We start from the raw sequence: 72089 nt of genomic DNA, 5'->3' as shown, positions 1-72089 counted from the left end.
AAGAATGAACACATTGGCCAATATATCTTTGTCTGAGATGAGTTAACTTAGGGCATTCTAACAGCAAATGCCTAATGGTTTCCTTATCCTGTGATTGCTTACATTAGCTAGTAGCAAGGCATGGTAGCTGATTAAAGCGCAGTAATAGAAAACCCTTCTTATCTTGGGACACAGGAATTTTAACAAATAGGGCTGCAGCTGTCCGCAAAGATAAGAGTGACACGGATTGCGTGGATTTTTTTATTCAGCGCTAACTCAGGGTTGTGTATGTTGTCCCAGTAGCAGGCCGCCTTTTTCAGCTGAACAATCAGCTGGTCATGTGTCACAGACCAATCAATTATCCAATGAATCATGTTAAGGAATACCTGCACATGGTTTTGAGATAGTATTTGACCAATAAACGTTGCAAGTATCCTTAGCTAAAAGCAATAAAGGCCAAATAGGGTGGTCAGCACATTTAATATATAAAGTAACCTCTCTCATCATAGCTAGTGCATACAAATAGGGTATGCCCAGTTCTGTCCCTAATCACCGGTATAGGCACTGCATTCGCTAGGCCTAACACCTTCCTCCATATAACTCCCTCTAAGGAATCCAGGCTACGTCTGGGATGCTCCAGCAGTCTCGCTGCCAGGGACTTGAGGGCAGAAATGTGCCCACAAAGCCGAGGGGAGAAAGGTGCACAAGAGACAGGAGTGTAAGGAATCCTGCTGACAACAAAGGATAGGCAATAAGTACAGCCAGTCAACAAAGGCAGTGAACAGAAAGGGGCAGGGATTACAATTAAGACAAACATTTTAGGTTCCCATTTGTGGTGTGCACAGAATGCTGGAAGAGTTTCCCACAGGGTTAGGGGAAACTCTATCCTTTTGAGCTTTTTACTAATACAGGCCCCACTCTGAATGCTCATTGAAAGGAGCAGCAGAAATGGGTGTCTGTGTTCGGGCCATAAGGCATGAACAAGGAAACAGAACTCCCAAGACTAAGCCTGTACACGTCCAGCAGGAATTGAACAGTTACTGCCTCCTGAAACAGGAACCAGCACACTGTTAACAATATGACACAAGGTACAATACTGAAACACAACAATATAAAGGGCCAGAGATTGCCTGCTGGGAAACCTAGCAGTCGAACTCTGAAGGAAGGAATCACACAAGCACAAGTGAGGACAAAAACAGTAACAGAAATATCCAGGGAAAGAATAGGAAGTGAAAGTGAGCAACACAGGACAGAGAACAGGAGGAAAGAGGAAAAGCAAGAAGACAATAATCTAAGTGCAAGGGTACAGGAGACTAGAACTGCAGACTAGAAACTAAAGACTGGAATGAAGGAACATCAGACTGAACTATAGACCAAGAGCAAGACAACTCAGGACCGAAACTCTGGACTAGGATAACAAGGACTGAAATGCAGACTGGTAACAAGGAACTGTAACTATAGACTGGAATAACAAGGGCAGGACTGCAGACAGATCACAGATTATGGTGATGAATGAGTTTCAAATAGTCCACAATGAATACCAATTGGTGCTCCAGTCATGACACCCGCATTCATTGTGTATAATCTCATATGGACCAGGCTGGAGCAATAGACTTGTAAAGGTGCCCTTCTGGCAGAAGCCTCCAAACTGCCTCGTTGACAGCATGAGTGCTGCCAATTTCCTCACTACCTTGCCTGCGACATTCTCCCATGTGACGTTTTTGCAGTGCTTATTGTGGAAGAGCGCGCCCAGATATAAATAAGAGGTAACACGTTCCACATTGAATCTCCAAGCAGCCAGCAATTAGAGATACAAACTTTCCTCCTGCCAAAATACATGACCTTGGTGTTAATCAAAATGATAGTCAGATCATGTTCCACCGAGAATGTGCGTTAAGTATTGTGGGACTTCCTAAGTCCTACAGCTGTATGGTCCCGGAGGACTATGCCGTCTCCGTAGCCTAGCCCTCTTACAAGCTTCTCGATAATTCTGGGAGGGAAGTTATGTGTTTCCCTAAGTCTTTCTGGTAAGTCGGCGATATACAGATTAAATAGAAGCAGCACCAGAATACAGCCTTGCTTCAGTCCCCAGTTAGTGCTTATTTTCCTGGTACTCAGTCCCTGATTATTCAGCTTAATTGTAACTGTGGTGTTCATACAGAGCTGTATTATCACGTTGAGGAGCCCCTTGGGGCCCTGACTGCTCTAATTGGGTCCGCAGGAGTGATCTATTAACTGAGTTAAAAGCTTCTGAATAATCTATGAAGGCAACAGAAAGAGGGACATTCCCAGCGCAGGCTTCCAGAGTGAGAAGTCTGAGGAGAAAAATATTATGGGGAGTTCCATGTCACTTTCTAAAAAACGGCTTGAAAAGGATCAAATAGTTTTTCTCCTCAACTCAGGTGGTCAGTTCCCTCAATAGGATTTTAGCAAAGATCTTTCCAGACACATCTAAAAGTGCCAGGAGTCTGTAATTAGCAGGATCTGCACGGTCATTCTTTTTACAGACAGGGTTCATACATGATTCCTTACAAGATACAGGGATTTCATTGGTATTAACTATTTTATTAAAATACTTATGGAGAATATTAGCCCAAGTAAGATGGTTATTTTTTAAAGCTACCGTCACCAGCCCATCTGGTCCTAGCGCCCTGGAATTTTCTAGATCTTTAATGTAACCTGCAATAGCACCAACTGTGTACCAACTCAAATCTAAAAGAGTGTTCAAATAATTAAAGTTAGCCTGAAGCCCAGCTCTCCTGTATAAAGTGGTAGTGAGATATCTGCACCATGTCTCTGCATTCACGGCCGTGGCTAATGTAAGGAAGGCATGGTATCAAACAGTAAGACAGACACAAGGGATCACAGTTTAAGGGTGTTTATTGAATTTCAATTGGGTTTGAAAAACGCCTATCTAATCCTAAATCTAAAGATGGGAGCATGCTACGACCATCAAATAATAATAACGCAGTCCTAGTCGAGTCTGTCAAAATAAAAGGGCCTATACTAATAAACCTATTGGCAATCCTTACTTCTACATACAAATAGTGCGGGAAACAATGTTATGCAAAAGAAAAGTGTTCAAGAAATGATATGTTAGGATGTTCAAGCCATTGGCTTCCCTTCCCCACGTTTTCAGCAGGGGACAAGGTGGCACACTCAAGCTTAGCACACTCTCTTGCTTCTCTAGCCTGAGGATGCAGTTCAAAACTTCAACATCAGGGCCTTCTGTGACAAAGTCTGTTTGTCATTAAAAGTCTCTTATTTCAGAGGGCCTGATGCAACATTACAAAACATTAAAGTTCCTTTGTTCTCAGGATTTGCACTTATACAACTTATCAGGTGATTTACTGTTCACTCAGGGTCCCCCCTCTGCCGGGCTCAGACCCACTTTAACGCAAAACCTTCAATTGGTCTCCCTCTGCCTGGCTCCGATTTAGCTGCAGAATTGACCAGATTCCAACATTTCTTAGAATCACCACCAGCCAGTGTCTGAAGCATTACCTACCACTGAGCAGTGCGTTCAGTTTGTTTATATCTATGCAACCACTAAGCGTAATGATTTATCTTTGCCAATGTTGTGCCAGTTTCAGTTCCAGAGGCACCCCAAAGGTGTTCTTGCAGACCTCTCATCTCAATCTCTGCTTATTAGATGCTATTTGCACATCATACAGTGCACAACCTTTTGGATGTTCTAACTTGGTTGTACTATAATACCACCCAAACATGGATTTGAACCCATATATTCAAGCCAAGAATTCTTCAACAGTATATAGATCAAGCATATCTAAGGTAGCCATACCTAAGTTATTAATGTAGCCATTCATAGCTGAGATGTTTGCACCATTACATCCCAATCTATTACCCCTAGAGTTGACCTTCACATTGCCAATCTTACCCGTATTAGGGGATTTAAACTCAAGGTTAACATCAGTGTAACAAGACAAGTGCATGGTCACAAAACTGACTGTGGTCAACCTTATTCAGCGAAGCCATTTTAATATCCTGCCATGTAATAGTAAAGAAGTAGTCAAGAGTGTATTTATTTTCCCCCATTGCCCAAATGTGAGAACCCAGTATATAGCCAGTCAGATAGCACAGCGAGTAGAGCACTTGCTTTGACATTCGAATCCTGGCAGGGCCAAACTCAGCTTTTCATCCTTCCGAGGTCGATAAAAGAGCACCACACACCGTGGGTAATAATAAGCAGCGCTCAGATACCGGAGGGTTCGTAGCGCTATAGAAATGCTAAATTATTATTATTATATCCCCTGGTGTATGTCCATTTAACATACATAGGCTATTTTTGGTGAGCCATTCCATCCAAAGGTCTCCTTGTTTGCTCGACTTCACATTGTGGCTATCTGCAGCTGCTTGGATCCATATTTCTGGTGGACCTAATCCCTGTAGCTTGATATCACTGGCAATCAAAATCAAGGCTTTCTATTGGTTATAGTTATATTCTTCCATAATAACCTACAACGTTTTCAAAATGCCCATAGTCTGCACACCACCCGGAGGATCATAGATATTATTAATTACCATAATGCAATCATTCTTCAATTTTACTTTCACCAGTAGTATGTATGGAGATGTCATCGCCACATCGACTTCTCTAGCCTCCACATAACTTGGGATACCTATAAATAGGCCTCCCGTGGGTCTCCCTTTTAGGCCCTTCCAAGCTTTCCGATCACAACTTTTATACCCATCAACCAACATCTCAGTGAGAATCCAACTCTCCAGCACCAAGAACACATCATTAGCGAGAATGCGACACTTCACTACTATCAACCAGCTTCTTAAAACCATGTGTGTTCCAGGAGCCGATTGTCAGCGTCCTAGGAGTATTATTAGGGTCTCTGCATTAAACTAGGTTGGAGACATCTCTGATGGATGTACGTTGAAAGATTGTATTTCGAAAAGCTCGAGTTACAAAATAGCAGAGCCGACTTGCTTGCATTTTGTCACTCAAGCTTTTTCTCTATTTGTCCCCCGCTGTACAGCTATTGTATGCGGGTGATACCCTCGTAACCGCTGTACAGCTATTGTATGCGGGTGATACCCTCGTAACCGCTGTACAGCTATTGTATGCGGGTGATACCCTCGTAACCGCTGTACAGCTATTGTATGCGGGTGATACCCTCGTAACCGCTGTACAGCTATTGTATGCGGGTGATACCCTCGTAACCGCTGTATCCCATAACGCCAAAATAGGGGAGTGGGGGGAAACCCCTGCAACCTCTGCTTCCCCAGTTCGGCATTATGTGCTACGATTATTCCTACCAAGCCGAAAGTGGGATAAAACCATATACAGCTTTTTATTCATGAGCATTTCGCCCGAACCCTCTCAGTAACCAATCCCAGTCATTATCCAACCCTAGTCGATTATCGACCATTTTTTTGCCTGCTTCCCGATAAAACAGTCGGTCTGTCTGCTGAATGGTTACATTAAGCTGTTCCCTACCAGATACATTCACTGCCTTAACTTCATACCAAATTATATCATGGCCTGTTGTAAGAAAAGCCAGAGCATAATTCATGATAAAAGATGCAATATGTGTAGATGTAAGGTGTAAAATCGAACTTTTCACTGGGCTTCTGCACAATTGCTCCACCCATTCAATATCTGCTCAAGTAATCGCTCTTAATGTAGGTACTGAATACAATATCACAAAGGCGTTAGATCTGTTCAAAAGGCGTTCATCTTCAACGTCAGTTCTCTTATTAATAAACTGCCCGAGGAAGACCCACTTCCAAAGCCACCTCCTTAGGTGTTTCTCTAACTTCCTCTTCCATAGTTTCTCCTGGTTCCATTATGTTGGTAGGGTTCTGGGTTTTGCTAGATGTTTTAGTTAGCCATCCATCCATTGGTGAGCGTGCTCTGTTTCTTTTGCTTTTTACTTAGTTTCTGCATTTTGTTGTGGCCTCCCGCAGCTTCGGTAGCCAGGTCAAATCAATTATTCTTTTCTTTTAGGTTCTGTTGTTGTGCCGACAAGTTACTATGTATCTCCAACCTACGTTTTCTCTTTTGCATGTTTGATTCACCCCCCCCCCACTTCTTGAGTACATCGTTAGATGTAGTAAAGTTATTAATGGTAATCGGGTTGTTGTCCGCTGGCTGGCCAAACCACTATACCAGAAATTACCACCAGCACTCCGCTTAGTGCTCTAAACACACAGCACTATCTCACCCCCTTTGAGTTGTCAACCAGGGCAATTGGAGGGACTCCACCTACCAGGTTTGTGGCTCAACCCCTGCAGATATAATCAGTTAAGGCAGTAGGGAGTGTGATGATTCCCAGGGAATTGCCACATCTTATATGGAGGAGGTCCCTTTCCATGAGGATAGGGAGGTGAGGCCGCTACCCGATAGTCGCAGTGGGGGTGGCACTCAGCGGGTGGACCTCATCGAAGGGGAAATCCTTCATGGGATTGGTGACAATGGCCCTGGGAGAACTCAGTATTCATCCTACCCTTTGGTGTCTCCACCTTCCTTAACCCCCACTCAAGTCCCTCTGGTACTCCAATCAACTGTATGTTATGGTTTAGTAGATGGCATCCTTAAAAAGACTGGGACGAGGAAGAGCGAGTCTCACCCAAGATTGAGCCAAAATATCACTCTGACAAGGAAGATGATCAAGGAGGCGAAAAGCCCACCATGGAACCAACACACACGGTAGAGCTGCCCAACGTGCCCTTCACCAGTCAACTTCCAGAGCAATATCAAACAGGATCATACCAAAAAAGAGAATTAAATAATATCTTTTGGCGGATTAAGTTGATAAAAGTTTATTAAGTAAAGGGATTGGGGGTGGGGTGGACTCCCCACCATATCTAAGGGGTAAAAAGAGGTACAAATAAAGAAATTCTGTATTTTGGGATTTGCATCATTTTTTCTCAGAGTGATCACATAGATCTGTAGCAAAGCATAAATATGATGGAACAAAATAATGCTGATTCTGTACCAGGCACGACGCAACCCTCCTCCTCGAGGGGGAGAGGCCAGCATCATTGGCACCACTCACAACTGTTTTCCCGATACCACTTCCAGCTGCTGGATTTCTCTACCTTCAGCTATGAGTCCGCCTGCACTCCTCATGCCGCTTCTGTCACGAGAACACCGCCGTCGGCTCTTGCTCCTGTTTTCGCAATGATAGAAGGGCTTTGACACATAAAGCAGGTAGAACACATCAAGCTGTGCATCCTACAACAGCCAATGAGGCCGCTTCCGACATGCCATTCCACTATCACAATCCTAAAACAATCATTTTGAGTGTGTTCACTTGGACCTGAAGAGTTAGCATGTTGTACGGGGATGCTCTCTAAAGAGGAAGTTTTACATGTAATCCAGTCCATGTCCATGAGAATTTTTTGAAGAGCATACCCTCAGAATTAAATGATTCTTAATGATTCTTAAGGGCTGACAATTTTCAAAAGTTTACAGACTGGAAATTGAAGCAGGTTAGACAAAACGAGATTAGATGATTGGCCCAGGATCACACCTGTTGGTTAAGAAGCGATGCTGAGATTTGATCCCAATCTGGAATTTCCTCACTTGTCCACATTGGGCCCCAGTTCGTATCATGGAGCATGGTGAACATTTTTGTGAATGTTTCACTTTCATGAACTAAAATAATACCATATTGTTTTAAGAACTGACTTGGAAAAAACTCAAATCACATTATAACACAACAGTACAACTTTTTAAAACAAAACTTTTTAAAACAAAACTTTCAGGAGGCTAGCTCAGGGGCAACGTGCTTGTCCTTGGAAGCAAGACGACACGGAGCAACACAGGTTTGATCCCTGGGTCTGCGCTTAGAAACTTCTGGGTATTAAGCGCGTTATAAATAACCTATCGTATCATATGATAGAAGCATTTTATGCAAATGGCCAAATATTCTAGCTTCATTTACACTATTGCAAAGGTAAGTATACAAGCAATATTCTATTGTATTTTAAAGCTTTTACATACACCGTGCAGACAGATTGAGGACTGTCATTAATGATGTGCATATGTACCTCCAACATTGTTTAAGAAAGCAAACAGTTTTCTTGCCATATGAGCAGACCTGAAAATATGCTCACCAGAGCCCTGTGACATTTGGTTGGCTCTCTTCTGTCTAGAACCCCTTTCACTTAAATTACCTACATGAAAAGAAAGATCAAGCAATATGCTGAAAAAATGCCACCAGTAAGTGAGAAGGCAAACCTTTCCAAGGAAGACAGCAGAGAACTAGACCGTGAAATAAGCTGATTTGTCCAGGATCACTGTATCATCTGCTAGCAAAGCCAGGATAATGAGCCTCAACACTTTAGTTTCAGCGTCTTGAATTTTACTAACTAATCACCTTTCCCTACTAAGAATGTAGTACCCTAATTGGTGGGTGAGTGACAGTTATAATGACTCATTTGAACGAACAAAGCTCCCGACCGTCACCAGTCTAATGCTATGTTGCTTTTTATAGCTAGCTCTAACTGGTGCAGTGACGTATTGTAGCACACTGTGAGTGCCACAACCGCTAAAGCACATATACATGCAAGTTTATCCACCTCAGACGGGAAAGGCTGTGTTGGCCTTGCTTTAACTTGGTACTGTGATCTAGTATACAAACACATCTGTGTAACGAGTGCTTCACAAACAGAGCTACCTTCTGTGCAATCATGCCACTCCATTTATCAATATCCATTTCAACATTCAATATGGCACATGATCTATATGTTCCCCACAGAAGTGTGAACATACTACAGGATTTGTGCTTGTTTACTACAGCGAACACACAAAACATTACAGGATTCATTGATTGATCCTAGCAGAATACACCTTCAAACATCTTGGCATGTGTTATTTTAGTTATGTACATAAATGGGCACTGCCACTTTGAATCAGGCAGCCATGTGCCCCGACACTATCTCCAACACGTGGCTGGTGACTGTCTTGTTGTCAAATCATCATGCTGTGGCAGAGCTGCACCAATAATATGCATACTGACTGGAGCAGTGTGCAGGCATGGACAGCACCAGTGCCCAGCATTGGAATCTTTCAACTCACTGGTAATCATGCAAATTAATAAATTGGACTGGCCTGCCCGCCTGGGTCATCACGTTCATGAACAACAATGAGCCTGCCCAGGGGTGCAGAGAGCCTGGCTACACTGCTTTTGTGTGACTATGACTGATTGATAGTTAAAATAATAAAGTTGCCAAAACATCACATCATAATCAAACTGAGTCTGAGTCAATCCGTCCTGGGGTACAGAAATAAGTACCGGGCTCAGACCTGGCAAACACCCACACAAATTAAGCACTGATTAATTGTCAGTTTAGTTCTTGAATGGTTCATATATTTGATAGCAGGATGGCCACAGTGCTGTCCTTGTCTTTAGTTCATGCATTCTTTGTGTCACGCTAAGCATTGGAAGATCAGTGTTTACTCCTGCCTGCCCTTCTGACTTGCTTATGACATTGTCTGGGTTCTTCCTGGTGCGCTTTCTGATTGGCTTACAGCTTTCAAACAGCTGCTGCCATTCACAGTAGATGCTCGTTTTTAGGCTTTTAAGAAAGCTCCATCAAAGTGTACCTTTGGGCTAATAAAGCCGGCATGAAAACAACAGGCAACCGCTAACTCTTTTGTGTGAAATTTGCCAAAAACAAGTCCAATGTCATTGATGATAAACCAACTTGGCTACACAAAGGGCCTCATCACGAGTTGGGCAATAGCCCTTAAAGGGCTGGCCCGATCAAAAGTTGGGTACTAAATGGGGGGCTTGTTTACCTCCAGCAGGCTGTATTAGCGCACAGTATTTGTTCCAAAAAAAAAACCATTGGCCCAATGGGGAATGGGGATTTGACGTTAAAGCCCAACCCGGACCAGCTGGTGCTAACACAATTACAGTTGGTCAGTATTACCGCCAGGATACTGCCCAACTTGTGACGAGGCCCAAAGTATGTATATTTGCCGGCAGTAGCTAGTTACGGAAATCTGCACAGTAACACCCAGACACACTCAATGAGTTGCCCAGACCACCTGCACGTTCACTGAGGGATAATAGGGGCCAATGCAACTTCATTTAATTCTGCATCGCCCCAACTGCCCCCGGACACAGTGCATGGTTGCACCTTTTACCGTCGGCACGCAAGGCCTCAAGACAGGATGTGTAGTGTCACGTGGTCACCTTACCAAAGGGACGCAGTGACGCGTGGTAGATGGTCAGCTGACCAGAGTTAATGTGTGCGCGCCAAGCGCTCAAATAAATCAGTTTGTGCTGTACCCTGACACTGTGTGGCTGTGTGTCATTACGGCAGGCACCAGTAAACCCGCATGCGCCGAGGTGAAGACCTTACACTGTCGAAGAGGCGAGCCCACTCCCCTTTCTGACAGTAGCAGGCCGCTGCTCCTTAATGAAACTTCACTCCCTACAGATCTGATCGAGGGCTGCATAGCGCAGAAGGAAGCCTGCCCTGGTCTCGTGGGACCTACTTACTGCTGTGTTCACACTGTAAGTGTGAAATTGGAGGGACAGGACCAGCAGCCATACCACATGCAGGCGCTGTACCAAATTACATGGGGCACCTGGAGGAAGGAGGTTTCCAGGGCATCGTGACAAGCCCCAGCCCATCACAACCGTAAGCAACATACCTTGGATGGGTACCAGCGTGCGCCTACGTCTGGATTACGCAGGCGAGGTGGTGCACTCTAATAAGCCCCAACAACATGTCGGAGCCAGCGCAGGGTCACAACCACTCGGTCCCAACTTCCAGCCAAGCTCAAAAAGGGAGAGATGCGTTCCCATTACTGTCTGTGATGCCCTTTGTCACGATATGGCACCACCAGTATTGGCCTGAGGTGGACCGGTGGATGAAGGAATTCATTGCTTATCTAGATGCGGTTGGCCTGCAGGAGGACAAGCGCCTCATTGGGCTACTCAAAGTCATGGCTCCACAGAAGAAACGGGCAACATTTTTGAAAGACCTGAAGATGTAGAATACAAGTATGAGGACCTCAAGAAAATCCTGAAGGCACATTTTTCAACTGACAGAAACATTGTCTATGAATGGCACGTGTTCCACATGACGACACAACTCCCGGGTGAGAGCATGGACAAACCCAAAAGCTGCCAGAACCAGCTCCTATGAACTAAAATCGGACCGACACAGGTCCCTACCTCGACACCACAGAGAAGAAAGAAATAGAGTACCGGAAAGACGAGACGACAAGGAGAGACGCCACACACAGGTTAAGAATTCACCTGAGGGCTTCTGAAAAAGCAGGAGGAAAATTCACAACCTACATATGAACACGCCATACACAAACGAGTCAGACTCACAGACCAGCATGGAATGGAAGAGAAGAGGATACTTATACGCCCTGGGCAATCCCACAGCATCTGAACATAGCCCCACACTGCCACTATCAATCCAAGGACAAGAAATGTGAATTCCTTGTGGAATCAGGAGCCACCATAAACCCCATGCCAAAATCTGAGTACCTCAAACTCGCACAGGAGCCCAAATCAAAGAGAGCTTGGGTGGTAATTTACGCATACAGGGCCAAGGAACCTCTCCCATGCCTGGGCGCCTTTAAAACCTCCTGCAACACAAAGACAAACATGATCACATACTCGTCCCTGTTCTGGCAACCGAAGCTGCGAGTGGATCTGCACTGAGTTTCAAGTCGGCCGTTCAAAAACAGGACTTATATACATACTGTATCAAATCATCTTGCCTACTGCCAAGATTGCGACAAGCTTTCCCCAGCTCTTAAAGGGAATTGGAAAACTAAAAGGGCGAAAGATCCAGCTGTACATAGACTAGACAGTGAGACCCATAGACCAACAGTTCATGGATATCCCTTTCAACATTCAACTTTCAACACCATGTAGAGCTGCTTGCCGTAGTAGAGGTGGATATAATCTAACCAGCATCAGGACCAACACCATGGGTCTCACCAGTGGTACCAGTGCCAAAAAGGTGCCCTGAAGGCCAAATAAGACTATGGGCCACATTTTGAGTCCAGCGCCTGACTGCCCGGTGTCACTGGGAGATTCTAACTCCGCCGGCCCGTGAAGTCAGGCACCGGTAAAATGTAAGTCCCCATTCCCTAGAGCCCGATAGGACTCTATGGGAGTGGAGACACAGAGCCTACCATTGCCGCTGCCCCTGGCAGGGTCAGACCTGTCGGGACTGCGGCTCTGGCAAGCAGACTCCTAGTTTGACGGTCCGGAAATAAGGGTTCCAGTGAGTTTACCGGCACCCTTGTTTCCAGACCGGCAAACTTGTAATGAGGCGCTTTGTGTGCAAATGCGCGCAACAAGAGAATACCAGCAAACACTGTGCATCACTAACACGATACACCAACTAAATGGGGCCAAAGTGTTCTCCCGTCTAGAACTAAACAAAGGGTACCACCAGATTTAACTTTGTGACGAGTTGAGGTAGATCACGAGCTTCACCTCCCACCTAGGATTATTTTGCTATAAAAGTCTGAGTTTTGGAGTTTCTTCAGCAGCAGAAATATTCCAAGAAGAGATATGCAAGATCATCTGTCACATTCAACACTGTATCAATTACAGTAAAGATATCTTAATACTCCTAGGAAGCGAATGATGCCACCCTAACCAAAGTATGTGCAGCTCTCAACCATGCTAACCTAATGCTCAACAAAGACAAGTGTGCCTTCAACAAGAGCACGCTCCAGTTTTTCCGCCACATTTTCTCCAAAAACGGAATCCAGCCTGACCAGGACAAGATCCAAGCACTTACAGAATCCCCTCGCCCTACGAACATTGCACAAGTAATATCCTTTCTGAGTTTGGCGAGCTACTGTACCGGGTACCTGCCAGACTTTGCCACAACAAGCTCCCCTCTTCGCTCCCTCACGAAGCAGTACCGCCTGATCTAATGGGGCCTTTTCACAACAAGAGGCTTTTGACAGAATCCAGAGAGACATTGCTACTGCAGACTTATTTCGACCCGAACATGCACACCAAAGTAATGGTTGACGTAAGCCCAGTGGATATAGGGGCAATCCTGGCTCAGCACTCGGGGGGTAAACATGCGCAAAGGAGAATAGTATTGTACGCCAGCAAAAGCCTCACTGAAGCGGAACAGAGATACTAGCAAGCTGAAAAAGAGGCTATTGCAGTTGTCTGGGTGTGCAAACACTTCCACTTGTTCCTCTACGGGAAACCCTTCAAGATAATTACAGATCATCAAGCTCTCGTCACTATTTACAGCAAACCATTCGCCCAGATGCCACCCAGCATAGTGAGATCGGGACTGTGCTTGCAGGAATACAAATACACCATTGTCCACAAGCCAGGTAAAGATGAGAATCTCACAGATTTTCTATCGCGCCACCCGCTCGCTGGCACCTAGGCAGCAAGCAACCACGCAGATGGTTACATCAACTACATCATTCACCAATGCAGTACTCTCACGCCATTTCAATGGCTGAACTGATGAAGTGCACCGTGGGGAATGCAAAACTTTCCCTCACCACTTTGTGCATGAAAAACGGACGGTGGAGGTCCGCAGAAACAAGCATATGAATATACCAAGCTCTTGATGGACCCCTGTTCAGGACACTTGCTAAGTCAAAAGGCGAACTGTCCATGTCCCCATCATCTCTATTAATGAAAGGGGACTGAATAGTGCTGCCAGCATCCCTGCACCAGCGCTCGGTCGACATCGCGCATTATAATCACTGAGCATTGTGTCAACCAAACGCATGCTCTGGAGGAGAGTATGGTTCCCAGGCATGGACAAATTGACAGAGACGACATTGGAATCGTGCAATATATGCCCGAGCCTGCAACCACCAGCATTTTCAGAGCCCCTGCACATGAATCCACTCCCGCAAGGGGTGCGGGAAGAAGCTGGGTTAGATTTCTATTGTCCTCTCATATCAGGGGAATACGTATTGGTGGTTCTGGATGAGCATTCAAGATATCCTGAAGTCGAAATAGTGCCTTCCACAGACGCCATGGCTATAATACCCATGCTAGACCAAATATTCTCAGCATTCAGAGTTCCCAAGGTGGTCAAGTCAGACAACGGTCCCCCGTTCACCAGCAAGGACCTCTGCAACTTCGCCACCTACATGATTTTCCACCACCACAAAATTACGCCACTGTGGCCCCAAGCGAATCGGACTGTTGAGCGATTTATGGCAAACATCAAAAGGGCCATTCACATAGCTAACATCACCCACATGCCCGTTGAACAATCACTGTATCAACTACTGCAGGATTAGAGAAACATGTCACATGACTCCACAGGAACATCCCCGGCTAAACTAATGTTTGGTGCCTGCGTGAACTCGAGGCTGCCCCAAGAATGCAACAATACTGAGGAGAAAGAAGATGAATGTGAAGTAAGGAGGATAGACAGCCAAGTGAAGGACAAAATGAAGGCATATGCAGATTTAAAGGAACGGGTTACGGAATGCTGATATGGGCATAGGGGACCACGTCCTGGAACGATATCTCAGTGCCACAAGGACATCCTGCCCTTCGATCCTCGACCCCTGAATACCACTCACATGGATGGGTCAATGGTAACGGCAGAAAGAGATAGATGGGCAGTGACTAGGAACAGATCACTCTTCAGAAAGGCAGGTGATGACAGACCACAGACCAAGCAATAATAGAATGAGCAAGAGGACTATGCCAGGGGGACATCAGGATACTCTGGCAATGAACTGGAAGAGGGTGAGCAAAACTGAATGGGGGACACAAATGAGGAAAACAGTGCATTGCACCAGGTCAACAACAGACCATGCCGCTCCATTCGGAAACCACGACGTTGGATTGAGGAAATGGGGTTGGACAATGTTATTTTGGAGGAGATGTAGCGTCTCGTGGTCTTCACCCTCCAGGTGAAGACCTCACAGGATGCCAAGTCCCCATGCTACTTCCCCACCACTAAGGCAGTATCTAACAGCTCGGCTCAATTGAGCAACAGTACAATGGTACGGTGCCTGGAAACTCTCTTCTAGGGTTTTTGTGGATGCTTTCACCGAGACAAAATGCAGCCCAGTGGAAAAGAGCATCGACACCCACGCTTGTCAAGGGACACCACTGGCCAGTCCTACTGTAAAACCTGACACAATGGGGGTCATTACGTGTTTGGAGGTAACCATGGCGCTGCTAGCGCCATGGCTGCCTCCAAACCCATATCGCTAAACCCATCGGAGGTATTACCGCCCCATTCCAAGGTTGGCGGGGGCGGTAATTCCCCATTCACCAGGGCCCTTCCCCATTCCCATTTGAGCCCCCATAGGGCTCAATGGGAATGGGGAAGGTGCTAATAACGGTACCGCAAATTGCGGTACCGTTATTACCTCCAAAGTCCCTTTGCGGGTCCCGTCCTTAACGCCTGGTAAAACCAGGCATTAAGGGAGGACCCGCAAAGGGAACTCGGAATAGGGCGGTAAGGGATTACCGGTACTGGTGCCCTTACCGGTACCAGTAATCCCTTACCGCCCGGGTCGTAATGAGGCCCAATGATATTGCTCATTATTTTAAGTAATGCTTGAACAATCGTTTTCTTGGTGATCAAGATTGATCACTCCTGTGAATGCGCCAGCAATGCGAGAAATCATTTCCTGTGAATGAACTGAAATTAAAATGTCTTGTCCTCTCTGCTGTGACCCACTCAGGGGAGTCTCAATCACGTTTTAGGTCTTCTTGTTCTAACAGTGGCGATTACCTATTTGCATATCAATCTGATCCCACCCCTAAAATGACAGGCAGTTTTCTTTTTTACAAAAGTACCACCAGCCACCCCAGGCACATGCTTCTTCCTCATAGGGTATCATCAGCCAGGCGCACCACCTCCCCAAACACAGGGAGCATGGGGGCCAATGTCTGGATTCCCCAGCCATGGGGAGCAAGGGGGACCATGTCTGGATTCCCCAGCCATGGGGAGCAAGGGGGACCATGTCTGGATTCCCCAGACATGCGGAGCAAGGGGGCCCATGCCTGGATTCCCCAGACACGGGCAGCAACAGGGATCATGTCTGGATTCCACAGACATGGGGAGCTACGGGGAGCAACGGGGGCCATGCCTAGATTCCCCAGACATAGGGAGCAAGTGGGACCATGTCTGGATTCCACAGACACAGGAACAATGGGTAGCAACGGGGCCAACGTCTCGATTCCCCAGACTCAGGGAGCTGACTGACAATCTCCTGAGTGTGGTTCTACCCAAGGCCATGCTTTTAGCTTTTGTTCTCATATTTTTTGCTATTACTGCAAATGTATATTTTATAGTCAAAATGCTAAAAATGAACCTAGCGGCACGGCATCATCAAAATCAGTGCTTCAGTATCTGCAGCAACCATTTCTACTGGGACCCCGTTTGGGCAGCATCTAGTGTATCTGTGCCACCCGCTTGCATGGCTTCAGCCTATTTTACTGCTGAATCATTACATGAAAAACTCTTGCTGTGTCCCCTTTCCTCTCAGTACACACCCTCTTCTTCTGTTGGTCCCTCCTTGTGTGTACCTATCTGCTAGCTAGTAATTGAATTTTGAGGCAAGTGGCTCGCTACCACAGATGGCATTGGACACCGAGAGCAGTGTGCGTCTCTTCGGTGTGGTGGAAACCAACGCGAGCCACTTGCCTTCTCTTGAATGAAGATAGATGGTATTTCCACATTCATCATATCTTGTTCTTCTTCGTCATTGCCTCATAGTGCTCTGCCTCGAATCATGTGTGCATGGGTATCGCTGCATTACTGCAGTTAAAAAATGCCGAATGTGCGGTTACTGCGCATTCGGCGGGTCTCAAAATATTCAAATAAGGGGAGCAGGGTTGTCAGGGTGTCCCCCCACTCCCCTTGTTTGGTGTAATGGAATTTGGGGGTTGCTGGGGTTTGTGCCCCGCATTCATTACATGGATAGTGGGGGACAATAAAGAAAAAATACAAAATAAAATGTTAAAAAGGATCCTGCAGCGCCAGTTCCGATCCACATTCGTGGAGGGGAACTGACGTCACAGGGAGAGAGGGGAGTCTGCTGCACAAAGAAGTGTGCCACCGAAAGGTAAATAGGGAGTCATTGCGTAGCGGGTATAGGGTATGGAAAAAGTGATCTATGTGACACTCTGTGGAACGATTTCAATATTCAACATTTTCATTGACTGAATTTCGGGCCGCGCAGCGATCACTTAGACTCATGTGCATGTGTATTTGACAGTTCAAAATCATGGACATTTCTGTGGTAAAACTGTGTGCATGTGAAACAGCAGCCCATGGTTTCCTGATCGGGATCCAAAGTTCTTCTGCTCCAAACCGCCACCTCTCAAACCTTGCTCATAATTGCCCCCACCGACTACGCCACCTCCTTACCCATTCTGATCCTACCTACCTGGGCTTGGGTCCCTGCATCAACTGCTGCGTAATCTTCTGTTCAGTGCTCTGCGTCCGGACTTCGGCCCTTTGTGTGGCGCTACTTTTGCCCGTCCTCCCATTGGTGTTCCGATCTACAGTGGCTTTAAAGCGTGGGATTTTTAGAAGTGAGGAGCAGCTTCACTTTGACTCACCACCACTCTTGATGTCTGCCCTCTCCATGTCCTGGGGTCAGAGCCGGCCTTAGGGCAGGACGGACCGGGCGACCGCCCAGGGCACCATTAGCTCGGCGGGCGCCATATACCCCCTGCCACGCCAGCTCTGAGAATTCTTTCAAGAGCTCCCCTGAGCTGGCGTAGTGGGAGAAGGCTCAGCAGGCACCCAATTGTTATTAAATGCAGCCGCAGCGGTGGGGCCCATTTAATAATAATAGGGTGCTGATGCTGCACCCTGTTGAGACAATTATCTATCCGCTCTGATGCGCCAGTCAGACGGTTTTCATTAGAATAAGATGCTCATCTATTAGCATGCTTGCCCCATTCCAGTGACTCCCTGCTCAGGCGCCGGAGCGGGGAGTTAAAGAAAAATAATTGCCACCCCCCCACCACATTGCGGGGGCATGTGGGGCGTGCAACATTTTTCTTACACCGCCTGCGGCGCTGCCGCCGCTAGGCCCGGCACTGCCTGGGGTCCTTCCTTGCAGAGAGAGATTAGTCCCAAAGTTGGACGAGGAAGGTACACTGACTGCCCAGAGATCTTGAGATTCTTTTCTATGAGTGAGCAGCGGCGTCGGCTTGAGATGATCCTGGAGTTTCACCATGGCGACAAACATTTTGTTCTTTTGTCCTTTCGGAGGTCAGAGTATATTCTACCTACAGTTATTTTTGAGTGATATACAACAGTTACATGTATATGTGATATAATGTAAATATGGATCTTAAATATCAGCAGCACTTTCTTTGGGCCACTGGATGTCTTGTAAAGATTTTGTAACCCAACGATATATTTATGACAACTGCTGTGGATTTGATTTTGCTGCCTTACAGGTGCTGAGGCTCTGGCCTCAGATACAGGTTTCTTTGTCTAAAAAAGCTGTTTGTTCATGGTGGGGGACGGGGAGGGGGGCGGGGGAGGTGCTCATGCTAACACACCGACCCTGTGTGATACCCCCTAAAATGAAATCAGTTAGGATTGGGATAAGTAACAGGATTTGCCACAGAGTGAGTGAATCGAGGAACGTGTCTTTCGTGGCAATTAAAGAATTTCTGAATGCATTGTTTTGGAAATGTGCTGCCTGGAGGGCAGTTTGCCATATTTTCAAATCCTAATTATGATCTGTAACGTGTACTGCTGTGATGGCAGCTTTTAGGCCACTCTTGAAATACGCCGCCCCCCCACAAACCTCCGTCTTTTTTGAACACCAGGCCCCGCCCAGTCTGTTCCAGGGAGTCGAGAAGCGGCTCCTCACTGTGCCATGTGCCAGGAATATGGCATTGGCTGGCAGGAGGGCACATGTGTGATGTGTTTAATGACAACCCACCGCTTTGCTAACAGGATGGCTCACCGTGTCCCCAGCGCGCACTCAACCCTACGCCCCCTGAGAGTCTGTCTGCAGCGCGCGTCCAGCTGGCACAGCCTACTGCAGGCGCTGCCATGGCTGGGCTCCGCGCCAGGCATGCCGTCATCTTCACCTGCTCAGAAAAGAAACTTTCTGACAGGCCCGGAAGAATTCTTGGAATTGTGAGGTGCCATAGTCGGGCTTCCGCGCGCAGAGCACCAAGAGCAGTCAACATTAGCCCCACATCCCGTCTCCGCCGCCTTGTAACACGATTCTCCGAGTCATACCTGTCTCGCTAGACCCCTGAAGCAGCCGCGTGCATGATGATAAGCGTAAAATAGGAATTCCCCGCGCTTTTAACAAATGGTTGCAAAGATTGTTTAGCCCGTTTTTAAGGAAGCTGAAGCAGAGTGAGATAAAGTGATTCGCTCCTGGGTCAAGTCTGGAAGACAGGGTTTAAACGGTAATGGCCGCAGGTGTCTGCAATACGGGGAGTTACTGTACTTGAGAGTACACGTCACACCCTTTTATTCCTTTTCCATTGGCGTTAGAAAACGTAGCATGAGGTTACAGCACTATAGGGTGACCAGATTTTCAAAACAAAAAACGGGAATGACCAACAACATAAAAGAGGGACTACCCCATCGCAGCCCACCAATTACCGCCCCTCCCCCAACACGCCACCACAACCACCCCCAACCATATTTCCAGCACTTCTCCTTTCTATAAACTGTTTATAATCTCATTTGTGCAGTTTTGTCTGTGAATCGTGGCATGTTAATTCAAGACGAGCGTCAGCTCTAATTGATATTACATCGCCTGCTGGACCACCATTTGCAAGCCAGTCTCCGCGGCAGTCAGTAAATGTTCTGACTTTTACCTGAGAGGTTGGGGCTTCGAGCCAAACCTCCAATTTCAAAATGCTGAAAGTGTTGTGAAAAATAATTACGGTTTTTATTACCGTAGCCCCCCAAACAAAAAAAACTCCTGGGACGGAGGGTAATTTCCCCAGACTGTCCCGGGGAAAACCCGGACTTCTGGTCACCCTACAGTACTATGGGCCTCATTACGAGGCTTGCGCTGACGGAATTAAGGGGTCCGGTACGGGACCGGCCCCCTTCATTCCGTCAGGGCTGATTGAAAGCTTCCCATCGCGGGACCCGGATCGGACGCCTGGTAAAACCAGGCGTCCTTTCCGGGTCCCGCGAGGGGAATAGGGAGGTAACAACGGGACACTTATAATGTGCCCGTTGTTACCTCCATCCCCATTTCCATTGAGCCGTTTGGGGGCTCAAATGGGAATGGGTAATGGTTCCTGCAAGGACGACTTACCGGGTCCTCCTATGTCGGAATGACCCGGTAAGCCCCCATTGCAGGAAATCGGAAATCGGAAAAGGAGCCTAATAGCTGCATGGCTACCTCCAAACTCGTAATGAGGCCCTATGTGTTGTGTTGTGCATTGGTCACAGATATTAAAATGGCATAGGTTTGGTTTCTCTAGTGCCAAGGCCTTGGCTGCAAGGATATATCCGTGCCCTCAAAACAGGCTGCCACCTTTGGGCTGCCTCTGCACCCCATGTTAGAAGATCATTTTTAATGGGCTGTGCAGCCAGAAGTGACAATTGCTCCTCCTGCAAACACTGTGCCTTTTAGCTGAGACTGCCCAAGCTGTCACCCGAGGACACACCCTCCTTCACTGAACACTAGTTCTTCTGTACCTCAGCATCCCCTGCCTTTCATGTCTTCAAAGCCCTGCACACTCACACAATTATGCACGTTGACTTATATGTTTGTCACAGGCACGTTCAAGAATCGAAGGACAAATGAATTTGATGTTGAGGGCATATAAGTATACACCCACAATAGGTGTTTCAATGCACTTGGGGTGGCCAAGCTAAGGTGGTCTCTGTAGCTCTCCTCAACCTCCATGTGAACTCACACCACCCTAACCCAGACGTCCCTAATTGCCCAAAGTGCATATAATGATGAATCTATGGACAGGTCACCCCCACTGCCTTCGGCTATCCCTGGCTCTACTGGGGCTAAAAGATGAGTCCTTCTTTAGCTATATCCCTCGAGGCCCTCAATACTTTTGGGTGTTTTGACTCATCTCACCTAGTGACCGGCTCCACAGATCTCTCTCTCTCTCTCTCTCTCTCTCTCTCTCTCTCTCTCTCTCTCTCTCTCTCTCTCTCTCTCTCTCTCTCTCTCTCTCTCTCTCTCTCTCTCTCTCTCTCTCTCTCTCTCTCTCTCTCTCTCTCTCTCTCTCTCTCTCTCTCTCTCTCTCTCTCTCTCTCTCCCTCTCTCTCTCTCTTTTCTTCTGTGCCCCATCTCCAGTCTCCTTAGTACCTTTCTCTGTCTCTCTCTACACTTCTTAACCCTGATCTTATTGATCTCTCCCACTGCTTCCATCTCTTCTCTCCTACTCGTCTTGCCCTCTCTCACTGTTCTCGACTCTCCCTCTATGCCCTGATCCTACCTCTCTCTCTCTCCTACTCATTCACCCTACACCCACACCCTCTGTCTCACCAACTACTCCTACCTTCCGTCCCCATCTGTATATTCTCTCGACAACCACTCAATCATGCACTATGCAACACGTTACCCAGTTGGTACTAGGGGTTTACCGAAGAGTAGATTTAAGCATTCAGCCGAATACCGAATAGTGTCGGCCCTGAAAAACACTTTGTAAATTGAAAACACATTTTCAAATATGTACATCCATTCTTTTTGCATTTCTCTTCTTTGTTGTCTACAGAAGACATTTGTGAAAACCATTAAATGAATACATTATCAGAAAGTAAACTGTTCACATTTGTGTGCATTCATAGGTGTCGCTTGTTGGGCAGGGCCCAAGTAACTAAGACTAACCCAAAAGTATATTATGCATGTATGTCATCACTGTGAGAGGGACTGGGATGTATCTACAGGTACTTCCAAATGTTCCTTTTGGTCCTGCCCATCTAAAGCCTTCTGGCTCCAGCAAGGCACTGAAACGCAAAAGGAGAGATTCCATCAGTTAGCGGCCTGCCGACTGCTGAATACAATCCTTTGGGATGCTGAAGCCATGCTTTGTACCTGTGGTACTGTGAGGAGATGAGATATTTGAACAATGGGCATCATTATAAGTTTGCCGGTCCGGTAACTACGGTACCGGTAAACTTGCCAGTATGGTAGATACCGGACCGGCAAACTACGAGTTCTACTTGCTGGTGCCATTATGGCCGCCAGGTCTGACCTGGCTGCCGTACTGGCACTCGCGAGCAGAGCATGTCGGATACACCATGTCGGATGCACCATTCTGAATGGTGCCGGTGCATCCGACCTCCCCATTCCCATTGAACCAATGGAATGGGGAGCATTCCATTCTGGTGCCCTCGAATGGGCAATTACCGGGTCTGGCAGGGCCGTAATGACTCGGTAATTGCCCATAACCGGGTGCTGGAATTTTTCAGAATTTTTACCGGCAAGTCTACCGCCAAATTTATAATGAGGCCCAATGTGTTTTCATTAATATAGTATTTTCCTTAGTTTTTCAGGTGGGGTATGTTTGTGGAATGGTTTGTGGTTTTGGGGCGTGGTAAAATACACCAGCTAAAAATATATAGGGAAGGCTGCGCCCTGCATGGTTCTCAGATGATCCCATAGGGAAGGGTCAGTGCTGATTTTCAGATCTTTAATTGGCACGTGCATGTTTATTTTCCTTATTTGCGTCACTAGTCTTTGGGTCTTTCACTTTACCTTTGGTTTAATGTTTCTACATTGTAAACTTGTAGCTCCTCGTCTTTTTTACACAGATATCCCTTTTGTTTAACTCTCCAATATTGGGAAGAATATTTCTGCTGCCACAAACTGGGGCATTTTGGTTAAACGTATTTTTTTAAAATAAAACTCTGAATCTATTGAATAGCCACATTATTTAGTAGCATCTGTCACTTTTACCCAATACAAAGGAACTCATTTTGGCAGCATGCGAAAGTTGAAGGGCAGGAATTGCAACCCATATTTTGATACTACAAGCACATCTCTGCAACAGGCACACTACCCACTGAGCCATCTTACTTGCTTTATAACCTTAACCTGCAGGTTGAATACAGTTCTTTGCCGAAGGCACACTACGTCCCGGGCTATTTTAATGAGGGTTTGGAACTTCCTGGGATACCTGCAGCAGTTATATTAATCTGCTTAATTACATTGCTTGGATTGGGAATTGGTGGGATTCGAACCTGTAACTTTCAGATTACTCTCTCACAGGCCATCAGCAAATCAATAATCCCCTAAAGAAAATACAATTTTCCAAAAGCAACTTTGTATACCTTTGTTCCAGCTCAATGGTTTTCAACTGACAATACACGGGAGACCAGAGAAATCGCATTACACATTAAAAATACTGAGAGTTTTGCTTCAGCCCATCGGAGCAAACCACCAGATTAAAGCTGCTGTCTGTGCAGCACATGAAGGGCTGAGACTTTACACTTTCACACCTCTGCTCTGCCTGTGCTCAATCAAAAAAGTGACAGCAGCATTTATTTAATGATGCTTTTAAAGGATTGACATGACATGCATGAATGGTTCCTGGCACATTCAAAGCAGTAATTAATGTCTTTTGTAGAGTAAACTATTCAGCCTCGGGTGAAAATTAAGTAAGTATTTGGCCGAAGCCGAATATCTAATTTCAGCTGGAAGTTAGCCAAACGAAGCCGAATTTCGCTACACCCTTAATTCGTACCACTCTCTTTCACACAATACCTTACGTGCACTCTCCCACACAACCACCACATCTTCTCCAACACTCTTCTCCACCATATGATCTTTGCTCACTGGTCTGTCAGTCCACCTACTCTGCACCTGACCTCACCCGAACACTGTACAGTCATCTTTGAATTGGCTGGGCTCACAACCACCTGATCGTCCGGGCTAAACACTGGCTAGTCTAATACCTCGGGTTGGGACTGGGTCTGTGTGGTTCTAAAGGAGCCATTAGACAAGCCGCCTTTTGGTCTTTTCCAACATGGTGGTCACTGCCAGTTCTATCAGATTATATTCCCTATGTACTTCATTCCATAGAGGTGACGTTTTCTTATCCCATTCGTTTTGTGTCTTTCTGGGTCTTACAGGTTCGGTATAGCATGTCTTCATCCGTGTGCTAGGTGACAATTGTAATCCAGGCTTTCTCTGATCATAATTACATCTCCACAGGTCTGGTCGGAGTTTTCCCTGTCGTGGCCTGTGCCTTCTGTGAGTGGCATTACTGAAAAACAAAAGCAAGAGACCTGGCCAGAACAGAGTCTGATTGGAATTGTGTTTGGGACAGTGGCACCAATATTTTCACTCAGGCCAAAACACTCTGGGGATCCAGGGACTGGGGTCCCTCTGAACTCCCTCACACCACCTCTGAGGCTGGACCGGCTCTCACTATACATTGTGTGATCAGTAAGACATAGGAGATGGACAACTAGATATGGTTGCAAATGTTTTACTTTATTAAATTAAAAAAGAAAAGCCTCTTCTAGCCCTACAATTATGATGAAGGTTTAATATTCTAAAATATAATAAAAGGGTGCTTGTCTGAATGTCTTACAAAAATATAAACCTTTTCCCCTGTCCAAAGATATGCTATCAAGCTAACTGACACTGCCACTGACAAAAGAAAACAAAACTTGGCCTGGAGAAGAGTCTCTACTCTTCCTCCTTGGTTTGTGCTGGTGGTTGCTTTACTCCCTCCCAAAAGTGTCTCTGTCTCTCAGGTCCATCGCCTGCTTGTAAAGTGCAAATGTCTAAGACCTTTGCTTTCCTCCACACGAAGGCACTCCAGACCCCTTCTAACAAAGACCTATTAAAATAAAAAGTTGTTTTCTCAATTCTGTAATTTGACTTTGAAAGACCTTAAGCCGAGGTCCATCTGTTCTGCGGAAGAGGAAATCGCTGACGGGCCCACAGGTCAGCGCTCACCCTCCAGAACTTGTAAAACAAGATAGCTGCACCATGTGAGGACAGGGGGTGCAGGATTCACTTACTCCAACACTACTCAATAATGAGGACTCAGTAAGTTGGCAAAGGGAAGTCAGTTTAATGACAATTACATCAGAGAAACAAATGGAAATCAGCAGCATTGCGATCACCTGTCTCGTTCCAACTTCCTCGAACTTCAGTCGAACAGCAATTCTTATAGGCAAAAATCGTCATCACTGACGTCTAATTTCTATAAAAAATCATCATGCAATATAATTGGTTAGGAAAGGTAACTTAAGTATAGGTGTTATATCTGGATATGATAATAGGGCATGCGGATTGGATATCTCTTATCGGGGGGGGGTCTACGCCCATCCCTCTACATTACGCATGATAGACGTCACTACAACTACGCCGTCCTATTGGTTACAATATCTTTAGGACTCCAGATAATTTGGTCCATTGTGATTGGGCAGGTTACACCCCTAGACATAAATTTCCACTTTTAATTAGCAGCATGCAGAATGGACACCCCTGTGCCTGGTGTCCCAAGTTTCACCCTGCCTCCCTTCCATCAATCAGTGTTTTAGGGCGACATGTCAATTAGTTGGCTAAGGATGGCCTCGAAATTGTAGTCTCTTATCGGGAAAAGTTATGACATCCTCGGGTCCTGGATGACATCAGGCGATGGTACTTCTTCGCGCCTAGCTGGTCACGTGTTAGTTCACCATGAATCTGTTTCTGTTTTCAGCTTTTAGTGCATTTAATTCTGTGTCAGCCTAGCCACCTGCATGGGCCCCCCTTATTTGGACCTTCATGAGTCAGGCTGGTATGCTCTGAAGTTGGAGTCTTGTGAGCTGACGCTCTCCTTCCCTTCTCTGGTTGACCTCAATTTCCTAGGCATGAGCCGCTCTTTGTTGAGTTTCGATTCCGCTCCTTCTCTTGCCTTTGGCTGGGTTTTGAAACTTGGCCTGTCAGGTCTCTGGCCGCCTGGGTACATTTCTGCTTTTACAAAATGGAGTCACACTTGTATAATGTGCCTTATTGAGGTAGATAAATGGTTGGCGCTTGCCGCTCTATCTTCTACTAAGCATTGCAAGCAGTATCAATTTCTTAGCATCTTGCATTTCAAGCCTATTTACACACGTTTAACAGGACGGTTGCTTCCATCTTGTCTCGTAGCACTGTTTCCTCATGTTGTAACATTGTCTCCTCTCTGTGTCTATTCCATTCATTTTTGTAGTTATTCGCACTGGCGTGTTATCTTCAATAGCTGCTTTTGTTCATTCACGGGTCTGTTCAGGCCCTTGTGTCATTTCCGCTGGCCTTCCATTAAGGCTTTTGGGGTCTCTTCGTGGACCGTGTGTAGGTACTCCTCATTTCGTATCAGCGGCTGGTATGGCTGTCTGATAGGGTACCGTGCTGCCCAGGGTTGTCTGGTTATGGTTGCTTTAACCGGTATGGATCTTGTGCAGCTCTTTGTAGGTTCATTTGCTCTTCATACGTCACATACCTTGGCGAGTACGCTCCTGGTACCTCGAAATGAGAGGAAGGGGTGCAGGCCATGTCTGGGACCTCCTCTACACTCCCCCCTCTGGTCGGGTCATCGACCACTTCTGCACCCTCCTTTGCATTCATTTCTTTTGATTCTTCGGTGTCATGCTCATCGTCCTCTGCATTGGTACATGATGGTGTGAATGTGTGAGCCTTTGGAGTCCATATTTTTATCACTCCCTTCAAACTCCCTGCTGTTTTCACATGTTCGTCTTTGTTCCATGTCATTAGCTGACATTGTCCATTTGGGCTGCAGTAGATCCATTTTCCTTCATACCTTCTTTGTTTCTTAGGGTATGTGAACTTTGTTCCCTCTGGTGCAAATTTGCTGGCTTTCACAAAGTCTCTTATTTCTTCATCAGTCGGGTCTCTGGGCTTCCATCCTGGCTCAACATCAGCCATTAATTTCATCCCCATGGCTTTCTTCACAGTTTTCTGGCACTGTGTAATGATTATCTTGATAACACAGAATCCTAGCAATACCAGTGCTAGTAGAGTTCCCAGAAACTTGAATATATCTGCCATCCATTGTGGGACCCATGAGAATAGATCTCCAAATTAGCTGTCATCGTCCACTTCATCACTTTCCTCGATTATCTGGTTTCTCAGGCTTGTCAACATGCTTATGGCTTCTGTTAGGGTTCCATTTTCTTCATCGTGTGATGGTACAAATGTGCAACATGATTCTCCGATTTTCGCACAAACACCTCCATCCATTGCAGTGATCATGTCAAGCACATATCTGTTTTGGAGGGTCATCAGTCTGATTGCTCTCAGCTCTTCTTTGATCGCGTTGAATCTTTTTATAGTGGTATTGATGGTCTGCAATAACTCCCATCTGGTTATCTGCAACCATTTAGTATTCACTCCAACTTGGATGTGGGGCAGGAGTAGTGTTGTGAATACTGTTGAGGTGAGGCTGAACAGCCTGTGTTCATATGGGATGCATGGAATGCCTCTTCTGATTTGGGAGAAAAGTAATTTTCCCTCTTCTTCCTGGATACCAGTACCACAGATCTCCTTCTTCTTAGATGAGCATCTGCTTTCGGGAAACTGTCCAACTTTAGGTCATTCTTAGGGATCACTAGCACAGGAACCTGGACGTTCACTAGTGTGCATATGCCTCCCCAGTTCTTCGGCAACCTTATGTATGCCTTGGATCCACATCCCCAGTAATGGTCCATGATAACTGCGGTTCCTTGTGTCATTCCTGGGGCTTCAAAGATTCTTCCGCAGTTTTGATTCTCTCCCATCTTCCTTGTGCCATTGTTTCTGAAGCATAGTTTCGGGCTCTCCAGTGGCACTATCTGCAGTGGTCCCCCTCTATCTTCGACCCATGTTAGTAACTTTACTAGCTTTGGCCCCAGAGGTTTGCATAACCTCTGCAAATTCTCTATTGCTTCCTTTCAGGCTCCGAGGACCATCCATGCTCGGCAGATTACTACTCCGTTCTCCCATCCATCTGGGGAGACCACTGACCCCCAGATCTGCATCTGGCCTCTGTTCTTCCAGGTTTGAGCCTCTTCTGCAGTCTTCCCTCGAACGTTCAGTCTCGGGTTAACTTCCCATCTTATCCCTGATCCTTTGATGCCAGGGTTCTCATACCTGATCACATGATTTCTGGTGTACGCTCGGTTTCTTGTTTTAATGTCCTGGATGTAGCCATCCTCATCCGGGTAATCCTTTTCGTTGGCCCATATCAATGAGGCTTCTCTTCCCATAAATTGTCCTCTAGTGTTGCACATTGCTGCATGTGACATACAGTGTGCTGTGGGGACATCAATTTCTACAGCCACGAAGATCTTGGATTTTCCCATGCTGTATGGTAGGAGAGCACAGACAAAGCATTCTCCTTCCGACTGTATTCGTCCTGCTTCCTTCCTGTGCTGGTACCATATGTTGTTTCTGAGATGGGCTGTGCTGTCCAGGTAATCATTAAGTTCATTGTTATCTTCGTGTGGGCTTCTCTTGATTCTCAGCGTTTTTCTGTAGTTTGCTATGACTATGTCTCTAAATGCGTCTGTGCTGCTTTTCCTCTCTGGGTGTCTCGCTGGAGCAGGCTGCCTCGCTGTGGTAGGAGAAGGTTTTGTGTTTCTCTACCTCTCCTCTTATTGGTTTTCATCGTGGTTCTCTGGCCGCCATTGGCTCACCATCTCCTCAGCGTGAGGCTGAGTTATGGATCTGGTGCTTGTTTGCAGTGCTCGAGCTGGTGTGTTTGTCGTTATAGTCTCTGCAGTTCTATGTTGCAGCTCCTTGTGCAGTTTCTTTGCTCTGGCTATGAATGGGAACAAATAGTCTATACGCATTTGTGTTTTATCTGTGAATTCCTTTGTGGCTACTTCTGTTCGTTTGAGGGATTTTGCTATGCCCTATCTCTCTAGTGGTTCACTGGGCTCCTCTTGAGTACTTCCATTGTTCTCTGGAACTGCTTGTTCGGCAGGCAGTCTCTCCTTCTCTGCTGCCTTCGTTGGAGGTCTTGTAGCCATTGACACTTGCCCTTGTTTGTGTGCATTCTGTGTGTGGGTGCATGCCGTGGTCAATGCTACATTATTATTCATTCCGTGCTGACCCTGTCTCCAGCATTTTTTCTCATTCATCACCTTATGTGTATACGGAACACTGCTAATTAAATTCAATTTTAAATACTTTGCTTCATCATTAGCTTTTTTTGGAACTGGAATCACTATATAGGGTATGGGTGCTTTCGTAGGCCCCGGATGTTCATTATCTGGTGGGTGCACTGAGATTGGGGCCCTTTGCGCACCAATAAAGAAAGCAGTTCTGATTGTTAATGACAGAAAAACAATAATAATAACTATACATATACACACAATTGTTCGGAACGACAATTTGCAGCATTTTCTTCCAGGAAAGTGGGGGCGTCCTTCTGTTGGGGTAAAAGCAAGTTACTGTTCTGGGCCCCCATTTTGAATGAGTTCATAGTCAATTATTTATTCCTTCTTTTGCTCTGGTCTCGTATTTCGAGAGTTCGTTACTATTAGAGGGATGAGTGCTTCTCCAAATGTCCCCCCTCACGTGAGTGACGACGGTAGTCTCTGGGTACTCAGTACAGTTCCTGTGCGAGACTATGGAAAAGGGTTAGGCTAGCACCTTTGGTACATCACATTTATTATACATATCGATAATAGGCGAGGTCCCAATGCACGCCTCAAATTTGCCTTGGTCCTGAGGACTTGCTGGAACTTGCTCAATGTGAAAGAAGGAGAAGATGGAACTTCTAAAAAATCACACAAAAATAAAATGTTGTAAAAATAAAAACATAAGTAAAAATAAAAGTGAACATATGAGAAAAATGCAGAAAAATGAAAATAAGATGGTGAAGTTATTGTGTCCGCTCCGTTCACTCGGACTCTCGGCGACAAGTTGAAGAACAGTGTCTCTCTCCTCGATCTGCTCCACGGCAGAAAGATGACAAAAAGTTTTATTGTGGATCTCCTCCTTCTAAGGCTCTCCTTAGCAGTGGATGTCCATAATTGCTTCTCAGTTGCGCTATGATAGCTCTCAGGAGCTTGTTTAATTGTGTGTTATTTACTGGATCTCTGAGGAATGTGGGTACGTCAACATTGTTGGGTCTAGCCACTAGTTCTGGAAAGTTCTCAATGAGGTTGAAGAAGACTTGGTATGCCTATCTGGTGTTTTCTGGTGACAACGAGATTTGCTCTGATTTTCTGGTCTCTAGATCATAGGCCTTTCTTGTGACGTGAACAGTTTTTACACTTTCCTGCTGCGTAGATTGTGACCACGTAATTCAGTTTGTACCATACTTGGTTTAGGAATCCGTTGTTTCTTGGATCTCTGATAAAGGTTAGGGTATATGTGGTTCTCCCGACAAGTCCTGGGCACTCCTCTATGATTTGCAAAAACAAGGTGTTGTCAGTTCATCGATGATCACTTGAGGTGGAAGCATTTGTGTCCTTATTCCCAGTACTCTGGCACTTCGGCAAAAGCCTCAGCGAGGACCGTCAGTAGTTGCCGTATTATCTTCCTGTTAGCTGGATTTTGAATGGAATCTGGGATGCTGGTGTCTCTCCCTACAAGTGATGGATATGTCTCTAATACGAGCCGAAAACAGGAAAGCACATCCTTTGTAATATTTCTACTGGGGCATACCATACGTTTTATGACAATGTCTTGGTACTGGTTGCTTCTGGATATCGTTTTTGGTTCTCAGAAATGTCTTATTTTCCGCTTATCAAAGTCTTAGGGCTTTTCCAATGCTTTGTGTGGCTTTAAGCGTTTATATGAGTAGCGTTACTGCAGCTTTGGATGTGCGATTCTCTTCTTTACCCTGCAACTGGGATGTACAGAGTGTTCGTTATGTCCTTATGTCCCCTTGCTTGGGGAACCTGTCGAGTTCTATGCCACACTTTTCATCTGGGTTCTTTGTCTTGGTTTTCTGCTCATGCATCCTCTTCCTCGCCATGGATCTTGTCTGAACGTGCTGAGGTTCTTTCCCGTTGTCTGTAGATTCTTCGCAGCTGGATGCAGCTGGAGGGCCCTCTCCTGCATAGGGTTTAATGTCATTTAGAAAGATCCATGCTCTTCTGCCCTGGAGCTTGACGGCGGACAGGGTGCAGTCCTCTACAATAAAGGGGCCATTAAATCTTGGCTCGTCCCACCTTTTTCTTGTGTGGTTTCTCACCAATACTGCATCACCAGGGAAGATGAGGGGCGCACAAAGGATTTGAGCTGTGCCTGCTTCAGCACTTCCTGTTGTGTCTCGTGCTGCACCGTCCTCTTTTCACCGTCGCTGCAGCTGGCCTGTAATGACAGAGGCGCTGGATGTCATACAGTCAAGGTACTTTTGCATCTCTGTTCCCAGAACCTCTCTAGTCGGCTGGGCATCACACCTTGCTCTATTACGGGGGTTAAGAGGGGTCATCATCCTTCTGCCTGTAACTATCTTTTGCGGCGTGAGATGATGGTCGGAGCCTGGTTGGTTCCGAAGTGCATACAATGCCAATGGTAGACAGTGCAGCCATCCCTTCTTTAATGTGAGCTTCAACTTGGCTATCCTCTCCTTAAGCAAGCCGTTGATCCGTTCACATATCCCGTTCCCCTCAGGATGATACGCAGATGAGAACTTGTGCTTTATACCAAGCAACAAGCTAATCTATTCAAAAACTGAATTTACAAAGTGAGCCCCGTTGTCTGATCTCATTACTTTGCACAGCCCCCACCTAGGGAACACCTCCCTCACAAGGAACGTGGCAGCACACGTAGCATCTGGGTGTGTGCCGGGACCTGCTTCTATCCATCTAGAGAATGGACACACCACCACAATTAAATACCTGTACCCGTTGGACACTTGAATCATGTCGACGTAGTCGATATGCAAGTGTTGGAATGGTCCATTTGGTCTGGGGATGATCCCTCTCACTACTTTTAATGTGTGCCCAGCGATGAATTGCTGGCAGATTATGCAGTTTCGGTGTGAGCCACTCTTCTGCGAGCGTTGCAGCAAGATTTTCTTTAGTCATATGGATGGGGTAGTGCAGTTGCTCTAGCGCTACATTTAGAAGGGCGACAGGCATTACTGGTTTACCAGTGCTGTCTTGCCTCCACAACCCGTCAGAGGGGTTTAAAGAACACCCTTGACGCTTCCACACATTTTTTTCCTTCTGAGGTGCCTCCCCCTGGAGCTCCATTAGCTGAGTCTGCCCCATATTGCTATAGGCTTCTGGTGTGGCTCGCGCTACCATCGTCCTCTCATTGGTACGTGCCACCTCCACGTCCATGATTGTTTCAGTTTTGGATGCCATGCCGCTTCATGATTTCCACGTGACACGAAATCCATCCCCTTGGTATGAGCAGCAAATTTCACGACCGCTATGCCCACTGGGAGCTGTAGTGCTTTTATCAGCCTGTCCAATAAGGCTGCATGTTGCACTGGCGTGCCGTCTGCTTGGAGGTAGCCCCTCATTTTCCAGTGCGCTAGACCTGCATGTACTGTGGACGTCACATAGGCTGAGTACCTGTACACAGTTACTTCCTGGTCTGCACGATTCTCAATGGCGAGTATCAGTGCCAGCAGTTCTGCACCTTGTGCAGAATAGTGAGAGGGTATTCGCGCACTGATGAGTACTCAAAACTCTCCATTCGCTAGGTTTGAAGTTTGAAGTTTAGTTTATTTGTAAAGCCCACCAGGCCCATGGGCAACCAGGTGCATAATCTTAAAGTACAAGTTACAGCAAAGTAAACACAATAGACCAGATTTACAGGAAGGCATAAATACACAATACAAGATAAGCAATACAGTGTGGCATATGTACATAGATAAGATATAGTACAAGTGGAGCAGGCTAGCGAGGGAACCTTATGCTTCCTGGTTGAACAGCCAAGCTTTGGCGTTGCTCTTGAACATTGGGAATGAAGGTTCACTTCTTATGTGGGTTGGCAAGGAATTCCACAATTTGGAAGCTAGGACACGGAAACTCACACCTCCTGCTTTTTGGAGTTTGAATCTAGGCAGGGTTAGGCTGTGGGTTTGGGCTGATCTGGTGGGACGGGAAGAAGAGTGAAGTGCAAGGCGCGATGTGGGGTAGGGTGGGGCATCGTTGTTTAGGCATTTGTGGGTCCAGGCTAGCATTTTCAAGGCAATTCTTTGTTTGACCGGGAGCCAACGCAGATCCCATCTAAATGTGGAGATATGGGACCGTCTCAGGATATTGAGAGCTGCCCTTATGGCATTATTTTGAATAGTTTGGAGTTTATTGAGGTGTGACTGACTAGTCCAAAGGTAGAGGGCACTGGGGTAATCTATTCTGGACATGATGAGTGTTCTAGCCAAAGTGGTGCAGTTGTGAGTGTTCAGAAAGGGTCTGCAGGCATAAAGTTTGCATGTGTAGGCAGAGGTCGACCTAACAGCATTCATTTGTCTGTTCAAGGAGAGGGTGGAGTCCAGTTAAAAGCCTAAGGTTTTGGTGTCTTTGGAAACCTTGATGACGTTGCCGTCAATAGTAAAGGACTTGTAGGCTTGGTTAAGTTTGTTAAGATGATAGGTGGATCCTAGTAGTAAGGGCTTATCGTCGTTGAGGCAAAGTTCATGTTGAGCCATCGAGGCCTGGATGACCAAATAACCATCATTCAATGCTTTGGTATCGGCTGTGTAGTCACCAGTAATGGGAATGTGTATCTGGGTGTCATCCGCGTAGTTGGTGTAAGATACACCCAGATAGTCAAGCACATCGAAGAGGGGCTTGGTGAATACATTGTACAATGTAGGCGATACACAAGAGCCTTGAGGGACACCACAGAGGATGGGAGAGGGGTCTGCCGATGCTGAAGGTGAGAATACACGCATAGATCTGTTGCTGAGGAACGAGTGGATCCAAGCATTGGCAGAGTCAAAGAAGTAGGCAGCTGATTTGAGATGTTGACAAAGTATTTGGTGGTTGACCAAATCAAATGCTGCGGATAGGTCGAGAAGGAGGAGTAGAGCAAGCTACCCATTGTCCTTTAGTGTCTCCATCTGAGTTTTCAGATCAATCAGGGCTGAATCGGTGCAGTGTTTGGGGCGGAAGCCTGATTGTCTTAGCCCCAGGAGTTTGTTGGACTTGAGGTAGTCTTGGATCTGCAGGTACGCTGCATGATCAAGAATCTTAAGCAGGAACGGGACCGTAGTGATGGGTCTAAAGTTGGTCGGGATGTTGGGGTCAAGGGACGGTTTTTTGAGTAGTGGGATTACCCACGCATCCTTACGGTTGTCAGGGACTGTACTCGTTTTGAAGGAGCCATTTATGAAAGATGTGATGAACGGGGCAAGGTGGTGCGAAGCTTCCTTAATGATAGGAGCTGGGCAGGGGTCACCTTGGCAGTTGGACGGTTTGAGGTTGTTTATGATTCCCTCTACTTCAGGGATGGTAAGAGGGGAGAATGTGAATGGTTTAACAGATGGGTTGGCTTGGTGTTGGGAGCTAGGTGTGGTTGAGAACAGTGGTTGGTCCAGCTGTAATGACTTTTGTTTATTTCTGATTTTAGTTTGGAGGGTGGCGATTTTACCCAGGAGTGCTGTCTGGATATCAGTGCACCAGTTGCTATCTTTGGGGCAGGAGTCAGGGGTGCTACAGGTGACTCAAAGTTTCTTTAGAATTTTAAATAATTCCTTGGTATTTGATTGTGCTGACGCAATGCGGTTGTTATATGAGTATTTCTTGGCCTTGAGTAGAGCTTCTTTATAGTTGAGGGTGGCTAATAAGAGGCTGTCCTTGTGTGTGTCAGAAGGGTGACTTTACCAGCGTGACGCTGCATTACGTTTCTCTTTGCGTAGCACTCTAAGCTGCGGTATAAACCACAAGTTAAGATGTGTGTGTTGTTTAGGTCTTCTGAGTTTGAGTGGGGCGATGGCGTTTATAGCTGGGAGAACTGACTGGTTATAAATGTTGGCTAAGGCAATAGGGTCAGAGCAGTCGGAGGCATTATTGAGAATGGGGAGGATGAGAGGGAATAGCTTTTCGTAGTTATGTTCTTTTTGTTTCTGGTGAGGGTGGCTGGGGCGACGAGAGGCACTGGTAGAGCGGCAGCTTCAATGCTGAAGGTAATGATGTGGTGACCCGACCAAACGCAGGGGGCGTTAGAGAGTAGGCGGATGATGCAGTTGGTGTCACTGAGCCAGTCTAAGGCTTGCCCTTTGTTATGGGTAGGTGTTTTATCACGGCCATGCCTGTATACCTTTGTCCGCCTTCTTGGTCGATTCTCGAAGAATCATCAATAAAGACGATCTCTCCACTTGCCAGGGCGTTTTCCTTTACCCAGGGGATCTCATCATAGAATTCCTCATAGTTCTCACAGTCGTGTATAGGTTCTCCCTCTGTGACTGGCTCAGCTATGAATGTAGCAGTATTCACAGTTTTACATTAAACTATTTTGATCGATGGGTTAGAGATATTCACCTCATAGGCTAGTATGGCGAACAGCGAATGTTCAACATATAATGTCACAATGGATGATGCTTTTTCGATAGCGAATGCAGCAGCAGCTAGATTTTGTTCACACGGGAAGTGGCCCTTTATAACCGGGTCCAGACTCCCGCTGTAATATGCTAGGGGCTTGTACCCTAGCGAGGTTCGCTGCGTGAGCACTGCCGTCATAAAATTACCATCAGAGTGTGAGAACAGGTAGAATTCCTCTGCATAATTAGGAATCCTGAGAACTGGGGCCTTACAAATTGCCCCCTGGAGTTCTGCAAACCCTTTCTCCATTGCGTCAGTCCATTCAATTTCTCCTTTTGTTGCCTGGGCTTTCTTTAAAACCTGAAGCAAGGGCTTGGTATACGAGCTGTAGTCAAAGACCCATGCTCTGACATAATTGCACAGGCCTAAGAAGCTCTGCATTTGTTTTAACGTGCACGGCTTGGCCGTGTTCATGATGGCTTCAGCCCTTTCTGGGGCTACCTTCTTCCCCTCGTGAGAGATCAGTTGCCCTATGTACAACACCTCCTGTTGACAGTACTGCAACTTTTCCTTATCAACTTTGTATCCCTTTTCAGCCAATATAGTCAATAGCTGGACAGAGTCGTGCCTGCATTGCTCTTCAGTGGTGCTGCAGATCAGAATGTCATCTACGTACTGCAAAACAACACTGTCCACCGCAATATTGCCTAGGTCCATTTGCAGGACTCTGTTGAAAATAGACAGGGACTCGCAATACCCCTGTGGCAACCTCGTACTTTTCAGGCGCATTTGTGTGAAGGTGAATGACGTCAGGTTCTGAGAGTGATGGTGCAGTGGAATTGAGAAAAATGCGTTTTTCAAATCAATCACCGTGAAATATTTTGCCTCAGTGGGTATATTACACAGTATTGTGGATGGATTGGGACTAGAGGGAACGCGGCTTCAACTATATCGTTTAATGCTTGTAAATCTTGGATTAAACGGCAGGACCCTCCCTTTGATTTTTTGACAGGGTAAATCACCGTATTGCAAGGTGATTCTGATGTCACTAGGATGCCCTGCTCCATCATGGCGGAAATTGTCTTCGCGATCCCTTCATCTGCCTCTCTGGACATGGGATATTGTCGCGCTCATGGTAAAATTGCTCCTGGTTTCAGTTTAATTTTCACTTCAGCTGCCCCCTTCAGGAGGCCTACATCATAGGGCCCTGTAGTTCATACCGTGGCAGACACTTGGGCCATGTCATCCTCAAAGAATTCTGGACGTACCAGCGCCAGCATAATTCTCTGTGGCACCTCCCGTCTGATCATTTTGACCCAAAATGTGAGACTTACTTCCACTCTTGTCTCCTCTAGGTCAGGGTGCTCTTCGAACAGATCGTCATCGGTGACGTTAGTCACTCGATACCCTTCTTCGATGGCGATAATCGCACACCATTGTCTGCCTTCGTCATCATATCCTTTGACCAATACCACTTTCCCTCGCACTGCAGCAGATTGTATCATTAAGAGAAATACTTGTCCCTCCTCTTCGTGCATGGGTATTCTTGGTCTGAACAGAAACTCATCAGAGGTTCTCATAGTTTTGCCTGCGAGGCCTGGCAGTCCTGCCATAAGCACCCGCACGCCATATGCAAACACTTCTGGCTCTAGTGGTACAGCTCTCATGGCTGTACGTCCTGAGTATGCTCTGATCATTTTGCACACGTTTGATTAATGCATTCCTGGAGTGGAGCACACTATACCATTCTCGGTAAACAAGATGGTCATGTTTAATTTAGTCATCAGGTCTCGGCCCAGAATATTTACTGGGGTCTGACGTGAATACAATAGGGGTACATTCATTTTGCGCTCTCCCACTGAGACTGGGAGTGTGTCTGTAAAGGGAACTCTGCTATGAGCTCCAGTGAAACTCTGAGTAACTATAGCCTCGCCGGACAAGGAAAATTTGCCCTCTCGTATGCACGAGCGTGTTGCACCCGTCTCAACTAAGAAGGAATATTCTTTCCCCCCTATGGTGACATTCACCCTTGGTTCCCTGTTAGGGTCTGGTGTCACTGAAAAGATAGAGCACATCGGAATCCCCCGTGAGCTGTCCTATTTCATATATAAGTTTGGCCCACTGTATACTTGTTGATTTCCCCAAGCCCCAGGGTTAACTCCCCCTCCGGAGCTAGTGCCCTGTGACATTTGCGGTGGTGCCGGCTGGGGTTGTCCCTGCGGCAAGTTCCCCATGTACGGTGGTTGAACCACCTGCTGTTGCGGCACGCCTGACTCCTGTGGCTGCACTGTGTAATTTTGTGCACTGCTCTGTTGCGGGATGGCAGGCTGATTCACCATGCCTGCCCCCATCCCTTGGCTGTTTTGCCACATGCCTTGGCTTCTGCACATGCGCGCCACGTGTCCTGTCATTCCACACAGCCAAAACGCTAGCAGTGGTCGGTCATCTGTCCATCTGGCATAGCTGGACCGCCTATCTGCACCTTCTGAAAGCTATTTTGATTATTCTGAAAGCCTCCCTGGTTACCTCGAAACCCTCCTTGATTACTCTGTCATCCTCTTCTTCCAAAACCCCTTCCTCTTGGGTAAAATCCTGCATTACCCTGATTATTCTTCGATGGGTTGGTCGCTTGTTGTGCACTTGGTTCGGCTGGGCTGGTGAGCATGGCTCCTTCGAGAGCATACTTTGAGAGCTTCTTTTGCACCAGCTGCGCCTCCTCTCCCTTAGGAGTTGCCTCCTTTTTCCGATTCTTTTCTTGCAACAATCTACAGTAGTGTGCAATTGTCAACTGTATTTCAGCCCATGGTTTTGCTTCTACTCCTACCAATTTTTTGAGCTGCTTCTGCACCGGTTCAGGCAACCCTTGGCATAATATGTGGTAGAATACAGGGATAGATTTCATCCAAGACTCATGCGTTTCTAGCACCCACGCGTCCTGAAAATTCTGGATATAAATCAACGGGTCCTCTGACTCTTTCTTTTTTCGAGTCATTATAGCCCCCATATCAGAAGTGTCTGGATATAGCATTCGCAGCGCTTTCCACACTGCTGCCCTACAATTATTAAATGGTGCTCCATCATGGGAGGTGTTAGTTAGGGTTACCCTAGGATAGCCTGCCCGTTTCCATACATCATCTGCTCTTTCACCAAGTATGGCAATTAGGAGGCCCTTAATGTCCCCTATAGCTAAGGTGACACCCCCCGTCATTTTCTGTAACTCGTGTATCCACTTTCCGGCTCCCGATGTCAGCATTGGAAGCTTATTTTTAAGGTTCTCTCGGTCCATATGTGGCCATGGAATATACTGTGGTCTGGCTCCCCCCTTTTCTAGCAACGGGAATTGGAATGCACAGTCTTCCTTCTCTTTCCCCGTAGCTCTCTGCTCTGTCGCTGCGGTGGCATTCCCGCCTTGCCATCAACCTGGCAATGCCCTTAATCTGTCTGCACAGGCAGGTGCTGACGCCACCCTCTGACCGTGGGGTGTTCCTTCATGTCGGCCTGACTACGCGGCAGACTTCGGTGCCCTACTTGTGGACCCGCTAGCATCTGACCATCGTACCCCTCGGTCCACTGGGAGCCGTTTTTCGCACTGACTCCCTTCTTCATGTGCCACATCCTCTGTTTCCCCACCAGTCAGATTCTGAATACTCCCAGTTTACACAACTCCTAGCATCTTCTTTGTTCTGCCCAATTCCAGCCTGTCTAGGGACAGTCCCCGGCTCCCACTACTTAGGGTGACATCCTTAGTGTCATATAGCTGACTGCTCTCTAAGCGCTCATCTTCCCTTCCCCCATCGGATATCTGCTCTAGCCCCATCTCATTATATATTTTATCGATCATTTCCCCAATGCTTCTGGTGTCGAAGTCATCTTCAATATTTGTCCCGCTTGTACCTGGTACCGCAACGCTTGCAGGAAAGAATTCTTCTATGTCTTCCCATTCTACTGTAGGATTGGGTTTAATCACTTCCCGCTAATATTCAAGATCACGTGCCCTCTGTCTGTGCTTACGTTCTATTTCCTCATCTATTGACTTTTGCTTCTTTGCTTCTTCCCTAGCCTTATCTACTTCCCTCATCTGTTCATTTCTACGTTCTTTTGCCCTTCTACTTTCCTCATCTTCCCGCTTTCTTACTTTCCTTTTGTGCACTCTCCTTTCTTCCTCTAACCTTAACATGTTCTGGCTGTACTTTTTATAGGCTGCGTACTGTGTGCGACTGTTTGCGACTGAGCGCTATTCCTTGCTCTTCGCGATATAGTTGTTCTCGCCTTAGCCTATCTTTCTTTCTAGTCCTTTCATCTCTATCTTTCATCCCTTTCTCTTTCTCTCTCCTTTGCGTCTCATCAGACTTCTCCCTTGGCCTCAAATCATCACTTCCTTTTCCATCTAACTTCAGTAATATTTGACCTCCCATCCATTCGTCTTTCGCGATTGCTATCTCATCACCTCTACCTTAATTTCCTTTATGTTTATTTCCCTCTTTCTCCTTATCTGGAGGTGCACAACTCTGTGCCCAATCTTTCCCTTCATCTTTGCATCTCTCTTTGTCCCTTGAGACTGCGGAGGCGATATTGTTTTCCTGTTCTTTTCCCTTATTATCGTCACTACTGTACGTAGGTGACTCATATGCGGGGTTGCTATACCCCGTGGCTGCTTTAAGTCCTCTTAGTGGGTAAAGACCCTCTGACTTGCTTCCTTCAATGACTGGCTCAGGCGGGGCTGGTGGTGCGGTAGCCGTCTCACCCCCCTCGGTCCATACATTTAGTATCCAGTCTGTGGGTGGTTCTTCCACCTTCGTTTCTTCAAGCATTTTCCACAATTCTAGAACAGCAAGACATTTCTCTAACTTCTTGCCCAAATATGTGGCGTGTAGGAAGGTAGTCATGTGCTATAAAACAGCCTTAGAGAGTGACCCGTTCTGGGGCCACAGCATAAACATCTTATTGGCGGTACCCTTAACCCACTCCTGGCTGTATTTCTTCAGCTATAGTGCATGCTTGGGCAGTTGCTTGCATACATGCGTAAGTGGGGTAACTTCCTCCATTCTTAATTTCGTCCCCAACAGTATTTATACAGTTCTTTAATCTTCCAATAGTATGAGCGAGCACCACATACGCAAGCTCCAATCCAATATTTTCCCGCCAAATTTTGTGCCAACAATTTACTCAAAACCCATCAATTCAATGGCGATTCCATCTTAGTTACAGAATCGCGTAAAGCCATAATGCATTTCAATCAATCATCCATACAGTTATTTCACATTTGACATAAACAGGACATATATGACAGACATTTGACAGACTAGACGGACACCAGGTGGTCATACATATACCTGCCTTCTAATCAATACCCCATCATGGTATGTGAACGAACCCCTTTGATGCCGTCTTTAATCGTCACCATAGCCTAAATTTTTCCCCCACTGTGGGCTATGGGTTCACATTCCTTCTGACCACTCTTTAAAGCGCAGGAATAAGGCGAATCCTTACATTTTTTATCTCAGGTGCCCCCCTGGTAATCCTTACGTTTTGTCTCAGGTGCCGCCCTGGTAATCCTTACGTTTTGTCTCAGGTGCCCCCCTGGTAATCCGTACATTTTGGCTCAGGTGCCCCCCTGGTAATCCCTACGTTTTATCTCGGGTGTCCCCCCGGTATCCACTCTTTATTTCTTATGCTCAAGTCATTACCCCCTATATATATATATATATATATATATATATATATATATATATATAGTCTCCTCTACTTCTAACTACTTTATTTTTTCTCTGCCACCCTCCGTTACCTTTCCCTTACTTACTCTAACACCTACAAGACATTTGCCAAAGTAACGAGTTTGTTGTTTCACTCACCGATCGCATCTTTTCCTCTCTGGAACTTTGGGATCACCGCCCCTTCCTCCTCCTGCTTTTAAGGTTTTCGTCCGATCTGGTGCCCATGGGAATGAGAAGGGTTATGCTTGGAAAGGCAGGTTCCTTCAGACCCACTGCAGATTTTTGAAGTTTTACTCTATCATTGTCCATGGGGAGCTTCTCAGTCTACTCATCCGGAATGGCGAAAGGACTCGTGATCTTACCGAAGGCCTAGAGTTACTTCGTGCCGTCGGTCTAAAGGTGTCTTATAACTATATAAATCGATAATCAATAATCGATGGCCGAAACCATCCTCACGCTACCAAGTGTTCTGGGGAAGAGGAAATCGCTGACGGGCCCATAGGTCAGCGCTCACCCTCCAGAACTTGTAAGACAAGATAGCTGCACCATGTGAGGACAGGGGGTGCAGGATTCACTTACTCCAACACGACTCAATAATGAGGACTCAGTAAGTTGGCAAAGGGAAGTCCGTTTAATGACAATTACATCAAACAGAGAAACAAATGGAAATCAGCAGCATTGCGATCACCTGTCTCGTTCCGACTTCCTCGAACTTCAGTCGAACAGCAATTCTTATAGGCAAAAAATCGTTATCACTGACGTCTAATTTCTATAAAAAATCATCATGCAATATAATTGGTTAGGAAAGGTAACTTAAGTATAGGTGTTATATCTGTATATGATGATAGGGCATGCGGATTGGATAACTCTACGCCCATCCCTCTACATTACGCGTGATAGACGTAACTACAACTATGACGTCCTATTGGTTACAATATCTTTAGGACTCCAGATAATTTGGTCCATTGTGATTGGGCAGGTTACACCCCTAGACATACATTTCCACTTTTAATTAGCAGCATGCAGAATGGACACCCCTGTACCTGGTGTCCCAAGTTTCACCCTGCCTCCCTTCCATCAATCAGTGTTTTAGGGCGACGTGTCAATTAGTTGGCTAAGGATGGCCTCAAAACTGTAGTCTCTTATCGGGAAAAGTTATGGCATCCTCAGGTCCTGGATGACATCAGGCAATGGTACGTTTTCGCGCCTGGCTGGTCATGTGTTAGTTCACCATGAATCTGCTTCAGTTTCCAGCTTTTAGTGCATTTAATTCTGTGTCAGCCTAGCCACCTGGATGGGCCCCCATTATCTTGACCTTCATGAGTCAGACTGGTATGCTCTGAAGTTGGAGTCTTGTGAGCTGACGCTCTCCTCCCCTTCTCTGGTTGACCTGGATTTCCTAGGCATGAACCGCTTTGTTGATTTTCGATTCCACTCCTTCTCTTGCCTTTGGCTGGGTTTTGAAACTTGGCCTGTCAGGCCTCTGGCCGCCTGGGTACATTTCTGCTTTTACAAAATGGAGTTGCACTTGTATAATGTGCCTTATTGAGGTAGATATATGGTTGGCGCTTTCCGCTCTATCTTCTACTAAGCATTGCAAGCAGTATCGATTTCTTAGCATTTTGTGTGTCAAGCCTATTTACACACGTTTAACAGGACGGTTGCTTCCATCTTGTCTCGTAGCACTGTTTCCTCACGTTGTAACATTGTCTCCTCTCTGTGTCTATTCCATACATTTTCGTAGTTACTCACACTGGCGTGTTATCGTCGATAGCTGCTTTTGTTAATTCACGGGTCTGTTCAGGCCCTTGTGTCATTTCCGCTGGCCTTCCATTAAGGCTTTTGGGGTCTCTTCGTGGACCGTGTGTAGGTACTCCTCATTTCGCATCAGTGGCTGGTATGGCTGTCTGATAGGGTACCGTGCTGCCCAGGGTTGTCTGGTTATGGGTGCTTCAACCGGTATGGATCTTCTGATGTATACTGGGCAGAGTCCCAGTGCAGCTCTTTGTTGGTTCATTTGCTCTTCATACATCACATACCTTGGCGAGTACGCTCCTGGTACCTCGAAATGAGAGGAAGGGGTGCAGGCCATGTCTGGGACCTCGTCTACACATCCTCTCTCTTTTTCACAAATTCGTTAACCCCTTCTGGATCTAGGTTTCGCTTCCACCCCCTCGGGGTGTTCTCCTTTCTTGCAGATCTTCGGTATCCACAATAGCAGGTTTTAATCTCGCTTTCATGCCCTCAGAGTGTTTCTCTCGCTCGTGGATATTTGGAACCGTTCGTGGTTGTTCTGTTTACCTTTGACCCCTGGGTGTGTCCTGCTTACTCTTGTTTTTTGTATAGCCCTATTTAGGGTATTAGCTTTGTTTGCACCTTGTTTGGGTATTTCACTCACTCGCTGCTTTTCTATAGCCCCACCAGGCCCTGTGGATAGGTGATACACTTCCTTAGTGTTCTGACCTGTATCTGGAAGGAGTCGTAACTCCACCAGCCTCCTCTTTCTCCTATTGGGAACTGCATACCTGTTTTTTCTACTGCGTTCGCTGTTAGGGGAGGATACCCCTTCTTTCCGTCCGGGTTCTACACTACCTGGTTCTTCAGTTGCTTTCAGCTTTGTCCGGGCACCAGGGTTCAGGCATGCCGGTCTGCCACCTTGGTCACAGCTCAGTCTCACTGGTCCTAAGGGCTCGGGATGTGGGGCTTCCGCAGCTCTTGGAATCAGCAGAGTTCGCCAGGCTTTCAACTCTCCCTGCCCACTATGTATACATCGTAGTCCTGCCTCCACAATGCAAAGATTCTGTGCTGCAGCGGCCGCCTCGGTCTTGCACAGCCTCTGTAGCGCTGGCCCTTTCCCAGTGGTTGATTTGTTCCACGGCGGCCCCTTCAATCCAGGTAAGGACCTTGTTGCTTATATGTCTCTTCCTGCACCATTTGGGGCATTAATGGAGATGTTATAGATTGGTCCAGTTGGGAGTCCCTGTCCCCTAAGGTGGAGTAACTCCCAGTGGGATCTCGCTTACCCAATCCTGTAGGGAGTATTTTGCGTCCTGCCTAGTCCCATAGGAGTTGGCTCTCCTTGGGAAGAAGGGACAAATACCCCTGGATTCATCAAATACCCCATCCGTTAAGTGGGATCTCCCCTCCCAAGGTCCAAGTGGGAAGTTGCTGAGGCAGTCTACATTCACTTGTTTTTCTCGTGTTGATGTTCCACCGAGAAACAGAAGGGTGATAGGTCTAGAAACCACCTCACAACTCGGGGCATTGAATTAATTTTTCCTGAGACTCATTTATGTTAAGGGAGTATGATCTATAACCAGTCCTAATTTCTGTCTGGTGAGGTAATTTATTAATATAAAGCAGAAAAGCCTGTCTTAGCCCTACTACATATGATGAAGGTTCCCCATTCTAAAAAATAATAAAAGGGTGCTCGTCAGAATGTCTGACAAAAGTCTAAACTTTGTCCTTTGCCCAAAGCTACGCTATCATGTTAAGTGGCCCTACCACTAACAAAGAAAACAAAAAGTTGGCAGGAGAAGTGTGCCTCCATGGCTTGTGCTGTTTGGCACTTGAACCCCACCCCACCAAAGTGTTTCTCTCTCAGGCCTTTGCCTGCGTGTAAAGCCCAAATGATACTGCGTTCCTTGTTAGAGCTTCAGGCCAAGGCCTTTTCATACAGTTCAAAATTCAAGTGCTTTGATTTCCCCCACATGGAGGGTGCGGGGCTCCTGAACCCTTCCAACAAAGTCTTATTTAAAATAAACATTTTTCTTATTAATTATGCAATTCGACTTTGCAAGACCTTCAGTTTGGGTTTGTCCTCTTTATAAATTTCGGCAACCCCTTGTGGGTTCTTCATTTTGCTTGCACTCCCTCGTGTTGTTCTCCTTTCTTGTGGATATTCGGTAACCCCTTGTGGGTGGTTATTCACGCTTTCACCCCCTTGTGGGTTGTTCTGTTCAACTCCACCCTCTGGGAGTGTTCATCTTAATTCATTAGCACCCACTTTGGGGTTTTCTCTCAATCATTGCTTTTCAATAGCCCCACCAGACTGCATGGAGTCGGAGCACCACTGCCCTCCTCAGCTTCCTTATTGGTAACCGTGTGGCTGCTTTTCCACAGTGTCTGCCGTTAGGAGAGGATGCCACTCCTTCCATCCGGGAACTGCACTTGTCAGTTTTTCGGTTACCTTCTGCTTCGTCCAGGCGCCTCAGTTCGGTAACGCCGGTCTGACATCTTGGTCGGGCTCGGTCTCGCTGGTCCCAAGCGCTTGGGACACAGGGCTTCCACAGCTCCTTGGTTCACCAGAGTTCCACAGGCTTCAAATCTCTCCACCCATATATGTTGTAGTCCTGCCTCCAGGATGCATCAATTCTGCACTACAGCATCAGCTTCCGCTATGCATGGTCTCCCTATTGCTGGCCCTCTCCCAGCGGTCAATGTGTTTCACACTGACTTCTTCACTCTAGTTAGGGGTCTTGTCCCTTATATGTCTCTCCCTGCACTGAGAGAGATAATCCCATTGACCTTGTGGTTGAGGCCTCCAGGATGGGCTGGCAGCATCACCAAGCAAATTTGAAGGGCCCTTTTCCTCAATATTGTTTCCATTTCCCATGTAGGCAACATTCAATTGTAATATTGGTGACATGGGAGGCGTTACAGATTGGTTCACTTGGGAGTCCTTGTCCCCTATGGGGGAGTCACCCTCAATGGGATTCTGCCTGCCCAATCCCCTGGGGCGTATTTTGCAAAGCAGGCTCATCTCTCTAGTCCCACCGAGGGTGGCTCTCCCTTGGGGAGAAGGGACACATTCTCTGGATTCATCACAACTAGTGGGACACCTACCGCACGGTGCGAGGGGTTCCCACTACCCTCCGACAGAGGCATATCCCCGTCACATGTTGCATCAATAGATTTATTCTAAAACAACTATTAAATAAAACATAATATGTTAAAGTGTTTTCTTGTTTCTCTCTGCATTTTCTGTGTATGACTTATTGGTTAATATTATTTCTTCTATTGTCAATCTATGTTTTTCTAGACTTCCTAAGCCCCTGTACTTGTTACCAGATGTGCTTACTGTAGGGTGAACTCAACTCTTGCACCTTTTAGAGCATTCTCTCCTCTGCACCCACCCCACCCCCCTTCTTCCCCTTTCTACCATGATGTTTGATGGAAACTTTGCAAATGCTAAAAGCCCTGCCATGACTCTCCTGCACATTGCCCTACACCAGAGGTATTCAAACTGTGGAGCATGCCCACCCCCCACAGAGGCACAGGCACATTCCGTGGAGGGGAACGGGGGGGGGGATGAGAGCCCCACCTGAAATGGGAGGAAAGAAAAAGCGGTGCAGGGGAGCCCTGGACAGATGTGGCTCATCCATAATGGATGAGGGGCACCGGCTAAGTCGCTCCTCACCCATTATGGAGGAGCCCAGGCGCCAGTGAAACTCTGAGTGCTCCCTCAACTTCTTTTTTCAGCTGAGGGAGTGCTCCTGTGCTAGCTGAACAGTAAAGGGAAATTCTGTTTCCCTTTGACAGTTCAGTTCCCCAGCCACATATGCTCAATGATCCATGCAACGCTGGGGGCCCTTTGCTTGCCAGCCTTGCATACCTCATTGGAAATGCTGGCTGGGGAACTGCATGTCTGTATGTGCGAGGGGGTGCTCCAGTGCCTCTTTGCACATACAGACAGGGCAAGCTGAGGCAGGGCGTTTCAGCACCCACACTCAGGCCCCTGCATGCATGTGCAGGAATCAGGAAGCTAAAACAGAGGGGCTGAAGCCTAGACGTGGACCCTTTTCTGCAAAGGCGTGTAAGGGTTAAAGTGAAACCAAAACAAATGTTTGCAGAAATAGATACTAATCAAGAGTCAACAGTAGGACTGTTTTCCTAAAACCAATAATTCTAGCCTACATTGGTTGTGGCTCTACTGAAGGAATTATGAAAAGTCAGCCACAGTTCCACCTGATCCCAGGTCTTCTTCATCAATGTTGCTGGTGATTGATTTAATCCCCCCCTGGGATTCGGTCTCTTGGTTTGTAGATTACAGTTAATTTCTTTCCTTCCCGTCCCAGGTAGGTTTTCAGTGATTTCAATAGCAGTTTTAACCTTAAGCATCATGAACATGAACAATGCAGAAACTACAAACATAAAAGTAGATGATGCTGGGGATGACTAGCCAGTTGCCAGAATATGACCTAGGATTAGCTTCTTCATAACCCATGCATATGATCTGTGAAATGGGCAAATAGTAATTCTGAGGGATAATTCTCCAGACTTTGAGGATGTGCAACTTGATTCCACCATTTAATCACGGTTAGTTTAGAGGTATTTTTTCCAATTGGATGAAATGACCTTGAAAAGCTATGTCAAGAAGGGCATCGCGCCTTGAAACACTTGTGTATAGGCGCGTTACAAATGCCATATCATATATCATATCATATCTAATAACCTCCCTTGACTTACCTTACCGGTGAAGTCTGGGTTAGCGCTACTACATACCACTGAAAAACAATACAAAATGGGATGGATATGTCACAAATATGGTCAATAAGTTTCCAAACAGAATTCCAAAACAAGTGGGTTCACTGACAATCGAACAACATGTGTTTGAAAGAACCAACCTCCGTACGAGAGGACCAACACCTCATAGGCAGGACCCGCGTCTGGAGTGATCTACAGTTGATGGCAGAAGACGAGCTCCGTTATGCATATGTTAAACCAGACTTGGGGCCTCATTACGACCCTGGCGGAAAGTAACTGACATGACCGCCATAGCGTAAATAGCGTTTCCGCCATTGCACGATGGAGCAAAGTGCGGCTAATTCCGACCCATCGGGCACGAGCATTACGCCATGGCGGAAGTGCAAAGTCCGCGATGGCGGAAATGACCCCAAAACGCCCCTTACCGCCGTCGTACGCCGCCCTAGGTGCAATTCCGCCACCCATCTTAGCGGTCACCGTAATGAGCGGTCAGCGCAAATTACGGTCACCGTAAATATACGGAAACGGAAGTAAAAACATGGGGCCGGAACGGGAAACAGCACGCCGTACACCTATAAAATCAGAATCCCCACACAACCATTAAAAATCCGACCCTGAGACACATCCCAACCCGTTAGCCACCCCAGTAAAAAAAAAAATATGGGAAAAGTTGCCAAAAAAGCATGCGATCGCAAGCGGCAGGTCCACTTCTCCCATGAGGAACTCACCGTGCTCACAGAGACCCTCCAGGACAATGCTGCCGTCGTCTTCTCGACGCAAATGACCAGGATGGCACTTGCGAACAAGAAGGCCATATGGGCCCTGGTGGCACAGCGGGTAAGTGCGGTGGGGACCGCACCCCGCAACCCACAGCAATGCAGAAAGCGATGGGATGACTTGCGGATACGCGTCCGGAGCATACTTTCGGCCAACCGAAACATTGCCACAGCTACCGGGGGAGGATCGGAATCACCCATCAAGTTGACCCCCTGGGAAGAAATCTGTGCCTCCACCATTGGAATGGAGAGCATAGAGGGAGTCGGAGGGATGGAGAAAGGAGTGCAGACATCCAAAGAATCAGGCAGGTGGCCCAAATAAAACAATGCAAAATCCACAATGTCCAATCATGTGAAGTACCATGTGTCCCCATAGTGCAATAGAAACACATGTCCAGGAGAACGTCCACATACATTGCCCTGATAGCGCCCTTCAAAAGTGAGATCAAATACATAAATAAGTAAAAATCCCAAAAACACCCACTACATGTGCAGCATGCACACCCTAACTGCAGGCTGCAAAATAACTGCATCCCCAATCCACACAAAAATGAGACCACCTCCAAGGCCCTGACCCAAAACACCCTCAGGTACCACCCCAATGCATGTGATACATTGCCATTCCAATTACCACAGACCCATAAATAACGCTCGCCCTCCTTTACTCCACCACAGGGTCCGATTCAAACGACGAGCTCCAGGACACCCCTACCAGCACACCTGCAAAGAGGGTCAAGACCAACGGCCAAAGACCCTCCACCTCAGCTGCACGGATCAAGACACGGCAGGTGCACAAATCAAGTGGCAGCACACTGGAGGGGACTCCAACAGGCACCCCAGCAGCCAGCATGCCCACAACAGCAGCACCACAGGTCCCCCCAATGGATGCCACAGAAGGCACTGCTTCTGGTGGCAGCAGCACCATAGGTGACACTGCTTTCATGCCAGCATGCTCCGACACAGAAAACGGTGCTGTCGATGTAGGACCCATCCATGACCTGTCTCAATCCCCCTGTTTGTTTCATCCCGTACACCATGAGGAAACCACGCAGGGGCACCCACAAGACGACTGGCCAACCCCCCCAAGTCCTGTGGCAAGGCAACATGAGGTGATCAGCCCCCCTGTGACACCACCGCAAATGGCCATGGCCCAGCAGAGGCAACAGTCCCTCGAGCAGATGATTGTGCAACAGCAGCAACTGGCCACGCTCCCCAAGGAGCATGCTGCTGAATGTGGGGGTACTAAGGCAGCCATTGAAACATCTACTGAGACACTCAGGGCAGAAATGGAGCGAAGTACCGAGACACTAAGGGCACAAATGGAGGGAAGCACCGAGAGCCTGAGGGGACAAATGGAGAGAAGCACCGAGAGCCTGAGGGGACAAATGGAGAGAAGCACCGAGAGCCTGAGGGGGGAACTGCATGCGACGTCCAAGGACGTATGTGGGGAACTTGCCGCTGTGCGCCGTGTGCTCACTGAGCTCTCACAATCCCTTAGGGACATGCATGGACGTGAGCAGGCAGAGACATCATCCGTTGCAAGTTCCGTCCAGGGCAGCCCCCAACGTTGATCTGGGAGGAACCTGCGCTCCACAGGCAGGGGTGCCCCTGATACCCGGAGAGGGGGCTTGCAATAGCGTCTGCCCACTGACAATGAGCATCTTTGGACACTGGTGTTCGGGGGGGAGGTAGGAGGGTGGAGGGGGTGTGTTGGGCTCTTTTGGGTGGCGGGTCGAGTGGGTGTGTAATATCACTTCACATTTGCAATACATTTCTTCATATTCATCCAATGAGATGTGTGGACATTGATCTTTGCGTACGAGGCCTTTCTTGGCGTACAGTCCACATTGTGCATGTTCCAGACACACACAGTGCCACAAGTCCCGTGTCCATGTAACAGCCACCAGGCGTGAGTGCTAGAAGCATGCATCTATGAGATTCTGACGTAATTCACGGGCCTCCTGTGCCTCGCGGACTCCTTGAGGTGCTGCCACATCCCCACCCTCATCATGACCATCTTCAGGTGCTTGCAGTTCTGCGTCAGGGGGCATGGCCACATTTCTAAGTACGCACATGTTGTGTAGCATGACACATGCCATGACCATCTTTGCAACCTTCTCATGGCGGTACAGGAGTGCCCCGCCAGACCTGCTGAGGCAGCGGAAACGAGCCTTCAGTAGGCCGAATGCCTGTTCAATGACTACACGGGTACGTGAGTGGGCATGGTTGTAGTCCTCCTCATGCTGGTTCTGTGGGTTCCGGACTGGTGTAAGGAGCCATCTCTTCAGTGGCTACCCGGCATCACCTGTATGTGGACAATAAAGGATGTTAGTGGAATGACATTGCTACGTACGCACCCCCCCTTCCTGCCAGGTCATTGATGCATCACCTACCCCACATTCTCATGCATTAAATGAGACTCACCGAGTAGCCAGGATCGATGCCCTGCGTGTCGCTCCATGTAGCGTGGTATTGTAGAGTTCCTCAAGACCATTGAATCATGGGTTGATCCTGGAAATCGGGCACAACAATGTGTAAAGATCCTGTTGGAGTCACACACCATTTGTACGTTGATAGAATGATATTGTTTCCGGTTGCGGTACTGGACCTCCATGGCATGTGGGACAACCAATTCCACATGGGTGCAGTCGATGGCACCAATGCAACCCGGTATGCCGCCAAGTGCATGGAATCCCACTTTTGTGTTTGTAATCTCCTGCTCCGAGCGTGGTAAAGAGATGTAGTCGTCTGTGTGCTTCAGGAGGGCATCAAGCACTTGGAATAGTGTCCGTGACAATAGTGGCTGTGAAATGCCATGCAACTGTCCGACTGTGTGCTGGTAGGTGCCTGTGGCCAGGAAGTGGAGTACAGACACCACCTTCAGTAGGGGTGGGATGGCGGTTGGGCTATCCATCATGCTGACAAGGTCAGCGTGTGTCATGTTGACAATGGCGGTTATGGTGTCCCGGTCCAAACGGTAGAGGGTGTGGATCTGCTCAGCAGTGAGGTTGAACGGATTAGCTCGGAGGCGTGGGATTGCGGGCTGCCTGCGTGGTGGTAGTGGCTGTGCTGGTGGGCCTTGCTGCCCCTGCCTTGCCCTCCTCCTGCGTCTCCTCTGTGCGGCCGGTTGTTGTAGTTGTTGGTGTTCGTCTTCTTCTTGAAGTTGGAGTACTTGCAGTGCTATCAGGTCCCCCAGGCCCAACATCGCTAGTCCTGCCGGTAGCATTTTGGAGTGGGTGTGGTTGTGGGAGGGGGTTGGGTGTGCAATTTATGTGTTTACAGGCCGTATAGCCTCCACCTGTGGTGATTAATTCCACCTGTGACAGCTGCAACAACTCTCGGGCGAGCACGTCCCGCACACAACGCTTCAATTTGACGCATGGCATCTTGCAATTGCAATCATGTATTTAATCCCGATGGCAGTGAAATATTGGTTCATATGTGAATTCTGCTATGGTCCCATTGTCTCGCGTACTATATTTGCAGTCGCGAACAAACTTGTGAAGGGTCAGTGGAATGTACTACTCGATCAACGGTGGACCCTCATGCAGCACTGTGCCGACGTTCACCGACGGGCGGGGAGTCCCATTGGTGATTGTAGCCAGTTACCATTTCACACACAGCCGCACTACGTAGATGTATTAGTGAATTCAAGCGTTCACAGATGCCTTTTCGACGTGATGTTGCAAATGAGGAATTCGAAGGACAGCGCTTTTGGTTTTCAACTAGCGGCGAGGAGACGCCCACAGGTCTGACTGGAAATATAACATTCTATTGTTGAATGTCCTTGGGACAGGGCCCATGACGAGAATGCAATGATTGATATGAATTGAATGGGATGCGCAATAGCGTAGTGGACGATAAGGCAGGACGTTCCCAAATACATGTTACTTCACTACACTAGAAATCCGGGCAGGAGCACAGTGGATTTTGCAGACTGCATTACGCACAGATTCAATGGAAATTCCGAATGTTATGTGAGTAAATATTCAGGCGTTTTTATTCCGGGATGAGGGAATGATGAATGGATGCATGGACAGATGATTTAATTGAGAGTTTGCCATGTACATGGCTTTTTGGAATCTATCCCCTTCCCCTGCGCTATGTGATGCAAAGCTGCCATTGTGGGACCATCGTCTATCTGCCCTTGTTCAGCCCTCCCTGTCTCGACGCGCCTTCGAACACTTGTGTCTATGCACGTTACCAATCCCATCTAATGGATTCCGTTTTAACAGACGCATGCACACAAACACTCGTTTGTAATAGTGTATTCACCTCGATTTATATCGTTATGATTCACAAGTGATTTTTGTGTGAAATTAATCCTTTTGGGTGGGCTAGCATGCATATGGTTGTAGATTTGGTGTGTTGAATGAAGTGAGTAATACATGTGAAGTTCGGATGCCCATACAATTTTCTTTTTTTTCATTTGGGTGACAGGTATCTCCTCCCCTTTTGTCGCTGCCATCTGTACGCCACTCCTGCAGATGGCTTCTACAGTCGACACCTGCAGCTTCGAGTTAATCAGTGGAGCACCAGTACGATCTTATGGGACGATCGCCAATGGGCCTCATGCCCTTACACAGTACTAGTGGCTAGGAGCAACATATCGACCCTTCAGCTGGACTAGTGCCTACTTCATGGGATGGCCCTGCGGTTCTAGGCGCTTCCATGTTGCCTTTTTGAACGTAAATGTAGCCCCTGTGTACCATGAAGGAACAGGGCGTCACACAAGAAGTAGCTGGTCATTTATTGCGGATGCAGGCCACAGTAATGAAAATTATTTTGGAGTTTATGAGCAAATAGCTGTATGGGCTTGGTGATTTTGATGTGCATTAAATTTATATTCAGATATTTACCGTATAGCGTTATTCTTTGCTAGTAATGTCGCATATTCCGATTTGTGGCGCAATGTGTTGTGAGATGATCTGCATTGGGTTCCGGCTTCTGAGTAGAGTTGTGTGGTACTGTACTGGCCGCGTTTGCCTACGACGCCCAGTAAGGTCAGGGATAGGGGCTGCCATTATGACTGTTTTCATGATGTCATGCTCAGGGGCGGGGGATTAGCTTTTGTGCAACAGATGCCGGTCAGCCAGGTGGATTGGTGGAATGATGGGATTATCAGGAAATGGCTGGTCACAGGTGTCTGTGTTTGCGTGCGTTCCTTGGAGGGAGACTGAGGTCAGGTCCATTGGAATTGCTTCTGTATTCGTGCCATCTGTGCCCTACAGCTCCCATTGGCCCCTCTTGAGATGAGCCTGGCTGCTCAGTCACTCTGCCTACTTGTGTGGTACATGCTCATGCTGATGGTTGGTTTGTCTACTGGCAAGGGTACAGGGCTGGTGCAGTCTCCCTCAGGATACTGCTTTGAATGTTGATTTGCACTGGTGGCAAGCGATGGGGAACTATTTGTTTTGTCTCATGGAATATTTCAGTTCATTTTGGTGTACTTGAAGCTTCATATGCCTGTGCTGCATCAGTACGGCAATGGTGCCATGCATTTGTTCGTTGGCATGCATGGGTGACTTGTACATTTCACTGGTTGCATGGTGTGGCTACATTGCGCCTACGAGGTGTTGTGCAATGTGGGCAGGGAGTGGAGTACAGGCACTCAGTAGGGCCATTTACGGTTGGTTCGCGATGCCGTAATTCTCACCATGGCGGTATGGTACTTTCCGCCATGCTTGATGGCGTTAAGTGAATGTCCGCTAGGGTCGGAATTCGCGTACCGTTGCGCCATGGCGGAAATTACGGTTTTGCAAGGCGCGCGTGCGCGTACTTGGTGCAGTTAGCGTTGGCGTTCACTACGGTGTCGCTAATGGCATCGTACTTTACGGTGACGGGTCGTAATCGCAACGGGCGGTATTCGATGGCGGTATTACATTTCCGCCATCGTTTTTCGAATTCCGCCAGGGTCGTAATGAGGCCCCAAGTGGTAGTAGCCACTATTAATATATTTCAATTTTTCTTTCAGTCATGTGGAATATTGGTGCCACAGTCCTCATTCTAAGGTGTTACTGATTTGGAGTTGGAATTTGTGTTTGAAATGACGAAAGTAGCTTTTAAACAGTGGATGCTGTAGTAGGAGCTAATTTGGAAAAACCTTGACTTGTCAAAATTAAATACCTATTCAAATGTTTGTCTTTACTTTCCGTTTTTCAAGACTTCATTATTTAATTTCACAAACTACATAGCCCACCATGCACCTTGTGGCCATTCTCATTCCCTGGCTATTCCTATGCAGCACTCTGAGAACTACAATCACCAGAAGCCCTAGAAAACAGTGCTGCTTTCACTTTCCCAGGTCCAGAGAGGGAGGAGGCACAGTACCTTCAGGTGTGGTACTCCAGGTGCTGATAATGAGCCTGCTTCAGCACTAGGCGACTCAGTATTTAAGCAGCTGCTTGCATGAGGACAGGGCTCTTGCATTGAGTCTGCTGCCAGCTCCTCGTGCTTATTGGTGAACCCAGGGTGGGGAGAAGGAGCAGCTGCCCCCCTTGTTCCTTTCTGGTGCCCAGTGCGCCCCCAGCCTCCCGCTGGAGCACTACAAGCCACCGCCCAGCACAGAAAGCTTCATCCGCTACTGTTCGTGTTTTGATCCTTGGATTTCTGCTGTGTCTTGTTGCTGCTGTTTCCAGAATCTGCTCTTGTTTCAGTGCCCCTTGCTCCCTGCCTTGCAGTACTGCTACTCTGCCTGCACTCCCATGCCTTCTGCCCTGCACCTCTGTGCTTCCTACACTGCAGCCCGGCTACCCTGCTTGCAGTCCTCTGTGTCCTGTATTGCTCTCTACCACCAATTATCTTGTTCCCAGCCTGCAGTTCCTTGTTCTGGGCCCATAGTCTGTGCTACCTGGATTTAGCTTCCTAGATTCCAGTGGTGAGTTTCTTTGTTATTTGTCTGCAGTCCTGTCCTTGTTATTCTAGTCCATAGTTACAGTTCCTTGTTAGCAGTCTGCAGTTCAGTCCTGTCCTTGTTATCCTAGTCCAGACCTATCTTGTTCCTGGTATATAGTTCATTCAGCTTTTCCATGATTCTATTCCTTAGTCTCTAGTATGCAGTTCCAGTCTCCTGTACTCTTGCACTTATATTCTGTCCTGACCCTTGCTCACTTTGACTTCCATTCTTTCCTTGGATATTTTTGTTACTGTTCTTGTGCTTGTGTGATTTCATCCTTCAGAGTTTGGATGCTGGGTTTCCCAGCAGGCAATCTCTGCCCCTTTCCTTTGTCACATTTCAGTATTGTTCCCTGTCCCATATTGTTAATGGTGTGCTGATTCCTGCTTCAGGAGGCAGTCACTGTTTAGTTCCTGCTGGACCCACACAGGCTTTGGTCTTGTGAGTACTGTTTCCTTGACTGTGCCTTAGGGTCCAGATATAGACCCCACTTCTGCTGTTCTTTCTGTGAGCATGTAGAGGGGGCCTTGTAACAGTAACCAGCTCAGAAGGCTAGAGTTTCCCCTGAGCAGTGGGAAACTCTTCCCCCATTCTGTGTACACCACAATTGGGAACCTAATGTGTTTGTCTAACTTAAACTCCCTGCCCCTTTCTGTGCACTGCTTTTGTTGCCTGTCTGTAGTTATTGCATATTCTTTCTTGTCTGCAGGATTCCTTACACTCCTCTCTCTTGTGCACTTTTCTCCCCTCTGCTTTCTGGGCCCTCAAGCCCCGGACACTTATCCATGTTTTCCTATTTCTTAATACCCTTCAATATTGTTCAATTTCCTCTAAGAAAGAAGACAAGGAATGATGAGAACTTTCTATATCTGCTAGAATATCAACAGCTTAAGCAGAGGATTTGGCTTTGAAAGGGTCAGTTCCATCAACTCTGAACGATTGGTTCCTACAAATGCATCTAAGAAAAGATTCTACAGCTAGTATAAACAGCAGCACAGATAGAGTGCACACCTCTCTGGTACCACGGTGTAGAGTAATAAACATACAGAACACCTTACTTACAAAAAAGTGTAGCTCTGGGGCATTGATATAGCGTAACAATTGGTGAGATACATTTTTGGTTGAGACCATGCCATGCTCCTGATAAGAAAAGAACAACCAACTCTGTCAAATGCCATTTTGGCATCCAAAGTAATAGCTGCCCAAGGTTCCTCCGATCTTTTTGCTCAATCTATAGAAGGCGATTGTTTGATGAGCTTAGTCTACTCTTGACAAAGCAAGTCTGATCCTCATGTATTGATTTTGGAAGCAGGCCCTCAATGAGTGTTGCTACAAGGGTTGAAAAGGGTTGAAAAGATTTTCATGCCTGAGTTGATCAATGAGAACAGGATGTACATTTTTCCTAGAAAGGTGCCTATCCCAGGATTAGTAACAACATGTAACATAGCATCGAGGAAAGTACAGTTGGCTCTTTTATCAGAGTAATAATTACCAAATATTGCACGCAGTTTTGGAGAAAGTAAATGGATACAAGTAAGAAAAATGTCTTTCGGAAATCCATATGGACCCGAGTCTTTGCCCTTTTTCGATTTGGTAATGGCCAAATTAATTTCTTCTGGAAAAGTGTAATTTCCTAGCACCAAGAACTCAGATGGAGGAATGCGTTGTGTGGCGTGAGCTGTGTCTCGTAGGTAAGCCCTAATTTAGTCCTCGAAAAGATGAAATTAAGAAGTGTATAGGGGTTCACAATACCTTGCAAGAGCCTGAGCTACATCAGCAACTTCCACCTGAACTGCATCATTCACCTTGACAGAAGCAACTTTATTGTTGTGATTTCTGGCTTTTAAATATCCTGTAAGGAAAGCTCTTGCTTTAATAGCACCTCCAACTAATTTAGACTGACATTGAATAGTTTTATGCGCTTTGTCTGTTTTATAGTGATTTTTGGCTTTGAAAAGTGTATGCAACTTTGTGTCAGTAGGCATGCACATTTGCACTTGATCCACATTTTTAATAACAGTAAAGGCTTTTTTTTCCAGACAGTTTACTCTCCCATCCCACATAGCTGATTATATGTCCTCAAAGGGCAGCTTTATAGTGGTAACCTCTTGCAATGGGGGATACTGATCTGTCATAATTGCAATGAATAGATTCTTGTGTGCATCTCTCAACGGAGTTTTTAAAGTTATGGGCATGAAGGAGTCTATGTTAAGATGCCATGTATTGTTCCTTCCCTGTACCCATTTCCAGGCAAGAGAGAATGTGATAGGGATGTGCTCGGGGATTATTAAAGGTGACATTTCTGCTCTAGAGACATACATCATCGAATGCTTAAGCAAAAAAGTAATCAATCCTAGAATGGCAGGCGTGCACTGGAGAGTAAAAGATATATCCAGACAAGTCATGCTTTCGTGTTTGCCATACATCCAATAATTTATGGTCTTATGGTCTTGGATAACATTTTCAAAAGCTTTATGCACTTGAGAGGACCTGCAAAGCGATTTCCTGTTCATAATAGAGTGCAAAGTGAGGTTAAAATCACCTCCTATTACCAACCAAGATGTATCCACAGTCTGAACCAAACGATGCAGATGATTCCAGCAGCCAGGATTGCTTCCATGGATTGGGCCGTAAATGCTCAAAATAGACAGAGACACCTTGTGGGTAGTACATTTCGCTCTGACCCACCACCATTAGAGTCTGTGTTGAAGTTAAGGATATGCAGCAACAATTTCTTATAGAGTAAAATAACAAAACCTCCTTTGCGCTCGAACGCTTCTGAATAGATAACATTTCCAACCCATTGTTGTTTGGGCCTAGCAGATTCTTTCCCTGAAAGTGTTTTGGGTGAATGTACAATATCAGCATTTAGTTTTATCAAGTGGGTACACATCTTTTGTCTTTTAATTGGGGAACACAACCCTTTAACATTACATGTGTCAACGTTAAACAATTACTAGGATGAGTAACACCATACGATTTAATTGGCCCTTAGGACACCACCAAAAATATGTGTCCATCATGAAGAGAAAAGGCAGATCCCAAGCAGAAATGGACTCATAACAACTCTCCCCAAAGGTATATTTATAGCTTAGGCATAAAAGGGCAGATTGTCAAAAATGAGCGCAAATGAAAAAATCACAGAGAATGCACTTTTTCATTTGCGCTCACTGCTCTGCATTTCGGGAGGGGCTGGTCAATATTACAAAGATGCGCTCCCGACACTCATGTATGACAGTCTCCCAGCAACCTGGTGGGAACTTTACAGGGCTCATTTCTGTGAAATGCTTGTTGAAAAAAACATAAGCATTCCCGCACCTGTTTGGGGGATGGAAATACAGGTGTGACAGCCGCAGTTTTAACCTCTGCTGTCACACTTACAGAAACAATCATGACATGGTGCTGGGCCTGAAATTCCAAGATCCAGATTTTCCAAGGTGGGTCTGGGAGATTTGAAAACCAATGAAGGTAAGGGTGAACTTGTACATGTTTGCATTTTGCTCTCTCCCTTGTATTGTACCTGGTGGTGTTCTAAGCGCAGTAGACGGTGTTTCAAGTCTTGACGCTCAGCGGTTTCTGCATCACTGTGAACTAGTAAGCCCTTGGTTTACTGTGATTTTACAAAAGACTTTTTATTTGAGGTATTTTCACTGAAACAAATTCCTCGAAAAATCTACCACATTTTTTTATTTTTTTTATTTTTTATTTGGGAGCTCACCTCCTACAAGACCCCCATTTCCCTATGTTTTTAACTCGCTCCCCGTCTGTTTCATCCCCTTACCTCCATATATATATATATTTAAAAAGATACATTGCTATTTTTTCAGTGGATTTGTTTCGGTAAAAAATGCCTCAAATAAAAAAGCTTTGGTAAAATCACTGGATACCAATTCCTTGAGTTCCTAACGAATAAATGTGCTTCTATATTTTCAGGCTAATCTGTTTCAGTCACCAGCTGACTGAATTATTTTACATGTGTTAAAGTATCACTTTTCTTTTATCTCTGATCGACAATTTCCATTCCTAACTGCTGGGTAAATGAAAATTTGCTGAATCGTCCTTCAAATCCTTCCAATTCAACAGGATGGGTTCCGCCTTTACACCAGGTGCACTTCCCGTTATTTCACATCCTGCCGGATGTGAAAGAAGGAAAGCCGCTCTACAGGCAGAATTGGCAAAGGCCTGAGGCCTGCACAGGAAAGGTAACTGGATGCCTCATATGCATGCAATGGTTATGCACGGAGGTTTCACAATTATTTAAACCAAATCCAGAGGTAAAGCAAATTGGTCACCGGTGGATTCTAAAGAGAAATGGTGTGGGATCCTAAAATATGCTTCCCTAAACAACCCCCTTCATCAATCTCGCGCTGGCTACCGAGTTCTTTTTGGCCTGTAAGCATTGTGCCTGTTTTAAATGTCAATAACAGAGGTGGTCCAGGGAGACTCTCTGCCAGACACTGGTTAGAAGAGCCTTATCCAGAGTCTTTAGTTCACTATCTTTCACAGAGGGGGAATATCCTAAACATATCAGTCTTTATCCTGCCCTGGGGCAGTCCAGCACCGAAATGCTGGGCAATTCTCCTCTGAACAAGAGAACCAACAGCAAACCCCAGACACGTGTTTCGTTCTGGTTGAACCTTATCAGTAGTGTGTAGCTGTGCCTCTCTAAGAATAGTGAGCAAGGGGTCCACGTCTGGATTCCCCTAGTAACTTATGGTGAGACCCAAAGTTACTTGAAATATGCAAATAACATGGGGGGTCCTGCGAGACTCTCTGCCAGACATGAGTCCTGGTTACAAGAGCCTTACCCAGAGTCTTCTCTGTGAAAGATATTGAGCTAAAGACTCTAGGTAAGGCTCTTGTAACCAGGACTCATGTCTGTCAGAGAGTCTCCCAGAACCCCTCCCACCCCCCCTTGTTATTTGCATGCTTTAAATGTCAACCATTTCATCTTTCAACTGTGATGTGTTAACCTAGAATGTCTATATATCATGCCCCCAATCGATTGGTTGGTTGCTGCCAAGGCCGTGGTGCCCAGGAGAGGTTGAATTGATGGGCTTGGCTTTCTGTCATGTATTGAACTTGGGTGTTACCAAATCACTCCAGAGCAACTCACAAGTTTAACACATGGAACCATCAGACACTTTGTAGAACACATAACAAATCACAAGAGGGGTGTTGCTAGATCTGGTAAAGATCTGGGGCTAAGCTAATGTCGGGTCTGTCAGGACTCGGGGCTAGCTAGCCTTTTGGTTGTAGCTCCTGAGCTTCTATCTGAGGCTACAACCAAACGACCCGGGGCTATAGCCCCTCAGCCCCGCCAGCCCCGCCAGTAACGACTCTGATTCAAATTATAACATTATAACATGCATACAAGTAAACCAAACGTATCTCAATACTGTCAATTCACAGTAAACGATTGCATCACAGTGGACATCACTCTTAAGAAAACCGCAGGAATGCAACTACCTATATAGTACACAACAATTCTAAAGTGTAATAGTAAATTGAAAGAATAACCAGACTACCATATTGACAAATTCAAAGAATAACCGGACTACCATAAAGGGGCTTTAATGAAGTATCACCCTTCCAACTTACAATCTGTCTTCCTGCCCCTGTGTCTTCCTTCAGTACAAGATGTTTAGTGAGAAAAAGGTTGATCCAGCAGACAACTAGGAGGCCTCAATACCCCAAGGAGCCAAATCAGCATCGCTGTGCAGCTATCCAGCAATGCAGATGTCCAGGGACCACAGTCTTCCTCCTGGTCCAGCCAAGACTCCAAGGATGTGCAAGATCGTCTTCCAGGGCATGAGTTTGGGTTAAATCCAGAAGCCTAATTTCTTACCTGGTGCAAGCCAGTCATGGGTACAATTTGGTAGCCAATAGAAAACAATGTTTTTCAATCCTCAATACAATTTATGCAAATATGGGTCTTTCCTGGATTTGTTGCCACTTTAGACCAATCAGTGTTGGGATATGAACCATTCTATTTTCAAGCCTAAATAGGAAAGAGAGCTTGGCAGCATCTGTGGCCTTTGGGTTTATATAAAGAGAACTTGGGAACATTGTATGTACTTGCATGTACTTGCAAAGGGCATGGATTGACCGGTTGGATGTCTGTAACCTCTGCAAACAGCCCAGGTCCCCACAAATGGCTAGAAATGGGCATATCCTGGCAGTGTGTTCACAAACCCATGATTCTGAGCTCTTGAATGGCATCAAAATGGCATCAAAATGTTTTTGTTGGAGGTTTTTACCGAAGATATTTGCTGCAGGACAATTGCCCACGTGAAAAGGTTTTTCCAGTGGCCATAGAATGGAATTAGCCAGTGGAGGACATATGAGCCTGGATCCCAATGACTATGCTGCGTCTGTCCACCATTCTTCCTTTGACATTTGGACGGAAAATAATGTTTTCGAGCTGCAAAAGTTCCATTCTCATCACATATATTGCCAAATAAAGCAGAGTTATGAACATTATTTGGAGCTTTCTGTTAGAGTTAATGCCTCAAGCACTGCTTCCAGTCACCCCCCCCCCCTACCACCCACATTCAGCACAGATCAAGAGGCCACGTTGCACCAACTGGATCCAGTGGAAATTACACCACATCAGATTACAGTTCTGTAAAGGCCAGCATTCCCCAGTCCATCCCCCAGCAATAAACAATTTAGAGCATTATAAATGCAGGGCAGCAAGTCCCTGAATGCAAAGAATATCACGTTCAGGCCACGTTGGCTCCTCGTCGTTCCTCAATATGTCACCATTAAGTCCTGGGAGGTTCTACACCCAAGTTTAGTACATACTTACTGACAAGCACCTTCATTATGCGGGTGTTCTTGAAACAGTACAACTGTGCTGACAGTATGCAACTGCGGGTAGGATGGCATACTGTGGCCTTATCGTGGGATATATGACGGCAGTGCGTGTTAATTGTAATTGGTTATTTATAACACGCTTTATACTCAAAGATTTCCAAGCGCAGACTGGGGGATCGAACCTGGTTTGCCCCACTTCCTCTTGCTTTTCAGGCGAGCACGTTGCCCCTGAGCTATCCTCGCAAGTCAAGTGCTTCAGACAGGGCTGCAGCGTACTGCTCTCCCACACGAAGCACTCAATAACCACACCCATAATGGTTCCCCCAAGTAACAGCAGTGGTACCCCACTTTCAGTGCAAAGGTGCTGCTACAAGGAAACATGTACACAGTGGGTTTGTTGATTAAGTGCGCTCTCAGATTCGAGGCGTTGCGGGTCCTCGCTTGCGTAGGATCTTCAGTCGTGGGTAGTGTGATGCTACCCAGTGCTGTCAGGCTTGCGATTGAATAGACAACCATGCGTTACATTGAACATTACAACGCACCCGCTGACTACTAAACTGAAAAGGCCGTAGGCTATCTGCAATGCCCTAGAAACTGTAACGAGCTCCCCGTTCTAACTCAATATTGTCAGCGATAAACACGTCACTGCGGACCATTCCCTCTATCACTAGTCTCGCAGCGGGCCCTCTTCGTCGCTATTCATAGGCGAGAGGCCATCACTCACATTCAAAGCGGCGCTCTGGCTGCTGGCGTTGAATTTGAATGGTGCCATTGGCCGGCCGTTTGCTATTCTTATTCAGTGTTCAGACTAATATAAAGCCACTGATAATGCTGGGGACAACACCTCTGAAGCTGAATGCCAATAGATTGCATCTCATTTTGCCGCGGTTGCACATGTTTGTGTCGTTTATTGGGGACAGGTTTTAATTTAGGCACATTTCATTTTATTGTATAGAGCCACATGCCAGGGTGCAGCATTTTTTTTCGGTCGGGGGTGTGAGTTTTCGTGATCACGCGATCACTGCCATTAAGAGAATACAGCAGATTGGCAAAGGCAGCAAGAATACTGGTAGAGCATGTAACCACTACGGGGCCAATCTACAGTCATCTGGGCCTGCAAAATTGCAAGCAGATTTTTCCCTGGCACATCTGTGCCAGCAGATTTCACCTCGTACGTCCCCAATTTACAAAAGGGACTTGTAAAGTGAACGAAGGGCTCGCTGACACAGACGACATTCAGCCACCCCTCTCATGCTTCTGTAAGTGTCTTCTGTGGCCCAACAATTGAATATCCATTGGATCACTGACTCCACACTTAAGGTAAGGGAGCTCCTTCATATAAACAAGCATGAATGGTCTCGTCACTGCAGTTTTCATTTTTGATTTCCCCCGTCATTAGCATATGGACAGGTACAAACAAAAAAAGAAATGCTCATGTCTGATCATTTCTATTTCTGTGAAGCATACTGTTGCCATGTACTTAAACAGACCCATGGCAAGGAAGTAAGCTGTTTTGCCACTGACAAAATCTCACAACTATTGTTATAACATCTGATCTACACTTTCTGTCTCTCCATTAATGTGTGGGAGATAACAAGATGATAATATTGGCTCCACGCATAAAATCTTATGGGCTAAATCACAAGCTTGGACTATATAAAGAACACCTTTAATACAATGTTCTTCCACTAGATAGCATGCAGATAAATGATATCAACAATAAGCAAGCAAGTCAATCCCAAACCTAGAAAAGCTTCGTGACCATACCGATGAAGATCCTGCTAGAATAAATTCTGTAGAAATAGTATGCCACTTCTCTGGAGTGATCTCTAAAGAACAGAAACACTGAAAAGGCTGTTGACGGGAAGATTTAGTGCATAAGCACATTGGAGAATTTGAGACATATCAGATGACATACAGTACTCAGAAAGAATGGGTCACCGGAAATATGATTGAACAAAATTTAAAATAGCCGTAATACCTCTATAGCCAGCCAAGGCGCTACCATTACCCAAGCTCAGGAGGAGGATGGCCAGGGTCCGGATCTTCCACCCAAGGACCACCCTTTTTGGGATGCCCGATGACCAGGTCTATGCCAGGTATAGGTTTCACCCTCATATCATCTTAGACCTGGGACCTGGTCACAGAGTGGAGAGGTGACCTTACATCACCCACCCTGTGCTCCCAAGCACTGAGCCCCCTGCAAAAGGTGCTCATTGTACTGCATTTTCTGGCCACTGGGTCATTTCAGCGCACCACTACCATAGTTGGGGGCATTTCACAGGCCACGCAGTCACACTGCATACACCAGGTGTTGGCAATAATGACTGCATGCCCACCGGCACATCTATATGCCCAGAACTCCTGCAAAAAGGCAGGCCGTTGTCCAGGAGTTTTATGGGGTGGCACACTTACATGGTGTGGCTTCCCAGTGGACATGGTGGTTCCACACCCACAGGCCTGGCGCTTGTGTGTGGCTGGGCAATGGGCATGTGGAGAGGCTGCACATACCCAGCTTGTGGCAACATTTTTCACCTAAACCCCCGCCCCCTGTGGAGTGCACACAAAGCCGCTACATTCCAGGTGCCATTCAATGATGACAACGGGCCAATCCCCTGTGCCCATAAAGCCACCCTGAGAAAGTCCCCTTGGAAGTGCAAATTTGTGTGCATCCCTTAGAACTAAAAGACTAATCATTGTGTGTTGCCAAAAGAAACACATTGAACAGGGAGTTACGCCACTACCACCATGCCCAACAATCAATTAAATGACGTCTGTGTCACTCAAACCATACCCTATGTCATGTGAAATTATCATTAGATTGTGTCATGGTATGGCATGTCATATAAAAGTATATTCATAAAGGCCCGATATGCAAGGCAAGTGCCTACAAACGCTCAAGGATGGATGGAGCAAGGGGAAAAAACACTTGTTCAGAGCCCTTCAAAATTGGAAACAATAATAGTCTGTACCGGCAGAGTAAGTGCAAATTGTAAAATTAACAGTGGAGGTGAATATGTCTGACAATGATCCTACAGTTTTACCAAGTGCATGAAGGTGCCCCCATGCAGGGAGCCAGGACAGGGTGGAACTGACAGACGATCTACAGGCATGTACGAGCAAGTGCACAGACGTTTACAGGGGAGTGGTAGGCGGAGGGTGGGAACAAGTTCGGGAGGTGGTCCAAATGTGTCCAGTCAGTGGAGGCAGGGGTAAGTGCAGTGAGATGCGACTCTATAGGGTCAATCACCAAGTGCAGTGATAGTGAGGATAGTGCAGGTCCCGGAGGCAAGTGTGCTAAACCCTGGCCGAGGGTGCAATGGGCCTGTGAGACCTACAGGTAAATCAGGTGATCATTTGTCGAGCTGTAAGGAAAAAGGCAGGGAGAGAGGGAGAGAGCAGTGGGATAGGTTAGCAAGGAAGAGGGAGAGAGAATGAAGAGTAGAAGAGGAAACTACTGGGTAGTTAGAGGAACATAAGGACATGAGGCTCCATACGGAGGGTGGCATGGAGGTTATTCCTGAGTGAGGCCCCTGGTGAGGATAAATATCTTCCTCAAAATCTCTTCTCCTTGAACTTGCTGACTCGAAGAAGGTTGGAGGTACACGAGGAGAGGGCTTGGGAGGGAGAGTATTTAGGCATGAATTGTTGCAGATAGGTACTACCCAGGCACCACAAAGCCTTGTGGACAATGTACAGTTCCTTAAATTTGACCCTTGCAGCCACAGGTAACCAGTGGCAGGAAATCAGTGCCAGACAGATGCGGTCCCTGGTCATGATGCCAAGGATAAGACTTGCTGTCATGTTGTGCATAAGTTATAGAGGGTCCGGCCTGGAGATAACCAGGGCTGTGGAGACAGTGACCTGCTGGTGGAAAGTGCAAAAAGGTACAGTACCTCTGAGGAGGTGTAGGTGATAGTTGTACTTTCTAGAGATGTCTAAAATGTGAAATGAAAAGGAGAGAGTGGAGGCGAAGATGACCCCAAAGATTATCACTCGTGCAGGTGGGTGCAGCTGCAGGGCCAATGGAGTCTGGCCAGAGAGAAAGTGGGAAAGCTGGAGTAGGGGTCCCAATGCAAACGATCTCAGTCCTGCTGGCATGAAGGCAGAGGTTGTTTGCAGCACACCATGACTGAATCGTCCACATAACACTTCATTTCAGAGGTGAAAGTGCTAATCACAGGTGCAAAGGCAGCCATCTACACATAGAACAACCAGAGGGACAGCTTACATACCCAGTGAATGCCACATTTTGAAAGAGCCATAGAAGAAGGAAAGGGTTTGAGTTCAACCTGGGATGGATGGTCAGAAAGAAATGAGGTCAACCACGCCATAGCCTGATCCGTGAACTCTGTGCACCTTACCCACGGTAGTGGACCCCTTCGGCAGTGGTGGATGTGACAAACTAAGATACTGGTGAAATGTGTAACATCCCATAACGATAAATATAAAAGAAGATCTTACCTGTCCCCTTGACATGCAGTTGACACTCAAATTTATGGGCATGAAATAGTCATCATTACCGGACGCAACAGTCTGCAGACAAGGAAAAACATGAAACATAGGTCATGTAACACATACATGCAACAAACTAATTGAACAGCCACGGACACCCATCAGGGACATCCAGCACATGAAAACCACAAGTCCCAATACAGCCATCACCATGTGTCCCTGCATACATGCACAAACACCTGCACACTGCATGCAATCGAACACACAAGACACACACTCACACCCAACAACATCACCCACACTGCCTGTCCCCCTCAATGACATACAGCAAATGTGCATGCGACACATCCACATTCATTACACACTGTCACATACACAATGCACACTTCATTCACCATGCTGTATGGAAATGTGAAGACAGCACATATGCATATCATTTATCACAAACAAAACATGCCCCTCCCTTGGTAGACTACCAATGCGATGATAATGCTGGCCATCACCTGCGTACTATTGGGACAGTGCACTGCACACAGTCATGGAAGCACATTATTGATGAACACATGTATTGTGCATTGCTTAAGCATTCATCCAATAACCCCAAAGGTTTCCAAGGGCACACAGGGCAACCGGTTGTGGACAGGTGAATGTCGACAATTATTTACTAACAGAGATCAATCATACAATCATAACAGAGATCAATCATACAATCAATACCACCAAGAAATCATGACAATTACTGGCAGGGTAGACAAGGCCACAATGCCTTCTGACTGTTCACAATGTGCAAGTGTACAGGTGATGTTGTGAAGGGAAAATGTTTGGAATAGTGCATGGAGAACATCTTGTGGTGAAAAGGGCAGAAAATAACACACAGGTGGAAGTGATAAGTCACGCGGTGATGCTGATCGAAAGTTCAGTACAAACACAGTACTTTACATGATACACGTGGGGGGGTCATGGCACCAAGGACACATAAGGGCCATGCACATGAGGCATGCTACTGCATCAATAGCACAGAAGTGAGTGGGCAAAGGAAGTGGAGAAGAGAAAGGACTTAATGATTAATGTGAGCATAAGGAGTTCATGCTCAGAACGCAGAGGAAGAGTGAGTCTATTACACAGAAGGCATCACACATAGGTAATTAACCCACCACCAGCCCTTACAATACCGAAGTGCTTCACACACAGGGAGTAGTTGCCAGAGGAAGGCAGGGGTATAGAAGGGGAGTATTTCATCATGAAGCATAGAAGACGGTACAGGGACCCAGAAACCCCTGTGGATGATACACAGGGATTATAATGTAATCCGTGCTGAGTCTGAGAGCTACAGATGCCTTAAAATTGCAGGAGAGATGTTGTCCCTGGCCCTGAGTCCAATGACGAGTCTTGCAGCCCTAATCTGGGTAAGCTATAGTGGTCGCAGGGTGGACCAAGGAACACTTTGGAGTAGGATGTTGCAGTACTGTAGCCTGGAGAGTACCACAGCATGTGTAACATTGCACCTCTGTCTGATGGTGTGGAAGGAACAGTGACTTTGAGCATCAAGAGCTGCAAGTCAGACTTCTGGACAATCTCACCAAGAAGTGGCATGAAGGGGAGAGGCTAGGTGAAGTCGTGAAGTGAGTAGGACTGTTCTGTGTGTTCAGAACTTTGGTGGATGTTGGCTGAACTCGTATTGCTGCCAGAGCCTTTTTTCCATTTCCACTGACTGAGGAGGCAGTTACTTTAAATACCTACACTCTGACGCAGAGCGTCGCAGAGTGAGTAGGAGTGTCCTGTGTGTTCAGTGGGTTACGTATGGAACGTGTGGAATGCTCCTGGAAACTAGTCTGTGATCTCTGTGAACCCTGTTTGAAGTTTGGGAAATAATGGAGGTGAGGCTGACGCGGCTTCAGCTGAAGCGCAGCAAATCTGTACCAGCGTCCATGGGGAGATTGCCCAAAGGAACTCCACCCCCTTGTTGTGAGCAAGTAAGTAATAGAGTGAAAGAAATGGATGCCGGTTTGGAAACTGATGAAATGCGATATGAAAAGGATCTCTGCATTTTGGCGAGATCTAGCATGGACTCTTCTTTGAAGCTGAATGTGTGTAGCACGGTTGGCAGAATTTATGATCAACTAAGAACAACAGCTGAGATTGAAAAAATCGTAATGTTAGGAACAGAAGGCAGGCTGGGGGAGCAAAACATGTATGCAAATAATGAATTTGACGGCAATTGCAAATGTGACTCCAGAGGAGATGTTGATATGGTGGGTGAAAAGCAATTTGTATGTGCTGAGGAAGGTGGCGAGGACAACAAGGCCGCCTCGAAATTAAAGCACAATAATCAGCACAACTGTAAATGCGACTCCAGAGACGATGTTGCTACTAGGGGAGAAAAGCAAATTGTATGTGCTGGGGGTGGCAGTCAAGACAACGAGGCTGCTGCAAAATCAAAGTACAACAACCAGAGCATGTCTATGGGCTCTGGAAGTTCCGCGACAATAGACTCACGAAATACAGGAAACAAAAAACCTAGCGAGTTTCAGAGGGAGACGGTTCACTATAATTATAACGCTGCAGTGAACCCCTTCCCAGACGCTACTGAGGATGATGTGGATGACGGGCTCTTCCGTGCAGTCAATGCGGAAGAAAATGTACGCCATGGTTGCATAATTGGGAGGGAGCTCCCAGCCATGAGCTCTAGCGATAACATCTTTGACTTTGAGAAGCTGGGAGGAATCCTGGATATGATATGAATGCACACGAACAAAACAATTTGGAGTTGGACAGTACACAATTGAATGAAAGGCGTAATTCTGTGGCGGTTGCGGACCACCTACAAAAGAACTTGATATATCTGAATAGGAGAATTAATAACTCAAATGAAGAGTCTGCGACCAAAAGAGTGAGCCTTGCAAAAGCGAAGGAAACAAATAGGCAATTCAGCAGTCTGTCACTGACAATGCAGCCGGAACGGGAGCCCGTCTTGGGCGTTGACTCCCCAAAAGAGGAGGTAACGGGAGGAAACACAAGTAAACAATTGGAGAGAAAACATCTGGTGAAAGACTCCCCCAGAGGGAAATAGTAAGACCGATTCTAGATGTGAGCACTACGAAAAGGAATGACTTTACAAATCACCAAACTGTCACCGAATCGTCACTTGATAGCTTGATATCTGACGAGTCGACTATCTATTCACCTCAAGTGCGGAGAAATCATAAATCTATGAGATTTCCTCTTTCAAGAAATCAGAAAAAACTGAACCAAGAGAGGAGCACATATGAGGTGGATAAACAGACAATTGAACTGATAACAAATGAGCTGAAGCCTATCCTAATGTCGGCACCAACGATTGCAACAGCCCCTCTCGTCAAAATCTATGAGCAGTTTAGTGAGAGTTATCGAGATCAAAATACTCTCATTGCTCTAGTAAATGCAAAAATGTCAAAAGTAGAGACAGACATTTATGAATTGAAGATGCAAATGCGAAAAGACAAACAAAAAGATGAGTTTACTGCAAACATCTTGAAAGAAGCCCTGAAGAATTTAGGGGACGATAAAAGGCTTTAGCTGAGGTAGCCAAAGAGCCCTTGGCGAATCTAAGAAGAAAAAATAATGGTATGGAGCACACGGAATTTAGGAATGCAGACTTGGAGTGGAGATCAAGCTCTGCTGAGAAAGAAAACGCTGGAGCTAAACTAAAAAACAGTGCAATGAATGAGCTGACGCATACAACTGACAAACAAGAAGGAGAGAGAGAGAGGCAGGGCAGCAGAGTGTACATGAACAACATCTAAGAGGCGCAAAGTCTAAGTTGGCTGCAAAAGAAATTGTGCAAATAGGCAATTTAGCCTTGCCCTCAACGTCAAGTGCTGCAGATGGATGTACAATGGACCAAATGGAGCCAACGAAAAAGAGCAGCAGTGGGGTCCAAGAAAAAGATGTTTCAGATATTTGTGTGCCCACACTTGAAGCCGCTACTACAAGGACCAAGCATCGCCAGTTCTAGAGAGATGTGGAAAGCTAAATAAACAGCAGATGAAAATTGGAGCTGGACTGCGGGCACCTTAAATGCCAAAAAAGACAGCTAACAGCTGGTGCGAAAAGAAGATGGAGCCACTAAAATGGGATGTTGGAACACTCGTGGCTTCAGTCATTTGATGTGGAAATCGAGTGGTTTGCTCCTACCTTTGGATATTATCTTTCTACAGGAGACGTGGATGAAGTCACCACCAATTGTAGACGGATATGAATTAGCCTTTAACCCAGCCATAAAACAAGAAACAGGAGGTCAGATGTCTGGATTAATGACCATGGTTAAAAGACAAAGTGGCTTTCAAGTTGTGGAGACAACAAATGTATCCCCCTACATACAGAAAACGATTATTGAGAGGAAAAGTAATGTAGCAAATGGCAAGCTAAAATGACATCTAATAAACATTTATTGGCACCATAAAGCAACAGGAAAGATGGAGTTTCTCAAGCAGATATGCAATCTCCTAGACAATATAACTTATTGTGCAGTGATTTTAACATGGACCTCATAGTTGGAAACAAGAGCCAAAAAAATGCTTTCCACAATGACAAGTTACGAATATCAGTGCTCGAGGAACTAGATGCCCGAAGTATGGACATTTTGAATGGAAACACATCGGGTGATATCCCTCCAAATGCCACATGAGAGCGTGAAAATCAGAAGTCTATTTTGGATTACTTTGTTTCTTCAAGTAATATGACAAGTAAGATCAATGAAATGAAAGTTATAAAAACTTTTCAAAGTGACCATAATCTTTGGATAATCAAGTTTAACAAGGAAGTTGCCAATTTAAGGCCCGTCTGGAAGCAAATGCTAGAAGTCCAACCTGGAGGTAATCGATTGGAAATGACTGGCCAAAACATAAACAGAATTACCGTTGCTCTGGGAGACCTAAATATAGAACAAGTGGACAAAAGCACAGAATACAAGGAAATGCTGCAAATCTATAAAACTCCAACTAAAGGTAATGTAGTGGCAACATCACGAAAAAACATGTTTACGATATAAATGTGGTGAGCAAAAAAAGAGAATTGGGAAGAAATCTGAGAGATCTAGATTCATCCTTTTTGGCCAGAAATGAAATGAGCAAGAGAAAAAAGAAGTTGAAGATGCAGTATAAAAACTGGCTAAAGTGGTATAGAGCTACGCTTGAACAAAATGATGCAGAACACATGATGTGCTGTCTTGTGCAAAGAAGTTCCAGAGACTTTTGGGCAGCAATAAATTAAATTGACACACCCCAAAATGGCAGTCTATGTAACATAGTGACGGAGGAGAAGTGGCTCAAGCATTACAGTGCGCTCTTCCTAAAGCAAAAGGCATGTGAAATCCGTGAAGATGTTAAAGAAGAAAAGTAGATTTCCATATAACCAAGGAAGACATAAATACGACAACATGAGAAATGTGAGCGCTGCTCGAGCTCCAGGGCCCGATGGGCTTACAAACTTCATACTGTTATGTTATGTTATGTAATTTGGCATTTATATAGCACCTTATGTATCATTGGTATGACCTCAAAGCGCTGGTAGGTTGAACGCCTTCGGGAGTCAGTACAGAGAGAGTGTTGTATGGTGCGTAGGCGCTCCAGATATGTGTGCAGCTAGTGTGGTTGT

This window comes from Ambystoma mexicanum, chromosome 3p (assembly GCF_040938575.1).
Source record: "Ambystoma mexicanum isolate Mex_15411 chromosome 3p, UKY_AmexF1_1, whole genome shotgun sequence".
Classification (NCBI taxonomy): domain Eukaryota; kingdom Metazoa; phylum Chordata; class Amphibia; order Caudata; family Ambystomatidae; genus Ambystoma; species Ambystoma mexicanum.
This window is presented reverse-complemented; position numbering follows the sequence as displayed.